Source organism: Saccostrea cucullata, unplaced genomic scaffold (assembly GCF_032062105.1).
Source record: "Saccostrea cucullata isolate Sc308-1 unplaced genomic scaffold, CSIRO_AGI_Scuc_v1 ctg857, whole genome shotgun sequence".
NCBI classification, from domain to species: Eukaryota; Metazoa; Mollusca; class Bivalvia; order Ostreida; family Ostreidae; genus Saccostrea; species Saccostrea cuccullata.
Genome location: NW_026941567.1, coordinates 1 through 72089, shown reverse-complemented (window position 1 = coordinate 72089; position 72089 = coordinate 1). Strand labels below are relative to the sequence as shown.

The 72089-nt window shown below is 31.5% G+C and overlaps 1 protein-coding gene across 1 annotated transcript; it reads right to left on the bottom strand.

The window, feature by feature from the left end:
- Window positions 1-33937: 33937 nt before the first annotated feature.
- LOC134258062 (uncharacterized) lies at window positions 33938-66353 on the bottom strand. The gene is made up of 20 exons (XM_062740622.1): window positions 66273-66353; window positions 64816-64882; window positions 64565-64662; window positions 63804-63962; window positions 56442-56606; window positions 48980-49046; window positions 48308-48405; window positions 47973-48200; window positions 47771-47827; window positions 47514-47678; window positions 47031-47166; window positions 46639-46759; window positions 43167-43822; window positions 39186-39271; window positions 38846-39094; window positions 38687-38743; window positions 38444-38596; window positions 37912-38047; window positions 37469-37589; window positions 33938-34937 (listed from the first exon to the last, which is right to left on the bottom strand). The coding sequence occupies exons 1-20, from the start codon at window positions 66295-66297 to the stop codon at window positions 34284-34286; spliced, it is 3498 nt and encodes a 1165-aa protein (XP_062596606.1). The 5' UTR covers window positions 66298-66353; the 3' UTR covers window positions 33938-34283.
- Window positions 66354-72089: the final 5736 nt, after the last annotated feature.

Here is a 72089-nt window from a genome sequence, read left to right as displayed (position 1 = left end):
GTCCAGAGAAGAGAGCTTCAGTACAGTTGGCAGAATGTGACTCGGACACGGTTGAGGATTGCAATGTTACTTTACTTACGAAAGATCAACCAACCATGAATGAGATTTTCATCTTAGAGACTTTAGGAGCGGCAGTCATTGATACGGCTTGCACCCGTACAGTATGTGGAGAGAAATGGTTTGATTTGTTCTGTAAGGAAACACATGAGAAAATACCAACAGTCACAAGTCGTCGTGCATTCAAGTTTGGAGATGGAAAAATAATCTACTCGTTCCAACGTGCCACAATACGACCGTTATTGGATAAACAAAATGCAACATTGAAACAGAAGTTGTAAAAGCTGACATTCCTCTTTTATTAAGTAAATCGTCACTGAAAAAGGCAGAAACGGTTCTGGACTTAAAAAATGACAGTACAAGAATGTTTAATCAACCAGTGAGCCTGGAATTCACCACAAGTGGACATTACTGTGTAAGAATTCTGAAAGATTCGTCTACAAACGAGGACAGCTTATTGAAAGAGGAAATTCTAGAGGTCACGGAAAACATGAACAAAGCTGAAAAGAAAATAGTAGTGATGAAGCTCCACAAACAGTTTGGACATGCAACGCAAGAAAGACTGGCTCAGTTATTGAAAAGTGCTGGGACAACGGACAAAGAAACGATGGAGTTATTACGGTCTGTATGTGAAAGTTGTGAAACTTGCGTTAAGTACAAAAGACCAGTAGCGAGACCTGTTGTAGGATTGCCGTTAGCAACAGACTTCAATGAGACTGTAGCTGTGGACCTTCACGAATTGGAACCAGGACTGTGGTACTTGCATGTCATCGATGAATTCACTCGTTTTAGTGCCGGGAGCATCATGAAATCCAAAAAGTCATCTGAATTTGTGAAAAAATTCTTTGAGTGTTGGTTATCAAAAGTGAAGACGACGGCTGCTTACAGTCCATGGAATAATGGTTTATTGGAGCGTCATAATAGAACTCTGACTGAAATTCTCCTGAAATTAAGGGCTAAGAATGACTGTGAATGGGAGACAGCATTAAATTGGGCACTTATGGCTAAAAATGCTCTACATAATGTGCATGGGTTTAGCCCGTATCAACTGGTATATGGACGTAACCCCAATCTTCCTAGTGTGCTAATCGACAGACCGCCAGCTCTGGAAGGTACTACTATGAGTACAGTGGTTGGGAAACACATCGAGGCACTACACTCCTCTAGAACAGCTTTCACAAAAAGCGAGTGTTCTGAGAGAATCAGAAGAGCATTGAGGAAACAAACACGATCAAGTGGTGATCAGTACCAGAATGGAGATCAGGTTTACTACAAACGTCCAGATAGTGAAAAGTGGAAAGGCCCTGGTGTAGTTATAGGGCAAGACGGTTCAGTTATTTTTGTAAGACATGGTGGAATTTGTGTCCGTGTACACCAGTGTAGAATAAGAAGAACAAACACAGTCATGGAAGACGCTGCAGATGAGCCCAAAGGAGACAAAGTGATAACACAACAGCAAGAAAGAGGTAATTGCATAGAAGAAGACAGTGACTCTGAAGTGGAACAGGATAACTTGAATGAACAGATTGGTGGAGTGGACAGTGAACATAATGAGGGCAATAACCAACAATTAGAGTTGACTAAAGGACAAGTTATCAAGTATTAAGATTTACAGAATGGGGAAAGCTGTGTTGCAAAAGTCATTGGACGAGCTGGTAAAGCAACGGGAAACAACAAACATTGGTACAACCTGCATTATTTGGAGCCAGAGTCTCACAAAGGAGCCGAAATTTCAGTTGATATGGAAAAAGTCCAGGATTTAGAGATTTGTGATAGTGAGGATGTGATGGTCTTGACTGATGTGTGTTTTGAACAAGCTAAACAAAAGGAACTTTTGTCTTGGAAAAACAACAATGTGTATGTTGAGGAGAAGGACATTGGCCAAAAATGTATTTCGACAAGGTGGATTTGCAGCCTCAAAGACACAGATGAAGGAATAAAACACAAAGCCAGACTTGTAGCTCGGGGATTTGAAGAAGTAGACAGAGAAGACATTCCAAAAGACTCGCCAACTTGTGGTTCAGATTCTGTCAGACTTGTCTTAACTGAATTGGCTCAAAGAAACTGGAGCGTTCACACTATGGACATTAAGACAGCATTTCATCAAGGTTCAGAAATTGGACGCAAGATTTACGTTAAACCGCCACCAGAAGCTGGTTGTAAAGGTGTAGTATGGCAACTGCGTAAATGTGTGTATGGGCTGTCTGATGCTTCGCTGAGCTGGTACAACAGGGTCAAAGAAGTTCTTATCGGCAGTGGTGCAGAGGTTTCAAAATCGGATCCAGCAGTTTTCTTTTGGAAGAATGGTGACCAAAGAGTAGATGGAATCCTTGCTTGTCATGTAGATGACTTCTTATGGGGAGGATCAGCTGAATTTGAGAACAAGGTGATCAAGGAAATAAGAAAAACTTTTCTTGTTGGAAAGGAAGATGGTGATGAAAACAGGTCATTTTCATATGTAGGAATTGAATTGTCCAAACATGAGAGAGGCATTGAACTTAACCAGTATAGCTATCAGAAGAACATTCATTTCATCCCTATTGATAAGAGTCATCTTGTAGATAAAGAGCCTGAACTAACATTAACAGAAAAAGAATGCCTTCAGTCAAAAATTGGGCAGATACTGTGGATAGCACGACAGAGTCGACCAGATGTCATTTTTGATGCATCCAATCTTGCCACAAACTTGAAAAGGGCTAATGTTCAGACTTTGATTGAGGCAAACAAGATCATCAGAAGAATCAAGTCGGAGAAGGTTACCCTGAAATTTCAAAATCTTGGACAGCAAAGCGATATGAAGCTTGTGATATTTTGTGACTCGTCCCTTGGGAACTTGCCTGTTGGAGGAACTCAAGGAGGACATTTTATTGCTCTCTTTGGATCTAATGGACTCTTCTCACCCTTAACCTGGCAATCAAAAAGAATCTGGAGAGTAGCAAGAAGCACACCTGCCGCAGAGACACTAGCAATGGCCGATGCCATTGACAGTGGAGTGTACTTGGCTTCGCTTTATGGGGAATTGACCAATAGACCAAACTTACCCATTATTTGTGTAACTGACTGTCACTCTCTCCAAGATGCAATTGAATCGACTAAGCAAGTATCGGAAAAAAGACTGAGAATGGAGATTACTGGTATAAGAGAGTTGATCCAGCAAAAAACAATCACTGACGTCAAATGGATAGAGAGCGAAAATCAGCTGGCTGACTGTTTGACAAAGAGAGGAGCTTCGTGTCTGAAATTACTCAAAGCACTACAAGATGGTGTTTGGGTAAACAAGTGCTTGAGACAGTAAAGAGTGTCTAGGAAACTTTGTAAATAGTGTATATATGTTAAGTTTGCAAAAACAGTATTTAGTTGACTTTTGGTTATTGCTGCCACAGGACTAGATGGCAGTTTTCTTTCTTAAAAGAAGAAGGGGAGTTTGTTACCACTTTTGGGTCATTAGACATTCCCAAGATAATGACAGTTTTGGGTGATTAGTCACCACAATAGACTATACGTTCCTCAACAGACTGAAGAGTACTGACAAATGGCGGGAAGATAGTTTATGGTGACCAGAGGTCTTACCAGGTAATTTGGGCCATCTTTTCAAATAGTAAAATGCCTAATCTTTAAACTTTTTTTTTAGAGAGTAAAGACGTTGCATTAGACACATATTGTCAATCGTACATGTATGCCGTAAGGCAATACCAAGTATAACAGAAAACGCATATATTTGAGCATACAGATAATGTACATGTACATATCAATAGTAAACTATTTCGTGTGATAAATGCTATTTTAAATGGCCATTCTTTACAAAGTAAAACAAAAAATTAATACAAATGTTATGAAAATTAAATCTTTGATCCTCTCCAACTATATTGCTGTACAACACAAATGAAAAATTATAATTACATATCGAACATAGATTTCAAGTGGAAAATTATAGAAAACAAAATTCTAATAAGAATTATAAAATACAAAGAAATTTGCCAAAATTTAATATAGGTTATAATCATAACAAATAGAAAAGATGGAACATTGCAATGTGCGATATGCTGTACGCTATACACTGAACCAAACTTCTAAGTGTTAACCTAACATTTTTGAAGTCTTAAAGAACAAATACAAACAATAAATATTTTCTTTAATTCTCGGTTAATGATGCATATTTAAGTTCGATGTTGTGTAAATTTCATGTAAGTATCTCGTCAGAATTTTAAGCAAAGTGTCAAGGAAATGATGTACCCTCAAAATGAAAATTCACACAAAAAAATTTCGATTGAGTAAGACCCACTACTCGCTCTTATTACTACAAGACAATCTTTATTGTTGGATACCATGTACCCCTGAATAGGAGATTGACCCATCTGCTGCCACATGTACATGTACTGCATAGATCTTTCCAAACCATTGAAATTGTGAGGAAAAAGGGGGGGGGGGCTTTGACATTTCTTTTAAAATCCCAAATGTGTTTAATGGGATTCAGATCCGGAAATTTGACAGTGTGTCGTCACGCAAATGCCTTTTTAGTCAATATCCTTGGGTGTTTAGCACGTAAGTGCGCCGCTTTAAGGATAATTCAGACTGCTTGAGCTGATATAAGACTGCCACGATCACCGATTTCTTATCATTTTCGTACGATTGAAATGGTTTGTTTCCATGTTTCTTAGATTTTTTCAGGACACTTTAACACTCTTTTAACCCTGTGTGACGCGAAATTTTCTCCTCAGAAAAAGATCAAGGTCACTTCCGGTGTGGTTAAATTTTGTCAAAAACTTTCAAATTGTGATAAATTAGTGATGAAAAATGATCACAGCCTATAGAAAAATGTGTTTAAATGGGTTTTGATACTGTTTGATATTTTTTAAAAGTAATATCAAGTACAATGAAGCACTAAAATAAAAGTGAGTAAAACGCTGTGCAAAGATGGTCCAAATATCAACATTCCAACGGCTCTACCTTCTATCTCAATGGTCATTTTGCCGATGTTTTGTGTTTTTTTAGTGAAATCAGTTTTTAAAATTTGATAATGATCACAAAAAGATGCTTATTACACAAAACACGTGCCGCAATGTACAGATTTATTGTTTTTAAGCTTCGTCACGAAACATTGGTTTTCATCAGTGATATTGAATTTTCTTTTTACAATTGTTGAGAAGACTCATTTGTTGTAATAATTTGAAAATATCACACCGTTCTATGAAGTAGTTTTTAAATAAAGACATTTATTAAAGTGAACACTTAGAAGTTTTGTTAAGTGTATATGCTACTTTAAATTCATACGTTTTGAAAAATCTGTGTGATGACAATTTCTCTCTCTTCCAAAATTTTCTGTATTTTGAGTCATCTCCGCTTCAATAGAAATATTGCTATTATATATATATATATATATATATATATATATATATATATATATATATATATATATATATATATATATATATATATATATCCAAAATTTAAATAATGTCTCAGTAATCGGGTAACAATATTAAAAAAAAAATTAAAAAGAAAACACAAAAATCCTCAGTTAAGCTTTATAAGTTATATATGATAATAATTATTTATAATAATTTTTTATTTTTAATTTTAATTTTTTTTAACAAGACTGGTAGGATTGTTTCAGTGATTAAAGAAGAAATCAAAATTGAACATATATTATCCTAGCCCATTAGCGCATATTGTAGATCATTAAATTTTCGCGACACCTAATTTTTGCGAGATAGTCATCTCGCTTAATTACGCGAAAATAAAGTGATTTTACAGTATGTTGATTCAATTGCAAAAAAATAAAATAGATCAGTACGTTCTATTTCCACTATTGAAGAGTTATAGTTCTTGGTGCGCTCTTTTGTGAAAAAGTCGGGGAATGTACAAATCTCGGATTTCTGGGACAAACGTAACATAAACATGTAAACAGCACGTAGAATGTCGATGAACAAATCCAAACAACATGCATAGGAAATATTTTATTGTTGTGGACTTTATTTAAATCAAGAGTAGTGTTGACAAGAAGATTTATTTACATCTATCGGTGATCGTATGTATATCTATTTATCGTAATGGTACATTTAAAGTCAATACACATACCTCGGAAATGTATTTTTATTAATGGACGATAAAGTTAGGGTTTTCTCTCTTTTTCATATGTCTTTTAGTTCTTCTATTCTTTAGTTAGAATGACAAATGCACTTAACATTTAAAATTGGATTGATATTGACATATTTTGTATTATCCGCAATGCCATGCTGTCCCAGTCAGACGACCAAACGCACCTCTAATTCTGAAGAGTTCACTAATGGAAATACAACGTATTATTAAATAAAACCAGTACCGATACAACTTCTGTTAATAAATTTATAAAATAATCTAAAGTCACATATATACAGATTTAATATGTATATGAATCCCAGAGCAATGGAATGTTTCCGTGCTTTTTTATGTGTTTACATGAAATAGAAACTTTTTTTAGGAAAACAAAAACACGAAAATTTCTGTTTTCAAATTGGTTTGATGCCTATACCCGACTTTCCTTCCTCCAGTCGTACGCCGTGCATCCGATATATACTGAAATACATTTCATTAATTCCTTGTATAAAATAATTTCATGGCACGAAAGGTATTTAATTGGGACTATTTTTTTAAATATCTAGATTATTTACACCTAACAATTAAATATGACTTGTAACCCTTATTTACTAATTCGTGAATGAGGTGTACCCAAAAATTCCATAAAAATTCAACCACCAAATCTATTGATTCCACAATACTTTAAATTTAACTTCAGAAACTTGGAGAAAAGTAGCATATTAGTATTATGTATGTACATGTACAGTTAAGTTCTCCATACAATTTGAAGAAAATCCATTTTGCTGTGGAAAATCCTAAAAAAAATTTACAGAAGTCGATTGAAAATCATATCATTTCAAAATCGAATTCATGGGTGGGAATAATAGAATCGTCTATCTATTGGAATTCCCATGGGTACCAATTGTGCTCCGGTATTAGCAGACCTTTTTTTATATTCACATCAAGCAGAATTTGTGCAAAATCTTATGCTTGAAAAGAAGAAAAACTTGCTGTGGCCTTCTACTTCACTTTTAGATATATCGACGACGTATTGTCAATTAACAATGGTAATTTCCATTCCTACATGTACGTCGATACGATATATCCTAATGAGCTTGAGAAGAAAGATACCACAGATTCTGACACATCTGTTTCATATACTTGGATATTTTACTTGAAAAAGACGTTAATGGTAATCTAACACCCAACCTATATGATAAACGTGATGACTTTAACTATTCTATCGTCAACTTCCCTCACTTATGCAGCAATATACCTTCATCACCTGCATACGGAGTATATATACTAGTCAAACTTTCTAAGTCCCCAGGCAAGTTTTTGCTTTACACCGCCCTTATATTAAATAATTTAAACAGTATAATTAAATAAGTATACAGGGTAATATCGTAGCAAAATGATTTTTCTTACTTAATTTATTTTTATTGAAGCGCTTTAACACAATATGCAGAAAAGTTAAGGCACCCTTGAATTAAAAATTCACAACGTTAAATACTGCATTATTCTTCATTCAAACGAATTCACAGCAAGACAACCGTTCCTCAAAGAGTTCACACTATTTAAGAAAAATTCTTCTATTGAATGTTTTTCCATGTGGAGACTAGGTCGTCTTCTAGTTCCACTAGATTCTGCTGCTGAAAAAGCTGTCTTAAACTCCGGTTTATCTTCTTCCATACATGCTCTTATTAGGGTTGAGATTCGGATGACAAGGGGGCTTATCGAAATTGTCTGTGCCTTATCAACAAAAGTTTCATGTCTTCTTACATGTATTCCCCACTCCTCCAGTTTGACATTGAGGGGAGGACACTTCCGGTTCCGGTTCCATTGATTTTTCCGGATAAACTGTAGGATGATTTTGTGGTGTTTGTTGAAAATCTAGCGATTTGTAACGATTAAAAGAAATTCAGGTACGCTTTGTTGGTTTTTCTGGCGGTAATTTAAAAGCTTTTAAGTAAAACAAAGTCATACAGTGAAAGGAAACAGAACTTTCGTTAACTACGACCAGCTTGGGGCATTTCAACTTCACTTGCACATTGTTGTCTGGACATACACCGCATTTTATTCAAGCTTTTTTCTGTTTTTCGTTATCAATTAAAGATGGAGAACACATGGAAGTAAAAAATATGAAGAATACACCCGAAAAACATATGGAACTCGAACTTCATGCTTTTTAACAAAAACGGTCACGGTCGAGTAAATACATGTACACATTCGATTACAATTTTTTTTGGCTTTGACAGGTAAGTATTACAAATTAAAGGCAAATTTGTAAGCAACTAGTAAATTGAAGTTAAGAGTTTTGGAATTTATGAAAAAATAAAAGTGGGGACTTAGAAATTTTGACAAGTATATATCTCAATTGATTCGATACGCAAGAGCATGCTCTACGTATGTACAATTTCTAAAACGAGGTAAATTATTGACAAAAAAGTTAATGGAACAAGAATATCAGCAGACTCGTTTAAAGTCATCATTTCGTAAGTTCTATGGTCGATACAATTACCTTGTCAGCAAATACAATTTATCATTGAGTCAAATGCTGACTGACGTTTTTAATACAAATTTTTATTCAATTATTTATACACTGAATTGACGACGGATTTTCCGTCATTTCCCGATCGTGATAAGGAGTACACGGCGTGTCAGCAGGGGATGCTCACTCCTCCGTGGCACCTGATCCCACCTCTGATGTTTCTGAGTTCCGTGTTTGCTCTGCTCCTAATTTGGATTGTTTAATGGACTTTGAGATTGAATACTGTTCGTTATCTCCATATCCTTATCATTACTAAGAGTGTGGGACAGTAAAATTCCATCGAAGGGACAAGATTCACTGTTTAGGACGAGCCTTTGCCGAGTCCTAGACTGTGAGTCTTGTCCCCGAGGTGAAATTTCACTTTCCCACACGAGTATGTAATGAATGATTATTTTTCTCGCATTATTTTATCCAAAATAACGACCCGTCAATGACGTCGCCATGAGACAAAAGTATATTCTTTTAATTTTCCATCTATTTAAAAATCTGAATACACCATCGGAGAAAGCGTTCTACCCGAAGATGCTGAAATGGTTTACACGTAGTGTAAACTAATAAAATGAATTTCAGTTCATATAAATTAATTTGAAAGATAAAAAATGGGAATTAAAAACTTATCAATCCGATAGCGTACAAATTCATTTTAGAAGAATCCTTCCGCGATCTATAAAAAGTGCCATTTCGAAAGTGAAAATACGAAGTTTTGAATGAAAATAATTTATTTTCAAAAGTTAAGTGACAACATTTAAAGTTTATGTGATATTTTTTAACATTGTTACAATTTTTTTACATGATTTTAAGACAGATGTTTACGTTATCGTTCGCGGCGTAACAATACACAGTGTAAGACAGAAAAATCTCGCACTGCTGTCTCACACCGGACATTAGTCAATCTAACACTGGTGATTATGCGAGGAAAGATTGAACACACTTGAGAGCTTACCGACATATTGAAAAGTCATGTTTGTTTAAATCAGAACTCTGCATGGAGATAATAATTTTGCCCCGATAGGGTTGCAAAATTTTACACTTACATGGTAACATTAAGGGTTTTTGTCTTCTCAAGAATTGTTTAGTAATGACTTGTATATTAAAATCAGTCATTCTCAAACACTGCATAAACAAAATAATTTGTTAGAATCATGTACATGTACCCGTTGTAAAATAAGCGAAGAACGAATAACGGAGTTAGATCACGTTAGGAGATACAAAGAAATATTTTGAGGCTAGATTTATGTCCATAGGACGTTTATGTCTTACCTAGAGTTCATATGTAATATAAAATGAATTCAAAGTTTGTGGCAGTATTTTAGGTTTAATGAAAATTTTTTGAGTTGTTTCTTTCAAACGTAGTTTTGTGCACGATAAAAAGTAGAGTAAAAGGTCATTTCGAAGGTCAAAATATGAATATTGGCAAGGAAGGGCTTATCATAAGAATTACACCTATAAAAATGAAAGCTCTAGTTGAAATTGTTTCAAAAATAGGCTTAGATTGAAGTTAAAAAACTGGTTCAAGCTATAAGGTCAAGGTCCAAAGTTCAAAAATCTTTAAACCCTTGGAAAAGTCTAGATCTTATCACTATGAATACACATGTAAAGTTTGAAGCCCTAGCTCGAACTGCACAGAAGTTATGGACAGGATTAAATTTTGATAAATATTTGCAAAAGTTGGTCAAAATGTAAAGTCGAGGAAAAGAGGTCAAATATATTCATACCCAAAGAAAGGTCTTGTCACAAGAAATACATTTGTGAAATATTTAAGCCATAGTTCCAACCAATCAAAAGCTATGGGCAGGGTTTAAGTTTTTATGGATAAACGGAGAAACAGATAAACAATCAGACGGACAAACGGAGGAACAGGGCAGAATCTATATATCCCAGAATCTTCGATTACTGGGGCATTAAAAATTATAAAATGTCATTGCTTTTATAGAGGATATGCAATGTTTTGAAGTTGAATGTGGAATTCATTTCACGAGTGGGAGTCAGGATGTTTGATATTTTCACAAGTGCTTATCACACTTGAAAATATCAACCCATCGCTTTTTAAAACATGTTTAAATAAAGTCAAGTTTAAAGGAAGGGTTAGGCTAAAAAATGATAAAGTTGAATATTTCTTTCCATCATGTATATTAAGCATTATGAATTAGATAAAATGCCAGGAATATACTTATTTAAAAACTAAACATAGTTTTAAACAAAACAAACGCATGTGGAGGGAAGGTTAAGATAAATTAAATACTTGTTGCAGTTTACTAGCTTGAAGAAAATATGAAATATGTAAATATAAAGTGTGAAAGAAGGACAGATGGAAGGGTAGAAGAGCGGGAAACGGACCAAACAAACACTATATGCTCCGGCCATATTCATGGCAAGGCATACAAATATTAAGAATTCTTTTTCAAGAGCAGAAAGCTATAATTTTTTAAAAATATTTATGTGAAATTATCAGTTATATGAGAAATTGTTTAAACATTCTTTTTTAAGAAAAGCAGGATAGGGACATTCATATGCAAGCATTTAAAGGTAGTTCAAATCCATTTTTGAAAAAAAAACACACAGGAAAATGTTGGGGTAACGATAAGGAATCCATTTAGAATATCAAAATGGATAAAAATCTTAAAAATACTCTAGGGTCTCACTAGAAACATCTATGGAAACATTCCTAAATTATCTGGATTAAATTTTCTTCAAATAAATAATCCCTGGTATAATAATGCTTAAATATGATTTCAATTTTTACCTCAATATGCATGTTTACTTCTGTTGCAGAACAGCAAGCCCAGTTACTCAAATTGATATTAAAGCATCCAAGAATAAGTGCATTTAAGTAAGTTATTTTACATAAGTGTTTTGGGCTAAGCCGGAGAATACTACTTTTGGTTAAACATGTCAATGTACATGCATGAAATATATGGAGATAACGAACCAGGTTCAAGCTAAAAAAAGTCCATAAAACAATACAAAATAGGAGCAGAGCAAACACGGACCTCTAAAACATCAGAGGTGGGATCAGGTGCCATGGAGGAGTGAGCATCCCCTGTCGACCGGTCACACCCGCCGTGTGCTCCTTGTCATGATCGGGAAATAACGGAAAAATCCGTCGTCAATTCAGTATATAAATAATGGACTAACAATTATTATGAAAAACGTCAGTCAAAATTTGACTATATGATAAATTGTATTTGCTGACAAGGTCATTGTATCGATCATAGAACTAACAAAATGATGACTTTAAACGAGACTGCTGATATTCATGTTTCATCAAATTGCTTGTCAATAATTTAACTCGTTTTAGAAATTGTAGAGCATGTTCTTGCGTATCGAATCAGCTGAAAGATATAAACCCCGTATGCAGGTGATAAAGATATACAGGTATTGCTGCATAAGTAAGGGAAGTTGATTGAAAAGTTTAAGTCATCACGTTTATCATAAACCTTGGTTTTTAGGTTACTATTCACATTTTTTTCAAGTAAAATATCTAAATATGAAACAGATGTGTCAGACTCTTTAGGGTCTTTTATTTCAAGCTCACCGGGATAGATCGTATCGAAATAAGAATGAAAAAAAAACATGATTCTTAGTCGACAATAAGTCATAGATATATTAAAATGTCGGGTTAAAGGGACATGGACACAGTTTCAGGGAAAATTTCAAAATTTATTTTTCCATTTTTACAAATATTTAAATAGGGCCTTTCCAATGATCAGCAAAAGTTTGAACGCCAGTTGCCCAGATACAAGACAGATGTAGAGCTCAAAACCTTTGTTAAGTAAACAAGGCTACTGTTATGTTTTTGTTTACACAGGTTAATATACTAATATATGTTCGTTCAAAGTAGATAATTTCAAATAAAAGTTAATTTTAAATACGATTCGACAGTTACTATTGATATGCTGAACTTCATTTTGTTCTAAATATGACATTTTCTATATGTAAACAAATACAACGCACGAGCCTTGTTTACATTATGAAGAACGTTAAGTTCTGTATCTTGTTTGTTTATCAACAAATGCTGTTCAAATTTTTGCTAATCAGTAGATGATGCCTTGGTAGGAATTGTAAACATTAAAATTGGATTTAAAAAATCAGTTGAAACTGTGTCCAGGCCCCTTTAAAGGCCACGACAAGTGTTTTTCTTCGTTTCACTTATAAGAGTTTGGAAAGCAGAAATTCTGCTTCATATGAATACAATGATATATGTCTGCTAATAACGGGACGCAATTGGTACCCATGGGGATTCAAATAGATTGTTGGAAGACCTGGTCTCCAAAAACCACATACATATTGTACTAGTAGATATTGTTAATCAGAAACTCAAGCATCTTTTTGATGTAACCTACAGAGTACTATTGTGTACAATCGGAATGTTTTTTAACAAAACTATTTTGCAAATGACCAACGACAAGGTAAGTTAATTTACGAGTTCAATTTTTATTGAATAAGCCGTTGTCAATGATATCAAAAAGCCTAGACTATCGTAGGGAACGCTGGTGTATAAAGTTGAAAAGTCTTAAGTCTTTTAGTTGTTGATTTTGGTAAAATCTTGTGATTTCAAATTTTCAAAAAGTTTCTCAGAATCTCAAGTATTCACATCTGATTTACACAACTCTCCTTCACTACTCTTAATATTTTAGTGAGGATAAAAGAAAGGGGCTTGATTGAACATTTACTGGAACTCGCTATGTATAATTGTTTGTAAGGATTTTTATGAAGTTTTGGAATCAAATATTGATATGGTAATTCAAATTCATTTTGGGTTTTTTGGAATATACATGTATAAAAATATTCCAAACTGCCACAGGATTTTGAAGAATTTCTTCCTTAGAAAGGGAACTATGAGTATACAAGTATATTGGATTGCCATTAGTAGAATTAAATCCTAGTTCCCTTAAAATACATTTTATATCATGAGCCTAAGAAAACATATACAATGTTGTTACCTGCTATTTCATCAGGGAGCAGTACGTACTGATCATGTAAATAAATCTAATTAATAAATACATAGGATAGATTGTTTTCATATTGCCTCTCAATCTTTTAATGCCCTATTTCAACATACATCTGATACATTTAATCCATTCTGACAAAGTGTCAATGTTTTCTTTCTCATGTCTGGCACATCGATTGGCAAAATATAGACATGTATTTGTATATAAAGAAACAAAATATATACTATATAAACTGTATTTTATAAATCATGATAAATAAATGAAGAATTCAGTTGAAATGAATAAAAAACAGATCCGATAGATATGTTTCTTATGTCTGTTATATGAAGTTGTCCCTAATTACTCTTTTTCTGTTGAATCATATTCTTAAATTTTACGTGTAGGGTAATGCTAAATGTATAGCTGTGTTTTCATTTAGAATACTAGTATGCAGGTGACCTTTAGAAACACTGAGACTGATTGGACAGCTCTAGAATATCATATGACCCATCACTGTATATAAAAGGAAGCAACTAAACTGCCACCCTAACTTGTAACTCAAAAAACATAAACACGTGGTGGAATTTTCAGTTGAAGGTTTGTTAAATAGATAGCATTTAATTCAACTTCTTATTTTTAATTAGAACATGATACATGTATATTCCAGACAATTTAGACTTGATAAGTGCGATAAGTTCTGAAGTGTAAAGTTAAGTTTAAAGTAGGTATTAATTTACTGAGTAATGACTAGAGAGGTCGCTCTGCCAGAAGCTGGCCTTGTTAACGAGACGGGGTTCAGTGTTTCCGTTAGTAGTAATAGACAGATTGTCCTCATTAATGACAAGAAAATATTACTTTTGTTCGAGGCATTCCTACATTGTATGTTATTTTCTCATTTTCACCAAATACCACAATCACCCTTAAGTGAGCTTTCAAGCTGTTTAAATGGCGTGCGCTTGAAAGGTGATCATCAGAACACCATATTGAAAAAAAAAAACAAAACTTTTTATATGTATGGTCAAGCCTTTGAAAAAAAAAGAAAAACCAACTCATGTATACCAAAATATGTCCTTAAAACGCATTGCAGATAAAATAAACTGCTGGGTCCGCCGTCATAAAACTTTGAGAATTCTCAGAAAAAATTCTCAACTCAACTCTTGAGAATTACTCTGAGAATTTGAGAATAAAAGAGTTTAAGGTATTTTTATTTTTCTCAACTTTTTTATGACGGCCGCTGAGTCTGAGAATTTTGGATTTGAGAAAATTCTCAGACTTAAGCATGTTTTATAAGAGTGGACCCTCATGTCTGTTACAATGGCAAATTATACATTCATTAAGAGGAGGACAAATTTAAGAGAAATTCAAGGATCTCTGGCCTATACACGATATACCAAACCTTGCAGAATCCAAAAGTTAAAAAGGGAATAAATCATGGATTCAGCACTTGCTTGCATAACTATCAGTTTTGAGAATTGCCTGACTTTTTACAAAGAGTTATTAATAAGGTAAAATTTAACCGGAATGGAATAATTTATATTATTTATTGTATTTTACTTCTTTATTTTTCCCCCACATAAACAAATAATTTAGATAATAGAACTCTGTGTAACCTCATTTAAATATTGATTCTACATTGATATGTTTCTCTTATTACAAAGAATTTTCTTTATGTTTAATTCCATTATTAAAATGAAAGATTTGAAAGAACTGAAAGCTAGGCTGTAATTGCTCGAGTATATTGTCTGATTCGAAATTAGTGCATAAAATTTACTTTTTTAAAAATTCTTTTAATCTATTTTTTTTCCTTTTGGGCATTGATTTATAACAGGTAGAGTTTGTATGATTATGACTTAAAACAATTTCTTATATAAAATTCTGGCATATTTTCTATTCAATACGCTTTTTTTCTCATAATTTGAAAATGCAGTCTCGGAAAAGTTATGGGCTGTCATCAGTTCAGCAAGCATAAGATAAAATTTCTTATTTCACTTACCATGCTTACATTTTAGTAAAATACAGGACCATATTTGTATTGAAACCATTACTTGTGTCTCAATTAATTTTGTCAAATACAACGGTCGGTAATTTGGGGCCTTGAGGGTGGGGTTAAAACTATCAAAATTCCTGCAATCATGCTTAAAAAAGATAAAAGGGTTCAAAGCATTGGCATGATTGTTACAATGGCATTATGCATACAATGTGAGCATACATTTCTCTCCTTTAATTGTAAAATTAATTGCCCCAGGATAAGGAATTCTGGTGTTAAGAATAGGGTGAAACAATATCGATCAAAGAGTGAAAATGCGTAGTTTCTAAAAGGTAAATTTTTCTCTAGAAGAAAAACAGAATGTAGGAATATCCATGATTCTTTTCCTGTCCCTGTACTTTAATGGCATGTATATAACAAACAACTGTAACTGTTTTTAAATTGCCATCGATATCCACCAAGTCTTGGGCATAAACATATGTTGTGTTGCAAGTTTTATGACTTGCCAAGTTGATCAAGCGGTCTAGCGCGCTATTCCTGTACTCGTAGGTGACAGATCCGTAAGTCGAGAGTTAAACCTTTGTTTTTTTTTTCTGAAGTGAGTGTCCTTATAAAAGTGAATTTCTTTGAGCTTTCTGTATTTATATTTCTTTCACTAAGGACATTTATTTTAGTTTAAGAGTTCTAGAAAAACGTGCTTGAGCGCTTTACAAAATGTGCTTACGTAACAAGACTGTGTGATTTACACACCATAATTCACACTTAACTTTAAACATTCCCTATATTTACATTTTACATGTTTGGAAGCACCAAAAATATACTCAATATTTGAATTCTCGCTGCCCTATATCATACCTTTACTAACGTCGTGGTAGCCTTATTGTGACGTCATGTTAACGCACGTTTCTCCGTGCATAACTCTATGCGTGAGAATACAATAAAATGGTTTTCAAATCAATTGCACAGTTGGCTTACTAGAAAAACACAGCTAATGTAAATATATAATATTCACAGTTGGCTTACTGAAAAAACACAACTAATGTAAATATATAATAATATAATTCATTACAATGTGTAAAGGTAACGATCCTCTAATAAAAGTAAAACCTCAAAATCTGTATATATTAACCAAAAAGTATCAAGACTTCATATTCATTAAAAACTGAATTGTGTTTTAGATTCAGGATGGATAATGTTGTCGCTGTGTCAAATTTGCTGTACTGCGCCATGTGTCTTCGTATAGTTGGGTCACAAGAAGAAGTGACCATTAGAAGGGAAGTTTGGGATATGAAGGTTAAGATAGCGGAATTAAAAGAAAAGTACCGAGGAACAATAACTATTTTTAGTGGTAGTACAAGGGAGGGATTCAGATTTGCTTCATCAGACACTGACATTATGTCGTGGGCATGCAATGTGAAGGTTATAAATGATATTTCTCAAAGAAGGATTTATGATGAGTCAAAACATATTATTATCCTTATGGAAAGTAACAATACACCACCTGGATTTGTGACATTGCAGTTTCTCTCATCCCCTAGAGAGAAATACTGGACGTATATCTTATCATCAATTAAAGTTAATGAAAAGTATTATTTCTAAAATTTGGTATGGAGAAAAGTTATTTTGGATCATTCAATAAGTGAAAAAATGGCATATAATTTGCATCATCATCCATGTCCATGTGCTACTGGAAGTGATTTTGACGGTGATGAAGTTGACATTCTCCACTGTTTTGCCTCTTCATTTTGGCCGAAAGCAGCTATTGATTGGATTAAGAGAGTTAATCATCATAACTGGCCATCAACAAAAGTATGTGCAGAAATTTTAAGCCAAGGATGCCACTCTGTGCCTATTGAAAGTAAAATTACAACTGATAAACAGAAATCAGAGAGAGAGTGGAGACTGTCGTTCTCTCAAGCCGAAAGGAAACTAGTTTATGAAATGAATCATGCTCAATTTCTATGCTATGGGCTTTTAAAAATTACTTTAAAGGAAATAATTAATGAAAAACTGGAAAACCCGTTACTGTGTTCATATTTTCTGAAAACTACCATGTTCTGGATGGTGCAGATCGGCAATTTAAACTGGAATCCTGATACCTTGCTTGATTGTTTCTGGAAGTGTTTTAAATATCTCATTCATTGCGTGTATCATGAGGCCTGTCCAAATTTTTTCATTCCACAGAATAACATGTTTAGTGTTTAGTGTTTGGTAATGCTCGTGAATCTTTATTAGTACAACTGTTTCAATATTACAGAATGGGTATATCCTTTCTTCTGCTAAGCCGTACACTTGAACCTTTTCTTAAACTGGCATTCGATAAACTGTTGTATCTTAGTACATTTAAAGGAGACATTCATGGGGTTGTCGATATAGATGTTTTAGACAATTGTGTCTACCTTGAATTATTTACGGCTGGAATCAAGGTGGATTCGCTAATGGACATTTATTTACACTTGAAATCAAGTTTAAAACTTTCTGAAAAATCTCTGTCTCCATACCAGTCATTAGCTCTGCAGTATCTTACAGCCGACGTTCTTGTTTTCATGGCATTCAAACTTTTAAATATAAATTCATGTTGGACGCATAAAGAATTCTACAACTTGGACAAAACGCTATTAAAAATATTAAAAATGGCGGGGAATTTTAGGGACATTTCTCAACTTCTGTATTTATCTTTGTATTATTATAAAACAGGAAGGTGTAGAGAAGCCCTTCATACCAATTATCTCACTAAACAAAAACTCTCAATACCCTATGTAAAAAATCATACTAGAGAAAAAGCACCTATGTATATCAAGGCTTTAGGAAACAAACCCCTGGCTAAACGAATGAAACTTGCCTGGGCACACCCCGTGCGATTTTGTAGTACTATCTTCTTTGTTGACGAACTTTTCCTGGAGCAAGAAGTGGCAAGACGAAACGGTATACATGCCTTAGTGATTTCACCATATGTAATGTCTGATTTTATTTCTGTGTTAGCAAACTACAGACTAGGGAACAATTTGAGAACTCTTCAATCTCTTACCGATTTCGAAAAAATGATGAACGACGATGATATGAGGGAATTAATTCTGAGACAATTAGACTTGACATGGCAAATACTAGGAATTTGTCAGCAAACTGTTGGAAACCTAAATGCCGCACTAGTTTCGTATAAGAACTCACTAAGAGCATTCCCTTTGCACAGATTTTCAAAAATTACTGAAAATAGAATCAGTCATTTGGTTTCCTTAATTGAAAATCAAAATGCAACTCTGCTGTTTGAAGGAAGATAAAAAGAATAATCTCAATTTAAACTTAGTCTGGGGAAATACAAACTTGACTGTGAAGTGATCATAGCTTCACAGACCAAAAATCATGATCCTTTTGTAATGATTATTTCTTTCACTAGATTTAAACTTTACCTCATGCCGATTATAAACAATTTCGTTGAAATTTGAAAATTTTTTTTTATTGTTTGCTTGAGTCATTTGTTTGTTTTATTGCATTAAAAATGTAAATATAATTTTTCTTGAATAATTGTCATATTGAAAGTTTGAAATTATAAATTAAAAATGCATTGATATTAAAACATAATAATTTGTTTACCTATTGGTTGTTTTTATTTTTTCAACAGTTGAACTAAAAGAAATATTATTTGTCTTTTTATAATCCGATTTGTGTCCTTTGTTAATCTTCTTTTCGACAAGAACCAGAGAAAAATTTAACTGAATATGTTACCTAATGATTCTTTTAAAAGAAAATGATTCTTGTTTTTTGTAGGAAACAATATATGTAGGACAGAAATATTAAAACTTTTTTTGAAGTTTTATTGATACAATGTAAGTGCACATGTGATTTTTTTAATTTACTTCATGACCAGTAGTAGAGTGATGTTTCCATATTGAAAGGGGAAGTTAACCATGAAAATACACCGGTAAAATTGCAACGTATGTTCAACATATGTTGAACAAACGTTAAACATATGTTCCAAAACATATGTTCGCAATAAAAAAAAACATATGGTAAAAATATGTTTCTAAACATATGTTGATTATATATTTAAACATATGTTATTCATATGTTTTGTATGATCATATGATCAACATTTCCTTATGTTCATATGTATTTCATACATGTAAGTTGAACACAATTTTGTTAATCTTATTTCTTTCTTTACATTTCTATATTAAAAGTTATTATTTCCTTGGATTGCAATGTGAACTAAATATTAAACTTGTCCTGAAATATCTTAAATAACAATGAGTAATTAAAAATAAAAGAACAAGATTGTAAGCATTAATCCTGCATTTTTTTCTAATTTTTACACTATCCTGGCTTAATTTTCCTGACAGTGACTGCATTGCTTCTGAAATGATAAAGAAAAATGATTAAAGAATTAAGAAGTCCAAATGTCAAGATAATCATATGTATTATTAGTCAAATTATATCATCACAAAATGTAATTAACTTGAGCACTTAAGAATTTTTTCCTTTAGACCTTTTTTACAGCCCCTTGGATCACGGTCATATAATTTGGAATTATCTCATTTTAAGACACTGGTGGAGTCTACAATGTAAAGTTTATGGTGATTGAGCTCTCGGAAATACAAAATAAACACTGCATGTAATTAAGTTTTATGCAATGTGATTAAAACTATATAAAAGATAAATTTGTCAAAAGTTTACGATGACAACGACTACAACAGGCAAGGGCAATCCTAAAAGCTCACTCGAGTCTTCGGCTCAGGTGAGCTTATAAGCAATAACCTTTTCAAAATTTTGACAATTGAATTTGGAATGTTTATATTGACTTTTACGAGAACCACTGACTTTTACAGTTGACGGTATACTTGGACATTTAAACCTGCGTCATAATTGAATGGATATGAAAGCCTTTGAAATGGTCACAGGTATGGTGTTAGGGGCACTTAGACCGGGAGTTCAGGGTAGCGGTTGTCGTTTCCTTCAAAGACAACTTATACAAATGTATGTGCATTTAAAAAATCCGTTATTTTCATTGAATTAAACGTCGAGCTAAATTATGATATCGTAAAAGAGCTTCCATACATTGTCCCAGTAAACAAGCAAACTGTAAAAGTCGAATAGTAAATATAATTCATTCAGATTGCCAAAAATGCAATACCATGATTCAGACTGAGATACAAAGCTTTAATGGGAAAAATGTATAAGAATTTTTTTAGATAATTACAGAGGGTTTACTTACCTATTTTGTAGCAAGCTTGGGATCATGGTATTTGTTCTTCCGTTGTATTCATATGAGAGATGTGTATATTGAACTTATAAAAAATATCAAATAATTATTCACACAGTAATGTGCATGCATATCTAATTATAAACTGCAACTGAGACTGTAGTTTCTCTAGTGTAGATAAAAAATTAAAAAATTTCAATTGATATATAAATAATCAATGAATTAACTGATAGTTGTTGGGATTTTTTTATCTGTATTTTCTTTAATTTCATAAAATTTAATGTACAGTTTTTTTTCTTATTCCTCTTTTGACACTTGTAAATCATGAACACATAAACTAGTACCTTGTATGTCCGATTTAGATGAAAATTCATCCCCAAGTAGATATTTTAATGTTTTATGGCCAGAAAGTTCTCTCCATACAAATAAATGTTTTTAGAAATGTACTTGGATCGTTCATTAAAAAATAATAAGTTTTGATTCTTAAAAAAAAAAAAAAACATTAACTCATGTTGATTGAAGATACAAAAAGATTTTCTTATGAAATATTCTTTTTAAACTTCAGTTGCTTAATACATATACTTGTTCTCATTATATCGCGGTACTTTAAGGACAGATGATACAAGCAAAACAATGGATGCCTGGATTGATATATATTTTTTGGCCTAGTATCATTGCAAATGATGCAAATAATAAATTTCTAAAATATAAGGAAATTGTAAACCTTCTGTGATGCTAAATAGTCTGTCCTTTCGAAGCCATCCTTACTAATCTATACAAATATTTTTCACTTCAAATTCCATTTTTATACAAATTTGAAAAAAAAAATAAAAACTACACGGTGAAAGTTATTCATTTTACTAATTTAAACATGACCCAAGTTGTTATTTTCAAATTCTTTGATAAAAGTTTGTTTGTATCATCTGTCCTTATTAACCCTTTTTCATAAAAATTGTAATATCAATTTTTACTTTAACTTTAATCAAATAATATTCATAAACCAAACTATGGCCTTACTTTTTAGTGTTAAATTGCTTTCCAAGCTTGAATCTTTTAAGTTGTCGTCTATTTCATCCGATATAAACAAAAACCGTTCCGGAATAAACCGAATCAAAACGGTTTTAAATTAACAAATACATTTTTATTTCTACCTGATAAATTTTGTTTTGAAAAAAAAAAAGATTTTGTGAAGAGTTGAAGAGGGTGTAGATGGGGATGCGGAGTAAAAGATTCTTAGCCTTCCTTGTTATGCGAGCGTCTACAAGAAATTATCATCTACATTCTTGTAAATAAATATACATTCATTGATTCAAATTCATCTCATTCTATGTCTTTGAAATCATTTTTTTACTTGCAGTCAATTTGTTTAATAAATAAAGTAACATCAAATTATTTTGTGTTATTCATATTAGGCTTTTAAAGCAGGTGCATATCCGGGATTTTTTCTACGAGGGACGATCAGAAAGTTCTGCAAGTATATCTATAGAATAGTGAAAACAATATATATCAAAATGTAAACTAGTTTAATCCTTCAAAATAACCCCCTTTTACATTCACACACTTTTGCAATCTGCATAACCATGATTTGAAAGCCCCGAGGTAGTCTTCCCTTGGAATACTGTCTAAGCACTGATAAACAGCACTACCAACTGCACTCCGCGAAGTGTAGCGACGTCCAGATAACATTTGTTTCAGTCTAGGAAATAGGAAAAAGTCACAAGGACTTAGGTCGGGAGAATACGGGGGATGTGGGAGCTTAACAACCTTTTCATCCTTCAAAAAACTTTGAACCGTTTTACTCTTATGAGCAGGAGCATTGTCGTGAATGAGCTTTATGTTCTTCAAGCCTGTCTTTGGTCTTTTCTTTTCATACACTTTCTTAATTTTTTTCAGTACATTATTTTTGTAAAATTTTCCCGAGATACCTCTACCTTGCGGAGTTGGAATTTGCACAACTGGGCCACTAGAATTAAAGAAAATTGCATACAGAATCTTTTTAGCACTCTGACATCTTTCTGCAATCACAGGACGCTCGCTATTCTTCCTGACCCACATCATATTGTTAATTTTTCTTTGCGGCTCAAAAAAGTAAATCCAAGTTTCATCACCTGTTAGCAATTCAGAAAATTTTCTCCTGTCACAGTTTTTATAGATTTTTAACATTTTTCTAGCAAAGTTCAAACGCGCTGTCTTTTGTTCTGGTGTCAAGAGATGCGGTATCCATCGTGCACATACTTTACGTAGGTTGAGGTGCTTGGTCAAAATTTCATGTACCTTTGCTGATGAGATACCAACAACACTAGCAATATATTTTAAAGTATATCTTCCATCTTCCTCTACCATTTTCTTAACTGCAGCCACGGTTCCATCAGTAACAGCTGTCTTTGGACGCCCTGCTCTCGAAGAATCTTTAACGACGTCAACGCCATTCTTAAACTTTTTTAAAAGTATACACGCTATAACTTGCGCCAGTTAAATTACGATTGGAAATTGATATAATTTGTTTATCAATAAAAGTTACGAAAATACTGTAAATTACACCATTAAAATTAAACGCGTTACAAAGTTATCAAATTATGATTATTTATTATCCTGCAAGGAAAGAAAAATAGTCATTTTTAAATAAATCCATCACGTGACGGCGTCGCTACTTTAGATTGATAAACACACGTGGCGTAAAGAAAACAAGGTAGGCCGTTTGAGATACTACTCACTTTTGACGTGGATGGCAAGCGTCTTACTCTTAATGGTACTTATCTTTTAATGTATTCAGTATCAACCATCTTCCTTTTTATGACTCATATTGACCTTATATTAATAATTGTTGTCAAAATGCAACATACGTCGTTGTCTGTGATTTCCCGTGGACATGTGTTTCTATATATAGGCCTACTGTTTACGCACTTCCTTCATCAATATTCATGAAAAGACTGAATTCTTAATTCCTAGATATGTTTAATTGTTTTGTTATTACAACGACATCTATAGTACAGTTTTGTGGAAAGTATTATTTTTTATTACACTTCATGTATTTTAATTCATTAATCATTTTGTTTCACACAAAATTCGGCGTTCATATAGCGTATATGATTTTAACCAACGACAAACTGTGCTTAACGAAACTGCAGAATCTCCATAAATCTGACAAATTTCATTCAAAATTACTTCTGCAGGTATATCAAGAATACTTCTCACTTTTATATAGGTTCTTATTTCAGCCTTCACTGCAGATTTCATATCACTTGGAAAAAAATGGTCAGTGTGTACGACTACCCCTTCTTTCTTTGTATGTAACTTTTGAAATAGTGGATAAAACGATAAGAAATTTTAGACAGACACAGGTAATGAATGTATCTACCCGTGCGTGACATCGGTTTTGGTCATCTACGAAGAATATCTATGGAATAACATTACTTGCATTATTTTCTGATCGTCCTTCGTAGAGGTCTACCCCAGTCCAAAAAAATCTCAGCTATACATTAATTTTGTGGATAAACTATTAATTCATAAGTTATCTAAAATGTAAGATAATTCTTAACTATGTTGGCAGGAAAATTGAGCTGTTGAACATTTTCTGACGCCAGACATGTTTTATTGTAAAAAGTGTCAAACTCAAAACATATGAAAACGTATGTTTGAAATAATCATAAGTTGGACATACTTTAAACATATGTTAAACTTATGGTTACCACAAACATATGTTCAACATATGTTTTGAGTCGGCTATTTGTTCAACATTTGTTTTAAACATATTTTTTTAAAATATGTTATCGAAGAAAAGACAACAACACAAAATTCTAAACTTATTGAATTTATTATATTCTAACTGTGGCGTATAACTGGGCACGGCTTTGTATTTTAAATTTAAATTTGGCTGCCATTTCAACTTGGGCAAGCCACAACACATCAACATCACAACATCAACTAAATGTTCAAATTCAACTGTTTAATACCAATACCAAACTTCAACTCGTTTGGATTTCAACTGTTCAACACAAATTTGAACTTCAACTGTTCAGTCAACATCAACATTATTCAACAACTAAGCAACCTTTATCAGCAAAACCCCGGGAAACGGCGGACGCTGATAAACATTTTAACGTTATTTACTTTAAGTTAATTACTTTGATCCCGGGAAACGGCGGTCAAAGTTTAATAGATGTCATAGAATTTTATGCAAATGTTCATATTCTTTTCTTGATAATAATAAAAGGTGCCACGCAATCCGCCAAACCGTTTAACTCGTGCGGAAAAGGATCCATCCTCAGAGATAGAAGTCCGCAGGAATTCCACTAGTAAGTAATGAACCGTCCTCATGGAATCCCTCTCGTCTATTTATTTCGTGCCGATTTTCTCAAAGTGAAGGAAGACGTCCAAGAACTTCCACTGAAACAAACAACTAAAGAAGCCAAAAACAAAGACAATTCATATCATTCATTCTACTGCCTAACATCTATTTTATAAAGGGGTGGGTGTGGAGGGAATTTTTTGTCTAGCTTATTACTTGTAAATTCTTCGTCTTAAAATTTCCACTATATCTGGAGGGCTGGGTGTTAACAGAAAGAAAGAAGCTTAGTCTGAGAACGCATTATATATGATGCTACTTTTCCCCACCCACTAGCTAAAGGCTCGATATACTACTACTCTGCAGCTATGTAAGTTGTCGCCATTCCCCAGTATCACAATCACTGCTGTCTTTCTTCAATAAATTCATCTATTTTTAAATTAACAGATGTTGTCATTAATCATGCTATAGAAAATTCATATGTTTAAAGTATGTTAAACATATGGTTCTCAAAACATTTGTTGAACATACACATGTACGTTGCAATTTTACTTGTGTATAAGAAACACTAACATCTAGTACAAATGACTGGTAAGATACCTCAATTTTTAATAGTTTACCTAAAAGTAGCAATACTTCAATGACTAAATCTTAGAAAAAATATATATTATTGAGAAACGTTTCATCTGTCCTGTTTACAGAATTTGTTTTTATTGCAGGCAAATATTGCTACTTGTATTGTTTCTTTTTCCTTTGTTTTACACCATCTTTCATATGGTAAGGCTATGATTGTAAATAGTTTATGAAAACGCAGCTAAGAAATAAAATAACACTTAAGAATTTTTATTATTTGATAGATGTCTGATATTAATTTATAGATGTTTAAAGTATAATACATAGTTAGTGTCGTCCCGTCCCACTACCTGAAATTAAATAACTAAGGAAAACTGTTCTGTCTTAATGCTTACTTATTCTAGACACTTGATCCAACCTCTGAAATTTCTAAGAGTACTTTTTTTTTATCCTCCTCACAGATTTGTATTGTTAATTTGTAGTTTTTTTTTATATTGATCCCTTTTTGTTATCTTCCTCTTTTCATAATTGAAATAATTTTTTTCTAGTTGTTGTTTATGAGCATTTAAGGTAATTGTCCATACCACGTGAAATAACGCTATATGACGTTATTCTCGTCAGTGACGTTATTACGTCAAACGCGCCCGACGTTTATTCCATCAAAAATGCCTGACGTCGATTTCACTTACTGTGAAAAGAAAGGTACATTAATTTCCAAATAAAAGGCATAAAAAATACGATGTTCAGTTATTTCTGGATGCATGATCGAAGGAGAGTTTAAATTTAGATGATTCGTCAAACCGAAAGTACAACAAAGATGGCATGGATGGGAGATTGTCTCGAATACAAGATAACTAAAAGACTTCGACAATCGGGTCGTTTTTTGTCTCTGTAAGTTGAAGAAATACAGAGTAACAAATAAATGGTTCTCTTGTCGAAAGTCATTATCGTTTGCTTATATGTATTGTTTGTATATAGACCTATACATAACCAAAATTTCGAACCACGGCTCAAGTATTCAGGTACCTAACTACTTTGCTTCAATGTTACGATTTTTAAATGTCGTTTGTTTGAGTTGAAATATCGTCCTCGAAAATCGTCCTATGGGGAATGACTCAGGATTTGAAAAAAATTATGGAAAACTTTTTACAATGTATATATAGGCATATCATAAATAAAACTACTGCACATTGACAAATATAAATGTTCTGTTATTGTGTATATCCTTGGACTGAAACATTGAATAATTCTTGATAAAAAACAGAATATTTCATTCAAGTAGGAAAGGACATTGATGCATTTAAAAAAAATTCCTTGTTACAAACATCTGCTGAAAATTTTAAAATTTCTGTTTTAAAGCAAGTGCACAATAACCTTTAATTACCATTTGTAGTGCTGTGGGTTATGTATTGGTGCACCTGTCATTAGACAGGTGTCCTGGGTTTGATTCTCTGTTAGTTGAAAAAATACAGAGTAACAAATAAATGGTTCTCTTGTCGAAAGTCATTTTCGAACCTTTTGGGCCTCTTGTTTTAGTAATTTTGCTAAAGCCAATTTCAAAATTGATGATAAAATTACAAATGTGTCATCTATGGTATGTACAATATGTATAAGATAATAAATGAGAAAAAAAACGCTGAACAGACCCAGAGGTCTTTATCGGATGGGGAGCGGGGAAGAGGGTATTTCTGTCTTCAAGCACCCGTGAATAGTATACCGATAGATATCAGCAGCTAATAAGATGATGTGGATCCCTAGTGTACCATGGTGTACTATTTACTATTCTAGATAATAATTTTATATATAACTGTAATAATGGTTGTAGGACTTAAACCCATCTCATTCCACAATGACAGTAACAAAGAAGGGAATACATGTACATGTATAAGATGATAAATAGGAATGCCTGTGAGATCATAGTGGGTGATATAAAAAGGAATAAGGAAAAGGATAAAATTATCAGACAAATACAGCTGTGTTTAAATTGGTAAGTCGAGTGCTTACAATGTTATAATTATATAATTAAGTTGTTCGTGCATGGTTTAATCATGCATTAATCATTAAAAACAAAGATAACCAGTTTCAATTTAGATTTTATGGATTTATGTCAAGATTGTGACTTTTTATTTGAATGAAAAATTATTAATAATGTCTCATTAAAGTTATGACAGTGTTTTGTTCCTCAAAAACAAATCAATTTTTAAATATACAGAATTTATCGTATATAATTACCTTGACCCTTTGACCACAAAATTAATAAGGGTCTCCCTTGGGCCACAGACAGTTGCTGTGTAAAATTTCAATGCAAAAGCACAAAGGCTTCTCGAAAGTGTTACAGACAGACAGAAAGACACACGGACAGATGCACAGGTATTATCTAAGAGAACAAATGCTCACTGGATCCATATCAAAATATCACTTCAACATAGAAAATTCTATTTACTCAGGAGTCGTTGACTTTTAAAGCATCATACCGATGACTTTTCATACCAATTTTACATAGATAATTTTTTCCAAGGAGAGGTCTAAGGTCACTTTTAATACAATTCACTGTTATCTTTGGACTTTCAGTAAGGTGTGGTATTCTTGATGTTATATAATTAGCCTCTAAAATTTACACAGCTTTCATTCATTTTTGAAATATAAGTGGCTGGGATTGAAATTCAGGCAAATGTCAAGGAGTGTAGCCAATTTCAAATAACAGGATTACATATATGAGAAAGACGTAAGGGATTAAGTTGTCTCGTCATTGTCAACAATGATTTAAAGTCCCTGATGTTATTAATTTTTTAACCAGTTAAAATCTATTCGCCATTTGAAAGACACTAGTGCTCCAAATACCACGTCTTAATGAAAGTCCAAGGATGACAGAGAATTGTATTGCTTGGTTTAGTATGTACATTTAATAACTCTGCCATGTCCAGGGGAACACACACACTCACCCCTAGATCCACCATGAAAATTTCAATCAAGAAGCATCCTATAGAAATTATACTGTGGAAAACGAGAAAAAAAATTATTGTGTAAGGGTGATTTTGACAGGTCGGTCAGAGTACATAAACAAATAATTTTTTTATTTGACTTGCTTAACCCTTTTAATTATGAACTCTTTCAGATAATTCATTTTATAACCTTATTGATTTTAAAGAAACATAAACAGTAACAACATACTTATCTATAGAATAAATGGTACATTTCTTTCTCTTTTTCAATAATTTTTTAGTCTTGATTCACATTTTCCATAATAGCACCATAATATTCATACATGCATTAAGAAGCTTGTGTCTCACATCTCACAATATATGAAAGTAAGGGTTTGTCTGAGCATGTTGAGTGAGTTTAGACAGATGGGCATATAAGATTATATATACTCAAACATGTCACCGTAGAATGTGTTCATATTTTATACTAATTAAATGTTATAGTTTTAGTTATGATGCTCTCAATGCAATTCTAGCCATCAACTATGGAGCTTGGTGTTTAGAATTTATTAAACGAATTTGAGTTATGTATGGAAAACCTCGATCAGACATTACAAAGTGGAAACACTGAACATATCCATCTCCGCTTACATAGATTTTATCTATTTGTGCATGGATAAAAACATGATAAACAACGCTGCACCTTACTTAGACAGACCCGAGCTTTTCCTGTGATCAGAAACCAGACGTTAAAAAGATGTGGCAAACAAACCACTTATTTGTATCTATGAATAGCAAAAATGTATTACAAAGACACAAAAAGTAGTAAAATGTGCCACTTCTCTCATTTTTTAATCAAATAAATCGCATCCAAACGACCAATGTTGAAACTGAAAGTGTTTTCTTCTTTCACTTCCGTCATAACGTAACACATGCGCATTAACGGTATATAGAATATTCCGAAGATTGAACCCGATTACTATAATGCTTGTGAATCGCGAAAACGAATTCTTGGCCGTCTCTGCATTAAATATTCAACTTATTATTTAAACCATACTTATTAATGTTCTATTAACGATAGTTTTAAATATTTAAAGCGATTTTTGCACCCAAATCATAAAAGTATAGATGTTAAAAAGATTTTTCAAATAATCATTTTTCAGCAAATTTGGTATAAAAATGTGAAATTTTCTTGTTTGATGCCCGCTGCCCCACTTAATTTTTATGCCATATAAGGGAGAAACTATTGGAAAATAACGTGTTAATTTTAAAAAGAAATCTGTAATTAGAATATCAAGCAGCAATTTATTTTTACTAGCAATGAACTTTATAATTTTGAGCTAAATATGTTTAATTTGCCCTAGAAAGTAATATTAGGTGGATCAGCAGATTAAAAAAATAATTAAACCGTTAAACAAACATATTTTCTCTATAACTCATATGTTAAAAAAATTCTTTTGCTTTTACATTTAGAAATCTAGCATAAATATCTTAATTACTGCATTTCCGTAATTTCACGAGACAATGTCTATTTTTAGTAACAATCCTTCAGAAAGGAGGCCCGGTTGACCCCAAAATTTACACTGATTTGGAAAGGACAAATACTCAGTTAAGATTCTGAAAAGTTTCAACAAAATCTGTAGTTCCGTTATTTCTATAGCATGGTATGGATCTTTACCTTAAGGTACATTTACTTTACAAATTGTAATATTTTAAATAATGTAACAGAAAAACTTAATAAAAAAAATAAAACGAAGTGAGTAATTCAGAAAATATTCAAATAATTGAATTCTTTTAATGATGTCCTCTTTGAAAAAAAAAAGATGAAAAAATGAACATCTAAAGGTTATCTTTAATTTAAATATGATTCATAAATTTCTGCTTCCTTTCAGTGCTTCCTTTCAGTGAATGTGCCGTTTCCTTTAAGTTTGATAAGTTATATAATAATTGTTTAATATTGAAAATGACACATTATATATTTTTTTCACTAACCAGGAAGAGTTTTTAAAGATATGGACACCACAATTTGATTTTTTTCTGTAAAACAGATATATAAATTTATGTACATAGAAAGAGAGCTATTATAATACAACGAAAAACCTGTCTTATTTTTCCTTAGTTGTTTATATCTGTAGAGAAAGAATAGAGGGATAACAACAAAATAAAATAGTAAATTTTGGCAAATTTCGTCTTTCTGTATAGCTGCCCATCCATCTGTCTGTCTGTACGTCCGTATGTCTGTTACGATTGGAGTAACTATCTCTTATGCGCAACTCCATGAAACTTGATGCAACTTTCAGGTAATCTTTATTACATAATGCCAATGTAACCACCTATTTTACTTTTTGATCCGCGACATATATCGGGATTTCCACAGCAAAATATGGACACATCCATTATATTCTATGGGTGGAGGAGGTATCACTTAGTGAGCTCATTGCTCACAGTACCTCTAGTTTAGTTTTAAACTAACAATGTCATATATTTGGGAAATAACATAATAGTTTAGCAAGTTTAATGGAAAGAATTTGTGCAGATTAATGATTCGCTTTAAACATTTAAAAAATAAACAGTTTTCTATGATTTAACAAAGTTTTTGTTCGGTAGAAACTGCTGTAATTCTGAATTAAAAATAGTTTTTTCATTTGGTATTTTATAGTTTTGTAAGTGATTTGAAAATTTGTTTTATTTGTTGAAACTAAAACGCAGTTTAATTATCCAAATTTCTTTTGAATACGTTACAGAATTTGAATTTCAATCAAAAACATCCTCTAAGAGCATTTTGATGTTGAGTATATAGTCAAACATCTTTGAAAAAGATTTTAAGATAAACACTTTACCTTTTTCTTTAAATTAGGAACGGAACTTAGCCTCTTGAATTAGATTAAAAGGTCATGTTAGTGACCTACTATTGTTTATTTTAGGCTTTGATCCTACGTCATGTATTGAACTTAAGACTTGAATTATTTTTTTATTCTTCTCCAGGGCAGGAAAATTGATTTTAATAATAATGATAACTACTGATCTATGGAGTCTAGATATTTGTATTGTGAAATGGCTTCCGCCTTTTCTTGAGACTTGGGATTTAGCCAGGATCTATTAAAACCTTTTCCCCATGACCATTTAAACAAAAAAAAAATGGATGCAAATTATTATGATGAACACCAATCTATACATATATATTTTCTAATTTTGAATTGAAGGATCTCTTGTTGTAGGGTAGAGGCTAAAAAATGGCCCTTGTGTTTTGTTCACTTAGTATTACCAAATGGACATGAAAGTAGATGTTTTGCACTTCTTTAAAATAAAAAAAAATTTCTCTACACTCAATTCTCTCGAAAGTTTTAATATAAAGTATTTTGTAAATAAAAAAATAATTAACAGAAGTACATGTATTAAAAATGAATTTTTTTTTCATGGATTGTGTATAACTAAAATTTTATGGGAAAAAATGGTTTTTTCGTCCTTTGAAAGTTATATAAAATTCTCTATGGTTGGAAGTTATTTTAAGTGTCACTTTAATTACCGGTTTCATTTCCCCAGTCAATAAGTGTGTTAGAATACAGCACGTATCATTTAACAAAGGTTATATTTCAAGGTCATCGTATACATAGGAAAATATATAAATAGGAGACAAGGAAACTAAATATCTCTGACATCGACACTGAGTCTGAAATTTGGAGTCAAAAAGGAAATGATGGGCGTTTTCCGATACAACATTTAACGATGCTAAATTTAGCAAAGCACTTACATTGCATCCTCCTTTTGCTTTTAAGTTCATCTTATAAGTGCATCAAATTGCTATTCTATCGTTCAATACTAGGTACATAGATGCATTTAAAATGTGTATGATGCACCAGAATGTAAAGGATAAACTATTAAAATAATTAGAATAATTTGATAGCATGTAATTTTTAGAAAATCATATCCATATGACAAGCATTAAAGATATATACCACGGCCATTAAATAATTGTTTTGAAATCTGAGAAAAAAGAAGTACTTGTCTTTTTTCTGTTTTATAATACCATTGCATGTCGTCGATAATGCAAAGTTTTTGTCTTCATGATAGTTTGTTATTAAAATATTTATTCTGAACTACCGATATATACGTGTATATAGTGCGAAGTATCCAATGACTTTCAGTTAGAAGAAGAAATTTGATTTCAGTTTACTTTTAATTGGTTTTAAAAAAAAGTTTTGGCGTAGCTATTTTTACTATTTAACAGTTCTTTCTGGAAAATAATTATTCAGGAATTCTCCCAATTTTTAATGTAATTATGAAAACGTTAGTTTATTTTAGAGGATAAATAGTAAACCATAGGGAAGCAGAAAAAAGGCTATATTTGATCTTGGGATTCGGTTTTGGTTAGCATATAGCATGTGGTTTTTCCACCATTTATTAAAAGCTCCAATATGTCTCTTTTTTGAAAGCTTTGAAATATTAGATCTTGAAATAGAAAATGTCAATATTATGTGTTTTCTATTTATTGCAGATGGAGTTAACTATTGTAAGATGTATGTAATTGAAAAATAAATCATAGATTTTAATCTCTCTATAAATCTAACAAAGAAAACTAGGGGTTCTGTTTGCATTGAGCTAATAAAAATGATACCCCCGCTTCCACTATGTTTCGACTATAAACATATATGTTTATAATGACAAAGGCCATATTTTGCTATGGAAGACCCGAAAAAAATGTCCAATCAAAATGTCAAATAGGAGGTTAACAATGTCATCATGTAAGAATAATTCTGTGAAAGTCTCATTAACAGGAGGAGTTGCTGATAAGACATGGATACCTCTTTCTTAAATATCATAGAATGAATGGCAGTTTTCATGCTTGCTTTTGGAAATTCAATATACATGTATGTGTCCTATATAAAAGTAAAATAGGAAGTGTACACTGGCAAAATGAAAGAGATTCTGTGATTCTCATTTCATTTTATACAGTAGTATAAAAGGAGTTGCGGATGAAAATTGTGTACCCAAGAATGTAATGGAAAGACGGACACCCCAATCACTATTAACCGTCCCACCCCCGTTTCAAGCGAAAGATATAGAAACCCAACATAAATTAACCTTTTCTTTCAAACTACAACGCATAACTAAAATTTGATGTTAATTACATCTCCTCATATATTTTACAATTTTGGTTATCTTTTAATTTATTTTAAGGTGACATAAATTCTGATTAAAGTTCTGAAATAAAATATATAAAGATTATATTGTTACCTAATGGTATGTAAAATTGAATACGACGACTTATAATGTAAAAAGGAAGTAACAGATTCTGTAAGACCTAACACATAATTTCAATACTCCAATTAACAGTTCCTTTCAACAAATGATAAATGTTTTAATTGGTACAAGTTCACTTAAATATTGTTCATATAGATAACTGTTATAATTACAAAAAAGTGAGACACCGGAATAACTGTTTCTATTAACAACTAGTTACCTTTCCCCCAGGATGCAGTTGGATAAGCCACTGGATATTTCTGGTAAATTATTCTTATAATCTTCAGTCAAGATAATATTTAAAAAAAAACAATTAAATTTTGGCATCTAGATTGTTTTGTACATAATATCAAAAATGAGAATTAGATATTGCTAATGTTTGTTTTACTCAACCATATTAATTTTATTAAACACAAAAATTTGTCCAACTTTTTTTTCTCAAAGAATTTTCTGTTATAAAATTAGGAATATTATTTATATGCATTATTTTTCACTTAATGATTCAAATGAGGAGCTTTCTTGTTCTAGAGGTTTTGCCATAATCACGTAATATTCCCTCTGTGAATTTGAACCATTTGAACTTCTTTTATCCTGATCGACCTTGCTTTCCATACCTATCGTCACTTCCTCTAAATGTTCACTTCCTTCCTCCTGTAAAGTGTGATAAACACCAGGTAAGCTCTTCGTCACATCGTCCGTTTCTATCGAGCGTTCAACAGTACTGTCCAACAAATCACTTGAATCTTGTTCTTCCTTTTGAAGAAATGGGACACGATGTTTATCAACTGGACTTTCATACACCGAACGTTGCTCACCTTCCGCAAAAGACTTTGCTTCCTTCTTGTTGTCATTGTTAGTATCTATAACATTTGTTTGTTTTCCAGTCGAAATGACCACATTTCCTGAATTAATCTTATAATCCCTGGCCAATGTGTGATATACTTGCGGTTTTTCACTTTTTTGCAAGCTTTCTTTCGCCTTCGTAGGTGCACTCTTTGTTGACAATTGTGATGATATGCTTCCGTTTTCGTAAGCACTAGTACTGCTTTTTGGACTTTCACTGTAGCGTTGTTCTGGGGAGTCGTCTGTAAGAAGGTTAGAAACGCCCTGTTGTATATCTCTTAACTGTGAGGGGCCCTGTAAAATATCATAGGGATTAAATTTTGATACTTTATTTGTTATTTCTTGATGTCCAAAAACTAACAACAGTTATTCAATAATGCATGTATTTTAAATTTAAAACTTCGCTTAAAAATATTTAAACAAGCAGATTAACAGATAAATTGTGTACAGTTTCTATCACGTTAAGAAATCAAAGTGCATAAAGTTAATAAGTGCAATAATTTTTCATAATATTGGATTTTAACTCTTAGACTTAAAATTGGAATCCAATTACTTGTTGCAAGGCGCACTTTTTGATGTGAACTTGGATTAACATTTGACTATTTACAATCTACAATTTCTTAGTATACATATTATTTACAAATTGTTAATATTGTTAATAAAGCGTTTTTTAATTTTAAACTTGAGAAAATCTCAATGTTGCATTTTAAAATTATTGAATAAATACATTTTTCGTATCCTGATTTTGACATCTTTCAAGAAAAGTTAACAAATACGATTTTGATTTTCAACTCGGGAATATTAAATTGATTTAAAAAAAAATAACAAGTTCAATGGTATTAGGTTTTATAGTTTTTATTAATGATTTAAGTCAGATCTAGCAATAAAATAGCTATATATGGTGCAGCGAGAACGAATATAAAGATCGTGTTAAAAACACAAATTTTCGTGGGATCAAATTTCGTTGAATTGTTTTTCAAAACGGTTTTTGGGGAATTTAAGGTAGGACAAAACACCCGTGGATTCTATTTCAGCCCATTTCTTAAAAAAGTACTGGAGGAAAAAAAAGAGTAATATTACTATACTGACAACAACGAATGATATCTGAAAGAAAAATAATAAGTTTTGGCAAATTTGCGTTATATTTTGTGAAAAAATCAGAGAATCCTATATATTGGTGATTTGGGAGCTTACATTTTGGAATGTGTTTACACTATCTAAGTGCAATAAACAAGCAAGTTACAGTCTGTTATAAAATGCAGTTCAACTTTTGTTCCATAAATAGTAGAGGGCTGATATTTGGACACATATATAAGGAGTCTCTATTCTTTATGTACTACACAGGTCAAGGTCATATCAAGAGGTCAAAGGTCAAATATTGTGACGTCATCTACTGAATCTTTTAGTTTTTTGCCATTTAATTTTTTTAAATCACCAAAATATCTGAAACCACCGGTACAATTTTCTTTATTTTTACACATTTTATTCTAGGACCCATTTGAATCATTCTGATAATTTTTTGTAAAAATTGAATTATACATTTTCTCTTTTGAAAACTTAAACTGTCGGATATTTACATGTGAATTTTCAGTTTCTGACACAATGTATGTTTTTTTACTTAATATTTTACCCACATTTTCCAGCATCAATGTGACTTACTGATTTAAAGTAACTAAAAGGTTATCTTTATTAAAAGTATTACACAAATTTGCAATAGATCAATAGAAAATTCTAAAATAAGGCTCATTCTCAAGTCGAATGTCTGATTTCACAAACCTCTTACAGGGGTCTGAAAGGCCATATTTCAGACTATGTGGGCAAAAAATGTGCGGTTGAATTTCTTTCATATCATATATAAAGAGAGATTCTGTATCCAAGAACAAAATATCAAAGTTTCAGAAAAATTGAATTTGAGGAAAAATTTGACCTATCTATTTGGTCCTACCTTAATAACGTTGTTTCAAAAGTAACTTTATTATATGATGGTGGTCTGCAAATCTTAGATTTAATTTTCTAATTTTAATTAATTTTGAATTGAGTTTTTCTGGAGATTATGTTTTTACATTTTTCAACTTTTTTAGCAAATAAAAAAAAACATAGTTATGATATCTCTCCTTTAAAATATCTTATAAAAACAAACTAATCACAGGTAGAAAATTTTAAAATATTAAAATAAAGCGTTGAAGGTACTCCGATCTTCAACCAGGAAGGATATCTCTTCAAAGATTGATGCTATAAAATTTAATTTTTTCATTCAGCAATTTATTTTTCAATGTGCTTCAAGGTTCTTTGAAGTTCTCAGAAAAGTCTAATAAAAAGTCGAAATTGTTACCCCATAAAAGTATTTTAAAATTACATATTTAAAGAAATTGAAGTTCATTTTAATCTAATCTTAGATACCTGTAATGTTTATTTACACGATATGAAATAAGAATGATTAATGGTGTTTTGTAATGAAAGGAAAATCTTTTTACACTAAAAAATGTAAAATAATTGAAGAAAATAGAAGAAATTTACGATTTTTATTCCTAAAATGTGCTTGTTGATTAATTTAAATTGAAAAAGGCTTAGTAGGTGTTCTTATTCGCATCTCCTGAAAATGTAAAAGATATTTACCAATTTTCCCTAAATAATATTATTAAATTTACAGATAAGGTTTGAAGAATTATTATGGGTACAAACACACTACTTTAAGAATTCAGAAAAAAAATTAAATGAGCATTTTCAATTAGACATTGCCTGATTTTCAGAACGTGAGGATTGGAGTACCTTAAAAGTTTATTTGGGAAAAAAAGTAAAATATAACTTAATACTAAGAAACAAACCGGAATATCGCTTATATCGTGGTACACAGTTTCCTCCTCTTTAGAATGAATGGACATTTTTCTTTCTGTCCCAGATAAAAGATGAACCTTCTGTTTGGAAAATGTTACTTCTCCAATATTTCTACAAAACAGGAACATCGTCAAACACATAATTTAAGCTCATTTAACTTTAATGAATTGATTGTTGTTGCATTAGTAATGAAAAGTACATTGACTTAATTGGATCGATCGATCGATCGATCGATCAAACGAACGAACGAACGAACGAGAGAGAGAGAGAGAGAGAGAGAGAGAGAGAGAGAGAGAGAGAGAGAGAGAGAGAGAGAGAGAGAGAGAGAGAGAGAGAGATGAACAACTAGATCTCCGTCTTCTGGAATATTTGATTTAGTGAAGCTCATAGATATAATAACTATTAACATTTTAATCAAATATAATATACCAACCTGCTACTTGTTTTACACTTGTTTAAAAGAAGACACGTGACGGACGTTAATAGAATCCCCACTAGAAGTCCGCCACTTCCACTTCCAATTGTAAAAAACAAACATCCCTTGTCTTCTGTTTTGTTCGTCTTTCTTACTGTATAATATTGCGTACAATTCTACTGAAGGAATAGCGTCTAATGCAAACGTTTTAATCTTCGTCTCAATATAATTACAATGTAGTTACAAATTATGAAATATATTGCTAACTTTTTGATATAAATTGGTATGCAATGATGTTTTAGTGTTGCAATGAAATAAAAAAAGAAACAATTATCAAGCAGGGCATACCCGGGTTTTTGAAAACATGAAAGGCGGGATCTGGTTTTCATGGAGAAATTCATATAAAGTTTTTTATAAAACGTGACAAAAATTATTTGATCATTCATAACAAAATAATCATAAAATTTAAGTACATACGGAAAGTATGCAGGAAATAGACTTGCAAAATAACATCTGACAGGGCTTTCAAAACCGAATCAAGCTTACTTACTTAGAATTCTTTCCTTTAATTTTCTTATTTCGTCAGTGGAACAATTCTCTAATTTACACTGCTTCATGTCACATTGTGTTGTTGGTATGTCATAAGCAAAGAGTCCAGACTTAGAAACTGCTGGGAATTCAGACAGTACCAGCGCCTCCGTATCTTTACAAAAACAATTTTAAAATTCAAACTTTTTTAAATATAGAGATTAGATAAGAATTATCCAAAACCTTTTTAATTAAAAAATGTTACCTGTTTGCTTTTCCTTATTTTCCGACATTTTCCCAGGGCAGTGAACAGAAAAACAATCTGAAAATACGAGATATAATATTTCATTCACTTTGAAATATGTCTGGGTCTATTCTTAAAGGATTATTCAAAGTTTTCTTTTGGATTTAACTTATTTCTTACTTTGAAAAAATAGGTTTTTTGTTCTTGTGACATTTCCCACGCAGTAGAATTTCAGATATGTCAGTTTGTCTTCACATATGGTCGTATTGATGGAGAAAATCATTTTTGTCCTACACAATCGTCGTTGGCTGGTGCCTTCTAATGTAATGTATTTCTGTATGGTTTCAAGTTTGATGTCTTCAAAAGAACACGATGCTGGCTTCTTATCATCAAGGTCCATGACATAAAAAGATATACCTGGTGAAAAGACTAAGATAAATGAAGGAATACTCTTGGTTGTCGCTTGAAAGCATTTTCACAACTTTACTTCAATGTTAAGACTTCTTGCCTTGATAAAAACCATTAACTCTGTCGTTGGTCATTTCAAAACAGGTCTCCTCCAGGTTGTCTGGACTTTTTTCATCAGTATGAATGAAGGAAAAACAGCTACAATTCAAAAAATCATAAAATCATTTGCATTTTACTATTTTTCCAGAATGTAGAAGAAAAGGCATTTCGTAACAATCTTAATGACATATTCATTACTTACTATAAATATCAAATTATCAAACAACCGATTTTTGGATTATCAAAAAAAATAATAATTTAAACAAAGTTAACCTTGTTCCATTTTGTGAATCAGCTTCACAAACAGTGAAAAATACAAATATCATCGCGAAGAACATATCTGCAGAAAATATTCACGGTAATATTCCGTCAGTGTCCCAGAAATTCAATGCATACTACTGACACAGTTGACGAAATGTTACCTTTTTATCTAATTTTGTGGTGAATCAATTTCCTGGTAGAAATAACTTCATGTAAAGACCCGACTGAATAAATGAGAACATCAATTTTATGAAATTAGGTTATTCCCTGTATCCCTTCAATTAATAAATTTTCACTTCCTGAAAAAATAACTTCTCAAAAGTTTCTCAATATTTTCAATTCAAGTGTTTTTGTTGGATTAATCGGAAGATCATTACTCATTCGCCATACTCTTAATCATTAAAATCCGTTTTTGAATATAGTATAAGGAAGCATTTAGACGCATAATGCCATAGCTTTCATACAAATATGTGTAATTTGAAAGCCTGAAGCCTAGGTAAAAGTTTATATAAAAGTTTAAAATATGATAATAACAAAAACAAAATTATTGTTGCTAGCAAATTCGCAATTGAAACAAGTTAAGATGTGTTTGTGAAACACTATGCGCCCGGTGGCAACAATTTTTTTAAAAAGCTTTTTTTAGCATAAATGTCACAGTCAAAGTCACAAGGTCATAATTTGGTGTCATTTGAAAGAGCTTAATTAGTTGTGTATGCATACCAACTATAAAGTCCCTATCTTTCAAAGTTAAAAAGTTATGGCGAAGGTTAAAGTTTGCAGATAAAAAGATATTTTTAAGATAAATGTCACAGTCAAGGTCACAAGGTCATTGGCCTTGGTATTATTTGAATGAGCTTAATTAGTAGATTGATTGATTGTATTCTATTTTACGTCCCTCTCCAGAATATTTCACTGATATGGAGACGTAACCATTGCCGGTGAAGAGCTGCATATTTGGGCCTATGCTCGGCACTTACGGCTTTTGAGCAGGGACGGAGCTTTTTCGTGCCACACTTGCTGTGACACGAAGCCCCAGTTTACACTGTCTTATCCGAAGGACCGCCCCATTTAGTCGCCTTTTACGACAAGCAAGGGGGTACTGAGGACCTATTTTAACCCGGATCCCCACGCATACAAAATATGAGGTCTTTATCTTTCATGGTTCAAAAGTTATGGCGAAGGTTAAAAAGCAAGAGCCATCTTATGCTTAAAATGACCCTGTACTTATATCAATTAATTAACTATTACCCTCCTTCCAATTTCATATATCAAAATAAAGTATACACGTGGTGCTTTCATTTTCTATAATAAAATTTCGTGTTGAAAATAAAGATATTACAAAACAGGTTTGAGAAATTGCAATGTTCTTGAAATATGCAGAAAACATGCATATTTGACTACCTTCAGCAAAGAAATAAAATATGAGCACAGCCCACGATCCCAAAAATAAAACGTGTTTTTGGATCTTCAGAAACAGAGCCTTCATTATGTATTTGCATATTTTGGATCAGAGGTTGTGCTCTATATGAAATATTGAAAAAATGCTTGAACTTTAAATCATTTTCAAATGAATTTGCAGGATATGAGGAAAATGACGCAGTTTAAAACGTCATAATGCATTGACTAGGTGGGAATTTACGTCATGTTTAATACATACGTGGTCCCCAGCATTCCAAGTGATAAATACTGCATTTGCAACCTAAACTGAGCGGTTTTGATTTTTCAGAAATTCTCAGGGCCAAATAAGGCCCAATGTGGCTCTTGCTCTTTTCAAACAAACAAACAAATAAACAACCAGACAGACAGGCAGACAGACAGACAGACATGACAAAAACAATATACGTCCTGGATCTATCAATCTGGGCGCATAAAAAACACGTATATTAATTTTTAAATGTTTTTCTGTTATTTTTCCCCGTAAATTTACTGAAAGCGAATCGCGGAAGTAAATAATAAGTGTCCACAGAAAAGCATCATTAAGTAGACAATTGAGATGTATATTGTAACGATTATATAAAAACAGAAAAAGTGAATGTCAAGTTACCTAGAATATTTCTTCCAAACATTCAAAAAATGAAAGCAACAATGTAAAAACAACACAGATAAAAACAGGACAACACGGATTCTACGAAAACACCAGCGCTGATGGGAGGTGCCAAAGGAGAATCAGTATCTTTCCTATTAAAAAGGTCTTACATATCTTTTTTTTTTATTTTTAACGGATAAGTAGGGAACATGTATCCATTGACAGTCAGTATACAAAGGATTTTGTATGATGGTACAATTATAAAATTTATAATTTGTAATAAATAACTATGTTTGTAATATTTGTATTTGGTGTAGCTATTTTCGCTATCAAACAGCTTTCATGTACAATAATATTCAAGAATTCTCCCAATTTTTCAATATAATTATGAAAACGTTATTTTATTTTTAATAATAATTAGTAAACCAAAGATAAAAACGGGCAATATTTGTTCTCGGGATTCGGTTTTGGTTGGCGTATAGCTTGTGCTTAAATGAACCATTTATTAAAAATTCAAAAATGTCTTTTTTCGAATTCAAAGCTTTGGAATATTAAATCTTGAAATAGAAAATGTCAATATTATGTGTTTTCTGTTTATTCTATCTATTGAAAATAGGGTTAACTATTGCATTAAAAAAATCATAGAAGTTTATCTTCCCAATCAATCTAAAATGAAAACAAGAGGTACTGTTAGCACTGAGCTCAAAAATGGTGCCCCCAAAAAGTGTCCGATCAAAAGTCTGATAGGAGGTACATAATGTCATCAACTAAGAATAAATCTGTGAAAGTCTCATCAATCGGAGGAGTTGGGCACTCCTCAATAAAATAGAAAGAATGACAGTGTACATGCTTTCTTTTGGAAATTCAAAATACATGTATGCATTCTTTTAAAAAGTAAAATAGGTAGATCCCACCGGCAAAATGTAAGAGATCCTGTGATTCTCAGTTGGATAAGAGGAGTTGCGGATAAAAGATGTGTATCCAAAAGTGTAATGGACACAGGGACACCCCCGTCTCTATAAACCCCGACACTTTTCAAACGGAGGGTATACAAATCCAACATAAATTAACCTTTTCATTCAAATTGCAATGCTTAACTAAAATTTTATTTTTAGTACATCTATTTATTTCTTAAACAATAAGTTAATATAGATTATTTAATTCTTTTTAAAAATTACATAAATTCTTATTAAAGTTGTTGAATGAAACATATGTGGATTATTTTGTTACCTAACGGTATGTAAAATTGACTACGACGAATTAAATGGTAAAAAGGAAGGAACAAAATCTATAAGATCTAACACATATTTAAATTTAATACTCCAATTAACAGTTCCTTTCATCAAATAATAATGTTGTAACATTTTCAAGTTCACTCAAAGATTTGTTCATATAGATTACTATTTTACAAAAAAGTGAGACATAGGAATAATTGATACTATGAACACCTAGTCACCTTTCCCCTAGGTTGCAGATGGATAAGCAACTGGATATTTCTGGCAAATTTTTCTTATAATCTTCAATCAAGATAATATAAAATTACATATACCATTAAATTTTTGCAACTGGCTTGTTTTGTACATAATATCAAAAATGAGAATTAATGCTAATATTTATTTTACACAACCATATTTGTACAAAATTCTGTCCAATTTTTCTCTCTCATAGAAATTTCTGTATTTCGCCAGGAATATTATTCATATGTATTATTTTTCACTTAATGATTCAGATGAGGAACTTTCTTGTTCTAGAGGTTTTGCCGTAATTACGCAATATTCCTTCTGTGAATTCGAACCATTCGAACTTATTTTATCTTGATCGGCATTGCTTTCCATACCTATCGTCACATCCCCTAAATGTTCACTTCCTTCCTCCTGTAAGGTGTGATAAACACCAGGTAAGGTTTTCTTCACGTCGCCCGTCTCTGACAAACGTTCAACAGTACTCTCCAATAAATAACTAGAGTCATGTTCTTCCTTTTGAAGAAATGAGACATGATGTTTATCGACGGGGCTTTCATACATCGAGGCCGAACATTGCCCACCTTCCTCAAAAGACGTTTCATTTTTGTAGTCATTGTCAGTATCTATAACATTTGTTTCTTTACCAGTCATTATGGCCACATTTCCTGAATTAACCTTATAATCCCTCGCTAATTTATGATAAATTTGGGGGGTTTCACGTTTTTTCAAGCTTTCTTTCTCCTTGGTAGGTGCACTCTTTGTTGACAATTGTGATGATATGCTTCCATTTTCGTAAGCACTGGTACTGCTTTTTGGACTTTCACTGTAGCGTTGTTCAGAGGAATCGTCTGTCAATAGGTTAGATACACCGTGTTGTATAGCTCTAACCTTTGATGGTCCCTGAGAAAAATAAAAATAAAGAAACAGATAGAAATAACTGAAAGCTTCAAAATACTTGAATCTTTTTCCTTTTGTTTCTCATTGTACAATAATTGCGGACTAAACGGAATATATGAATACACTTTGCATTCAGTAAGTGAATTATTATCGCTAGAACTAGACCTTGATTACTGGAAAAGAGTGCTTATATTTGTTTGTGTTATATGTGGTATTATCGAGTATGTCGATACAATTTCAAACCAAACCCTAAGACAGGTGTCAAAATGGATGCAAAAAACTAAATTTAAACACAAATGACAAAAATTAAAGTGCCCAAAGTAAACACTTATATCAATTGACCAGCAAAATTTACCTATTTGTTCAGTCGTCCGAAAAATAAATGAAATGCGTTGTCCGAAATATCACGTAACTAATTTTTTTCCTTGACAAAGGTAACCAAAATAAAAAAACAATATTCAATAAATACAAGTGACTAGATATATTTTGGAAATAAATGGTGATCGGAGTAATTGATGAATTTGTTAGTAAGCTTATGTCTAAATTCAGCCCACGAATTATCAATCCATAATAAGCTACCAAAACCTGTCTAATGTACGAAAGCCCAAAAGGCTCAATCGAGATTCAAGGTTCGAAATACGAGATTCGAAATTTCGAGTTTCGAAATTCAAGATCCAGATAAACCAATCAAAAGCTCTCAAAAGGCTCATTCGAGATTCAAGATTCGGAATACGAGATTCGAAATTACAATTACGAGATTCAACAAGGAAATTTAAATAATCATTGGATTTTTGATCAGCAAGATATACTTCAATTTATATTATGGCTTCTTAAATAAAATACATATATCAGGAATATATATATATTTTTGTATTGTCTCCCTTGTTTACGGGGTTGATGATCTATAAATAAATAAAGTTATGAATACGTGTCAAGTGTCTTAAGATTAACAAAAAACCCACCCCTACCCACCCCGCCTGCCTATTTTTCCAAACACACTAAAAGGCTTGAAACTTGAAAGACGTAGTATGATAAACAAAAATATGTATTTTTCAAAATGTAATCCTAATTTTATTTGTATTTTGTTTTAATACATAAAACATTTTTTTTGCATTATCATTTTAGCAAATGATCCATTTGTTATAAATATATTCACGATTTCTTGAGAATAAAAACGTAACAAAGGGAAGTAATAAAACGTTGTAACCGCTTTTGATTGGTTAGATTGGATCTTGAATTTCTAAACTCGAATTTCGAATCTCGTATTTCGAACCTTGAATCTCGAATGAGCCTTCTGGGCTTTCGTACTAATGATATTAAATGCACTTGTAATATACTTTAGAATTTTTTAAAATCAGAAAATCAGAAAACAACAAATAAACAGGCAAGGAAAACAAAAATATTAACCACTTTATGATAACGCATATATAACACTCGTCAGTGAATTTATCTTTTTAACTGATATGGGATTTTATTTTAAATATTAATGGTTCGTTCAAGAATATGAATGTATCTCTATGTAAAAACATTTGTATGCTTTGACTATTTAATGCTTAATCTGAATATGTAAACAATTTTCCCAAGAATGTCTATCAACTGAAAATTTAAGTAAACTGAGCGATATAAATCTCATTTCAGGAAATTAAAGCATAACCTGCCATATACATAGCGTTTACCAATGGTACTCTTTTTGTACTTCCCTTTCATGATTCATTGAGAAATTAAACATATTTCAAGTAAACATAACATTCGATTTTTTGAAAATCAGAAATAATGATTAATACTATACAAATTATAGCCTTTTGATGAGGTCAATCCCTCGATATATAGACCTTAGAGAAATCATATCGACCGAGCACGAATATATATCAAGGGATTGTGCCGAATCAAAAGGCTACAATTGTTTTATTATTTTTTATTAGTTAATAAGAAATGTCTTAAAATCCTTCTTTCTAATACTCAGTACCTTTCCATACAAGGCATTGTTATGTCATTGCATTATGACGTCACAGTAATGAAAACCTGCCGCAGTATCTGTTTTTAGAAACATCCAGTCTATAAAGACTATTGTGACGTTAGCACTATTGTTGCTTGACAGAAGAACGTTTCCAATTTTAGAAACAGCAGGTTTATAAATTTTTTAAAATAGAAAAATGAGGGGATTGCATCCAACCAATGTACAAATAAAATTAAATTATAATTTTTTAAAATAGAAACATCCAGTCCGTAACACATTTTATACTTGATCATGTAATCCAGTTTGAGCCAATCAGATTGTTGGTACAATAAAGAAAAATAATTTCTGTTAGTGTCTATATGATAAAAATTAATCTTTAAGGATCTAAATAAGATTTTTCGCCTCACTAGTCATTTTCTAGGACATCATAATACTAAGATTTATACAATTTTTGTAAATTTCTCTTATGGAGACAAATAATTAACATTCTAAATGTTGTATTTATACCATTACGGAATCGTATAAAATCATGATCTTTTAATTTCAAATACATGTACACATGTATTTAGCATTTTGTTTGTAGGATTTCTTTGTTGTACCAATAATAGAAATCAACCTAAAAATTTGGTACATCAATTCAGAATTAGTTTTCATTTTATCTGTGAAGAACAGAAGCAATTTTAGATAAAAACTCATTTTTTTTTACCCATGCTTTAACAACGATATTTCATATCCTTCTTAGTTCAACTTGCTATGCATATTAATATTTATCATTTTACTTACTGAACAAAGAGTCTGTTTCATAAAAAATAATGAAACTCATATATAAGATTAGTAATTTTAATTAAGAAGCATGACTAACCGCTACATCGGAGATATCATGATACACAGTTTCGCCCTCCTTTGAGTGAATGGACATTTTCCGTTCCGTCTCAGACAACAGTTGAACGTTGCCTTTGGAAAAAGACACAACACCAAAATTTCTAGAAATCAGAGAGAATCGTATTATAGTACAACTTATTCTGTCCTTAATTTAATAAATTGTGAAAGAAATTATTAGAGGCGCGCGCAAGAGAGAGAGAGAGAGAGAGAGAGAGAGAGAGAGAGAGAGAGAGAGAGAGAGAGAGAGAGAGAGAGAGAGAGAGAGAGAGAGAGAAACTGTTTAAAACTGCTTTGAAGTCAGAGGTCATGACTTATGTTACAATGAATATTTAATCTTTTGAAAAAGGTTCATATAAAATAAAATTTACACACCTATAATTCTTCTTGTATTTATTAAGAATAATGCACACGATAGATGTTACTAAACTTCCGACCAGCAGTCCACCACATCCACTTCCGATTGCATAAAGCATGTATTGGATGTCTTTAGCTTGCATTGGCGTGTGTTCTATTCAAATGTATTAGTCTATTTCAATTGTGAGCAGTGAACGTTTAAAAAAATACTGTTTAAATTCTGATTTACCAATTTAATTCTATCAGCTCTGAAACATATCAGTTGACAAAATAAAGGTATAGTGCCAGTTACTTTGAATTCAAGATCTAATTGTAACCTATTGATAATTTCAGTTTTTTTTAAAAAAAATAATAGAAACGCCTTTAATTATCAGAAACATACTATTTTTACCTGCACTTGCAAAATGGTTAAAAAATACCTACGGGTTAAAAATTAAAAGCAGAATTACAACCAATTAACCTTAAAAAGTAAAGTTGTCAATAAAAGGTATCTTTAAGTACCAGGTGTGGTCACCGAAAAGTTGTTTAACTGATTGGCAGAACAATTCACTGGTTTGCACTGCCTCATGTTACAATGTGCTGTTGGTATGTCATAAGCAGGAAGTCCAAACGTAGATAGATTTGGCAAAGGAAGTTCAGATATCATCAATGCCCCTTGAGCTTTATCTATGGAATTTAACAAGAAAAATATCATTATCAAAGAATTATAAAGAATATTTCATCTAAAAAAATTTTAAAAATGGCGAGGAATGCTTTACCTTTTGAATTTTCTTCACTCTTCATATTTTTATCTAGACAACGTGTACTTCCACACTCTAAAAGTATAGAAATGAAAATATTTAATTTGCTTTAGTTATGAAATCTTTCGATCTAATAATGTCCACCGGTAGTTAGTTGATTTATAAAAAAAAACGTGAGGAATTTACTCTGTAGAATTCGCTTATATGCACGTCGTCTTACTTTGAAAAAATATGCTTTTTCTTGTTTGACGGTTTTCATCACAGGAGAATTTAAGATGTCTAATTGTTTTTTCGCACATGGTGGTATTGATGGAGAAAACCATCTTTGTTCTACACAGTCTTCGTTGACCGGTTCCATCAATTATGTATTTTTGCATTGTCTCAAGTTTGAGGTCCATAAAAGAACACGAAGAGTCGTTGGTCAGATTCTTTATGTATAGATTTATACCTAAATAAAAATAAAACTCTAGTAGAAGTAGACATATTGATAGCACTCCTCATTTATAACATTTTCCATCAGTATCTAATTGTCAAATGGATTTTAAAATTTCTCACCTCCATAGAGTATATTAACATTGCTTCTGGACATTTCAAAACAGGAATCCTCCACATCCCGTGGACTTGTATTATTTGTATGTATGAAGGTGAAACAGCTGCAATTTATTAGATTTAAGTAATCATGCATGATATGTACAATCAGAACACTGGTATTTCGGTTTAACAATGGCAATTTCATAGTAGATGTATAATATTGTACATTTATAATAGGCGCTAAACTTTGATCAGATGAACTGTAAAACTCTATCTGTGCGCCTGATTTAACTATGATTATTATTACGTCACAATCATTATGTTTAACGTTGCCTACATAACGTCACGAGAATGACGTCATAATGTAACTTGTTTACAATTTCAAATCTACTGATGAGCCCGCATGGGGCGAAAGCGCTTTATATAAAAGTTTGAGTTTATCATTTGAATTTGGATTTTATATATATATATATATATATATATATATATATATATATATATATATATATATATATATATATATATATATATATATATATATATATATATCCCATGAAAAAAAGTCAGAAATCACAAATCTCGAAAATTATTTTTACTGTTAGGGCTTTCTGCCTAATGGCTCTTCAGACAGTTAAAAGTATATATATAATTTACAAAGACAAAAAAAGAATATTCTGTTTATACTGTATAGTTTACCTTGAATTCCCCTGAAAGTCAGCTTCACAAATAGAGAACAATAAATGTATTGTCGCCAATAGAACATCTGTGAAAAGCGTAACATGATTGTAAAGACTTTTCCTGCCATATTTAACTACATTTGTAAGAATAGATTCTAGTTATATTTTTAACAAAAATAAACACTGTGAAAGCATAAATATTCGTAGGAATTTTAGTTTAATTTATTGTTTACAATCAGCATTGATATTCAATCCCATACGAATGTTTATATGACTGAAACTGAAATAGTTTTTCTTTTAACACAAAAAAGCTTGTAAATGTCCATTGATCTTATAAATTTGACAAATAATATGTTGACGGTGCGACCGTTAGAGCGAGCGCAAACTCTTCTATTGTTTTAAATGAGATCGGGCTCGTCAAACCGCATTTGACATTTGGTGCGTCTAGACTCTGACGTCACATGACGTCGTATGTAATTTGCAAATCAAGAAAAAACCTGAACAGTGCTGAAAGTTAATGAAGAACGTTTCGTTTACTAGGGCCTATTTATTTTCAATATGTATCCATTCAATCAAGGAGAGTAAAGTTTTTGATGAACAATGCTGTTATTCTCGCGAGAACGTAGCTAAAGCAAGCGATGCATTTTGGGTCCAAATTACTGCATCAAAAAATTCTATCGAATGAATGTGCAGTAGTCCGAATTTTCTCTTCGCACAGGCGTTGCTTTAAGAGCTCGCAGTGACGAGCGTTGCTTCGAGACGCTCGCTGCGCTCGCTTTAATTTAAAACTTATAATATAAATATTGAAAAATTAGAATTAGAATTAGAACTGACACTTTAAGATACATTTCAAACAACTTTCAAGAAGGCTATCAAATTGAAACAGGTTTTTTTACATCCCTAGTTAATCACCGTGCATTAAAATAATATTTTAGAATTAACATTTGTAAATTGTCGACAAAAAGAACCGGTTCTTCGGATCATAACGTATAAACCGAGGCACCATGTTGCAGGAGGTACTAACACGAAAAATGTTCCTCACTGCTAAATGGCCCTGAGTGACGGTACAAGACACAATTTGTAGCTCTTTACCGGCAAGTGGTGGCGTCTCCATATGAGTGAAAAATTCTCAAGGGACGTTCAACAACATACAATCAATCAACAAATAAAAATTATAAAACGAATTAATTTCAAACATGACATTTACATGATATTTATATTAAGATTTTAAATATCAATACTTACGATGTAAATTGAATTTAATCGACATAAATTCAGTTTTTGCAATTGCCAAAGCTACAGAAATATACAATCTTAAGGTTAACTCAAAGATGTTATCCTCAACCAAGTAATGAAATACTGACATAATAAACACAATGAGTACCCTTTTATTCCGTATTTATGAGTAATTAATTTCCTGGGAATCAATATCATGTCATGATCAATTTTGGTGAATAGGGATATTTTTGTGAGAACCGGGGTTATTCCTTGAATTTATGCATGTAATGTTTTTCCAAATACCAGAAATGTTAATTAAGGAAATTTCTTGATACATAGTTTTCAATGTTTTGTTAGCTGTTCAATAAGTATTTACTTATTATTAATACTACAGGTCATCGAGATATATTTTTAAATTCAGTATTTTGCCATTGAAAATTAAAATAGAGCATTTCATCAATTTAATACATGGAAAGCAGGCAAAAAGTTATGAAACATTAACCACATTCTCATCTAACTGTGTTTTAAATTAGTTTTAGAGAAATATTGATCAACCATTCTCTGTGTTAATGTTCAATTTTCAATATTTATATATATAATCTTTTGTGAGAACATCCAAAATTGAAGAGAAAGGGGCTTGTGAATCTTTTTTTATTTTAAAGTATAAAAACCTAATAATTTAAAATGAAATATGTTTATTGTTTGTAATGTCAGTGTAAATTAAGAATAATGTCTGTATGTAGCCCTGTATTCGGAAACGTATAACCGCCTCGTGTTGTTGTTTAAGAACGCGATATTATGATATTAAAATGTTGTCAAATACAGTTACTATAAGGTTCGGCGATAAAATTATGACAACAATCTCTGATGAATGCTACTTTTCTGATATGTTTTAGACGACTTATACGCTTTGATATATCCAAGTTGAATTCCTTAATGTCGCACATAAAATAATGTGTAAACATTATGTCGCTAAAATTAGATATCGCAGACATCAGTGCAATATAACATATATGAAGACTTCGCTAAGACGACTCGATTTAATCAAAGAGAAAAATTCAACGAAATTCGAACGACTAACAACGTCAGATTTATACAAGATACAAGATATAAGTCCAATGTGGGCCCTTGGAGGAGTAAAAAGATTTACATACAAAAGAAGGAGGAGGATCCATTTGATAGAACAAACATGATCTTACATATAATAAGAGCAGTTGATAAAAATGTACTAGTATATAAGAGATATACTGAAAATACATACATGTATTGTATATGTGTTAATAAAATAATATTATAGTCAAAGGCAAGAAACTGGAAAAAAGTACATATAAGCATATAAAATATCCTCAAGTAAGGTAGATCATCAAGGAATCTAGCAATAGATCGAAGGATGTCAGGGTCTTATAATTAGATATGCGCCAATAAAATTGATAATCATAAGAAAGAGACTGAAAATTTACTCTATATTTTACAATTATTTGTAGATTGATAAATAGAATGAAATAATTTGCATTTTTTTCCTTTTTCTTTTTCTCATTAGTTAGTGCTGTCAAAAATTTTTCCCCAATCATGTTATGAATCATTTAGTAAATTCAGATTTATGTTATTATTTATGCAATCATATACATTTTATGAAGTTGCTCTTTGAGTACATTTAAAAAAAAGCATATACAATAAGGATTATAACACTGTAAAAACTGCAAATTTCGTTTTGTTTATTCTGAAATTTTAAATTTTTATTTCTAAAAATAATATTTTTTTTAAATAATCAATTTCGGAGAAGAAAATTCGGGCACGTAGCAACAGTTTTCAAAGAGTGCCCCGAGTCATAAGAAAAGCACACAATCAGAAAAAAGATTACGGGCCTGTAATTAGTGCTATAACAATTTTAATTATTTTATTTAAATCAGACATCAATGCAATGCAATACGTTATATTAATAAATCTGATGTTACAAGTCGTTCGCATTTTGCTGAATTTTCTCTTTGATTTAATCTGGTCGTCTACGCGAAGTCTTCATATATGTAATATTGCACTAATGTCTGCGATATTAAATTTTAGCGGCTTAATTATTACACATTATTTTATGTGCGACATTTAGAAATTCAACTTTGATATATCAAAGTGTATAAATTGTCTTAAACAATTCAGGAAATCGTTATTCATCAGAGATTGTTGTTATAGTTATATCGCCAAACATTGAATCAATTGTATTTGACAACATTTTTATATCATACTATCATGTTCTAAAACAACAACACGAGGCGGTTATACGTTTCCGTACCTATATAATAATTTTTGTTAATTGATATTTACAGACATACTAGTAGTCGAATTTTATCAGCTTTTGCATGCTTTTTTTTTTAGCGCAGTACTGTTAAGGCTAGAAAAAGGGGGCGGGGCCTAATTTATACGGGAAAAGTTAACTGTGATGTCACACCCAAAATACGACTTTTATGCATTCCTCATATTACCCAAAAATGAAATAATTTGCAACTTTAAACTGTATTAGCATTATAAACAACAATAAAACTTATCAATGCATTAATAAAAGTCGCTAGTTAAATCCCATATAGCTGGTTTTAAACAAATCACTGATCTCGATGAACTTGTCAATCATGACGTCATTTTGGTAAAAATGACGTATTTCATGTGCTGTGAGAGGCAGATTTGGGAATTTTTTAACAATGAAAAATGCGTTTTATTATAAAACAGAATATTATTTACAGGTTTTTAATAGGTTAATAATACCAATATATATCATTTGTTTAGTGCGATTATTCATTTACTATCGAAAGAATGTATTTAGATAATGCTACCGTGTTTTTATGTTCAGGTTAGGTATATTTTACATCGAGGTGCCTCATTAAATCGCTCTTTCGCAAGGGCATACACTAAATAAATCTTGACCATTTTTTGAATATAAATAGAGGATATGTTCCTTAACTTGAAAAGTGCTGCTGCTTTCTTTAAATGGAGAGCATGACTTTATCAGTACACAAAATATTTCGTAAAAGTCAAACATATTTCGACATTGGCCTATTTACTTGATATTTTAACTATTAAAACGCTGATTTTATTCAAAGCAGCAGCACTTTCCAAAAAGTACAAAATATGCAGAAACAATTAATAGTTTGAATTTTTAATTTCAACTAGGGTATGCCCTTGCGATATTGAAATTTTTTTTTGACCTACATTCCGTGTACTTACTATGCATTCACCACGTGACTGTCCATCGATGGGACTAAACTCCATACAGTACAAAGTAGATTATACTATGCTATTTCCATAAGTATTTAAGTTCTTTGATAATAGAACAGCTGAATAAAAATAAATTCAGTTTTAAAAACAATGCCTGTTTTTGCACTTCTGTTTTCCGTTGATTTCTCGTAGTAAGCCTTAACAGTGCTGCGAGTTTAATCATTGTTTTAAACTTTAGGCTCTTATAGAGAATGTCTTGGAAGTGACATCAGAGTTATCAGTGGAAAATTGGAAAATCAAGATTAATTCAATAAAAACTATGCCAATTAAAATATCATCAAACTAAAGGTACTTTGAGTACTAAGCTCATGAAATGATACGCCGAATCCAAAATAATTATAATGACAAAGTCCATGTTTTTTCTCTGAGAGATCTGAAATAAGTGTCAGATGAGAAAGTAAAAGGTACGCAATGAGATGAAACAGAATCTGTGAAAGTCTCATTTAATTTCATGCAGTGCTATATCCCTAACAACAATAACAAAAAAGCTCTAGTTAACTATAGTTTACTATGATTAACAACATCTATTGTTTAGTATAATTAACTGTAGTTAAGTATATTTAACTATATTAACTATACTTAACTATAGTAAATCAAAGTGTCATAGTTTTCGCCAGTTTTTCAAAGTTCAAAGTGATCACTATAGTAAACCAACGTTTTCAAAGTATCAAAGTTATAGCAATTGTTAACTGTAGCAAACTATAGTTAACTATAGTTTTTTGTTAAGGATATACGAGAAGGAGCGAATAAGAGATGAGTTCCCAAATCGTAACAAACTGATGGGCATTCCAATCACTATATACCCTCACATTTTAAATAAAAAAAATTAGCTATATCAATATATACTTGTGGTTTACGAGAGTACATTAACCCCGAGGAGCAGATGTCGAATTAATGTGTTTCCACGATTTCATTTCTAAATGATATTCCCCAAATCAAAACAAAAAAAAGGGAAAAAAAGAGAAGAATATGCATTTAGGAAGATAACAATAGAGCTGACGATGAATCATTTCAAATAAAGTAAGATCTTGGCAGACTTTTTTTTTCAAATTCATCTTCTAACGATAGGAACAACCCCCCACCCCGCTAAATATATAACAGTATAGGCATAAAAATAGGACCAGCGGCCTGTCTTTTGAACAAATTCACTTTCAGTATTAAGATTATCTTTGAAATTCAATATTAACCAAGTTAAAAAAATCTTTTCAACACAAATTTATGGATTCTGTGGTGGCATATTAATGCAAGATAAATTATGTTAACATGCAACATAATTATGTAGACATGGAACAAATTTATGTGAACATGCAAGAAAATTATGTTGACATGCAAGTTACCAATCTTTTAAGAAAAAAAAATTTAATATGGGCAAATTTCCTTACTAGCGCCTGTATCTGACATTTTAGATGTAAGATACAACATAATTATGTTGACATGTGACTTATTTATGTCAACTTATTGATGTGAACGTGCAAGATAATTATGTCAACAGGCAAGATATGTAAGTTGAAATGCAACTTATTATCTTGTATGTTGACTTAAATAATTTGTATGTAAAAATATAACTCGCATGTTAACATAACTACATCGCATGTTGACATAAATAAGTAGCATGTCAACATAATTGTCTTGCATATGAACATAAATATCTTGCATGTCTACATAATTATCTCACATGTTAACATAAGTATCTTGCATGTTGACATAAATTAGTTACATGTTGACATAATTATCTTGCATGTTGACATAAATAAGTCGCATGTCAATATAATTATGTTGTATCTTGCATCTAGTATATCAGATACAGGCGTTAGTAATCAAAGTTGCCCATAATTTATTGATATTTTCTTTAAAGATTTGTAACTTGTTGCAACATGATTATCTTGCATGTCAACACAAATATCGTGCATGTTGACATCATTTTCTTGCATGTTAACATAATTTATCTTGCATGTAAGGGGCAGAAATATGCCACCATAGTATTCTAATTTGAATTGCTAAAATAACATTTGTTACATCTCATGTTGAATAGTTTGCTAGTTAACCACATTTAGTTTGGATATTATTAATTAACTTGCAAGTCTTTTTATCAAGTGCTAGGCACTTTTCAAATACCATTTGAATTTACATACATATAAACGACAGTATTTAATGTCAAGAGACTGTAGGGAAATTGTATGAAGAAACACTACATCCAAGGTATTTGCTTCCTTAAATAGCTGCAAATAATATTGTATATTAGGAAATTTTCGCCCCCGATTGATTTTCGCCCTCTTCGCCCTACCCTAATTTCGGCGAATTTAAAACGGTACGAAATCAAAGAATACAGTACAATTTCTTAAACAAATTATGACTGGGCGAATTTAAAACTGGACAAAATTGTTTACTAGTGTAAAAGGGCGCAAATAACACGGGGCAAAAATTACCCTTTACAAAGTATTTTACTTGATTTCCAAAATATTTTTTTTTCATTTTAGTAAATGTAGCTGGATTACAGTAACCTCTGACTGCGTACAACTCGTGTCAACGTCACGATATTAAATTGACGTTAGCCTGACAAGTGCATTGCGATCAATGAATCGTTTATATTGTTACATGTATGTGCGTTCTACCTTTGTGACAAAACTGCATGTAATAGAAAGTGCGTAAGACAAATTGAAATTGTAGTTGATGAGACCAAACTCAGAAGATAAAAAAATTGTCAATTACTATATATACGTTAACAAATAAAAAGAAGTTTCTTAATGTTAAGAGTATACCTTTTTCTATTTGTCAATTAAAATTGTAATAAATGGTAGTAAATGTTTTCTATGTCCATTTGTTTTCTTTATTTACGCAGAACAATAACTATTTGAGGAAGTAAATAATATGCTATTAAGTGCTTATAGGAAAAGGCCTACTTATATTAAGTGGAGGATTGAAATTCTTTTAAGATAATTTAGAACTTAAACCTAAACCAATTATAATGGGAAAATATATTTTTCATTATCCCCATTTCGTACCTTTGAAAGCTGAAAACACAAAACACCAATGCTCGGAGATGCCCCGGTAGATTCCTTTTCGACAATCAGTCAGTCTTAAATTCAGAAAATTACTGCACCCATTCAAAAACATAAAACTGTTCCTATAAACAGTCCTGAGCTGTGTTAGCATCCCATCAAAACAGACTTATTGGGGCGTTAAAATCCTTAACTGAAGTCCAAAGTTTGACCTGCTGTGCTACGTAGGATTTTGTCGATGTCTGAATTTTTTATCATACGTATAGTAGATTTTGAGCATCATCCAAGTTTTACAAAAACATATAGAAACATTAACAAGCAAAGTGCAGACTTTGTTCCGTTCTTATATTTGAGCTTTTTAAGTATTTTCCTCAATGAACAATTCCGACGAATGCCCTAAATTGCACAAAAAAGATCCCTCCCTGCTTAATGGCCCTGAGTGCAGAGTATAGGACAAAGTTTGCAACTCTCAACTGGCAAGTGGTGGCGTCTCCAATCGGGTGAAAAATTATCGAGAGGGACGTTAAATACTATACTATAAATCAATCAATAAATCACATTCCTATATGAGCTAAAAAGTCTAAAAAATCTCACCGAAAAATTTCAACTTTTTAGTGGATAAGGTCTTAAATTCAATTTCTTTGTTTTGAATATATAGGACTTTCATGTAGATGTTTAGAACGAAGGACATCGAGATAATTTTTGTATATTTTTCAAGAACATTGTTCCCCTATATTTAATTATACTTTAAGATTTCATACTTTATTGTGAATATAGATTGGCAATCAGAATGTAAACTGTTTCAAAATATATTTTTTTATTCTGCCTGTTAACGGGATCATCCCTAACAAAAAAATACTATAGTAAACTATAGTTAACTATTTTACTATAGTTAACTATAGTTTACTATAGTAAATCAAAGTTCCAAAGTTTTCGTCAAAGTTAATCAAAGTTCCAAAGTTTTTGTCATAGTAAATCAAAGTTCCAAAGTTTTCGCCATAGTAAATCAAAGTTTCAAAGTTTTCGCCAAAGTTAATCAAAGTTCTAAAGTTTTCACTATAGTAAATCAAAGTTCCAAAGTTTTCGCCAAAGTTAATCAAAGTTCTAAAGTTTTCACTATAGTAAATCAAAGTTCCAAAGTTTTCGCCAAAGTTAATCAAAGTTCCAAAGTTTTCACCATAGTAAATCAAAGTTCCAAAGTTTTTACTACAGTAAATCAAAGTTCCAAAGTTTTCACCATAGTAATTCAAAGTTCCAAAGTTTTCGCCATAGTAAATCAAAGTTCCAAAGTTTTCGCCATAGTAAATCAAAGTTCCAAAGTTTTCACCATAGTAAATCAAAGTTCCAAAGTTTTTACTATAGTAAATCAAAGTTCCAAAGTTTTCACCATAGTAATTCAAAGTTCCAAAGTTTTCGCCATAGTAAATCAAAGTTCCAAAGTTTTCACTACAGTACATCAAAGTTCCAAAGTTTTCACTATAGTAAATCAAAGTTCCAAAGTTTTCGCCATAGTAAATCAAAATTCCAAAGTTTTCGCCATAGTAAATTAAAGTTCCAAAGTTTTCGACAAAGTTCCAAAGTTTTCGACAAAGTTCCAAAGTTTTCGCCATAGTAAATCAAAGTTCCAAAGTTATTACTATAGTAAATCAAAGTTCCAAAGTTTTCGCCATAGTAAATCAAAGTTCCAAAGTTTTCGCCAAAGTAAATCAAAGTTCCAAAGTTTTTACTTTGGTACTATAGTAAACTATAGTTAACTATAGTTAACTATAGTTTTCTATAGTATTTTTTTGTTAGGGATTACCTGTTAACGGGAATTTTTTTTCCGCCCATGATGGAAATTTCTGGTATAGATAACATATACTGAAAAGCAACATCCAATATAAGGCAGGTTGGGGGTTGGGGCTGAAAAAAAAACAATTTTGTATCAATCAGTAATATTAATATAAGGATATAATAAACAGTTGTTGACAGAGTATAAGAGAACATATAATGTATTGACCTGAAAAGGACCTGGCCTGTAGCCTCAAGTAGCATTTTTCTCTTTACGTCCAACAAATCATATGTTGACCTAATAGCAAGTAAATAACTGTATACTATGAATGGGGTGAAACATATAAAGATAAGAAACATTATTCAAGCCCAAAGGTTTATTGATTGATTGATTGATTATTGTATAAGTCCCTCTCGATAAATTTCACTCATATGGAGACGCAAGTACTTGCCAGCAGGGAGAAAATTTTGTCCTTTGCTCGGCGCTACGGTAATTCAGCAAGAAGTGATTTTTTTAGTGCCAGCACCTACTGCGACTTGGGAAATTGGTTTATTTGGTCTCAACCGATAGACTATGATGTCATACGCAAACTAAAAAATTGCGAAATAAGATAACTTGTACGTTATATTTCTAAACTAACTTTATTTTCGCGTGCGAGATATTTCTGAAACTTCCGTTTATGGTTGGCCGTTCTACTCACAATTATTTATTATTTATTTATTTACTCCAGTGAAATTATTTTGACTACAGTAAAAATAAGACACTGGCCACTGCTAATCACAATTAAATATTTTTACTCCAGTAAAAAACATTACTCCAGCAAAATCATTTTTACTCAAGTTAAAATAATTTACTCCTTTAGTGAAGTAAAAATGCAATGTGGCCATTTAACTTTAACACTGACCATATCTGCTCACATTTAAATATTTTTACTGAAGTAAAAATTAAAATATCACAGTCCATGTTAGAAATTCTGTGACCCATAGGTCAACAAAGAAATTCCCCGGGCTGCTTACATAAGACATTTAGAAATGACTCATCCTTGAAAATATGCGCCGGAAATTTACCAAAGAATAAAATAGCAAGTATTACAAGGGATCACAGGCTGTTAGATTATATCAGACGATATAATTGTCTTCGGCAAAACAAAAGAAGAACATGATAAAGCGCTTGGGAAGTTTTCCATTAACTTCGAGAAGGTAATCTGATCCTGAACAAAGAGAAATGTGAATTTTACAAGACAAAGCTGAAATAGATGTGACACATATTGTCCAAAGAAGAAATAAAAGTCGACAAAGAGAAAGTCAAATCTGTTCAGGAAGCAAATACCCAAGAAAAGCAAAATGTTGAAAAAGAATTAAACAAAATTCATGAGAGAAAATCACAATTTAAGGTGCATAGATCTGAACAAAAATGTAGAGCTAGATAGATAAAAAAATGGTGAGAAATGTACACCGTATTTCTTGCATTTAGAACATATAAGCGGCAACAAAATAACGTAATTGAAAAAATAATTGAAGAGGGAAAACGTCACATAAAAACAATATTTTAGGATCACTGTAATTTTCATGAAAATCTTTATACATCTAAAAACCCTCAAAAAGGAGAAATCACAAACTATATATTTCGGAGACAAATGTCATCAAAATTGACAGACAATGAACAAAGTTATTGTGATGATACTCCAGCTTTGAAAGAATGTGAAGAAGCTATCAGAAATATGAAAAATAATAATAAATCACCAGGGTTAGACGGGATACCAGTAGAGTTTTATAAATTATTTTGGAATGATATGAAATATACTATTACGATGCTTATTAAAATCATTTGAGGCTGAAGAGTTCACTACGACACAAAAGTTGTCAATTAGAAGTCTCATCCATAAAAAGATGATAAATCTATTCTAAAAAATTATAGACCTATTAGTGTGACTTTCTTGACTATAAGATTGTAGCAATTATACTAGCTAGAAAACTACAAACAGTTATTTTAAAATTCAGCAACAATAACCAATCAGCTTATATAAAAGGCTGATACCGGTATATTGGATGTAACGCCAGATTAATTCAGAATATTTTTGATTAAAAACGGAATTTTTTTCTTAGACTTTGAAAATGCTTTCGATACTACTGAATGGTCCTTTATCTTTGAAAAAATAAAGCCCTTAAGTATCGACCAAATTTTATGAAATGGAAGAAAATATTATATAAAAACCCTAAAGAGCGAGTGCACTTTTGAGCCCCGGTAAAATGTAAAAAAAAAAATAAACAATTAAAAGCAAACTTTTTCATCTCAAGTCATTTACTGATATCTAAATCAAAGGATTCAACAAATTTTACCACTGAAATCCACAAATATATAAAGAACAAAACTATTACAATGTGGTAGGGTTAGCAGACATTTGTGTTTTCTATAGTAGCAGGACCAAATCTTAATATTCATAAATCAGAATGTTTATTACTATGACCCCTGAGAAATTTGTGCAGTAGTATAGAAGGAATAAAAGTGACCAACGATCCGGTAAAACATTAGGGATACTGGTACAACACAACAAAAATTATGTTTATAATTAAACAATTTTACAAAATAACATAGATAAAATGGCACAACTCTTAGAGTCATAGGAAAAGAGAAAATTAACAATTTTGAGACAAAAAAAAATTAACAAATTGTGTACTTCAAAATTGCAATATAATGCAACCATTCTTCCCAGTCCAGCCGGAGAAATAATTAAACAAATAAATTAATTAACGTTTAACTTTGTATGGAACAGTAAAGACCGTATAAAAAGAAATACAGTTATTGGGGATGAAAAACAAGGAGGTATTAACATCATAGACATGAAGATAAACTCAAGGCATCCAAGGCATCTTGGATTCCCAGATTACTAAATACAAATTCTAGTCTTGTATCATTCTTAAACTACCACTTGAATAGAAAAACATTGTCATCAGAATACATTTTAAAAGCTAATCTAAAAGCATTCCTATCTCTTATAAAGAATCAATTTGTGCATTCCATGCATGAAAAATAATAAAAGATTTTCCAAAGTTATCCACCGATGAATTTATATATCTTTACCAATATGGAAAAACAAAATTTTTACACATAAAATAATCAATTTATTTTGAAAATTGGATTAATTAGGAATTCTGTACATATGAGACCTGTATGACGCAGATGGAATATTCCGTGATATTAGGTACTTCTATAATAAATTTTATACAAGAATAATGTCTTGTGTAAAAATTACTTATAAATAGAGGTACTGTGAGCGATGAGCTCACTCAATGATACCCCCACCCCGCCTCCATATAGTTATAATGGCAAAGTCCATGTTTTGCAGTGGCCGAGAAACCCAAAGTATGTGTCGGATCAAAAAGTAAAATAAGAGGTGCACAATGGCAATCTGTAATAAAGATTCTGTGAAAGTTTCATTAAATTTCACTCAGTAGTATAAGAGGAGTTGTGGATAAGAGAAAAAGCGTAACAGACGGACGGCCGGACGGAGAGACGGACGGACGGAATTAACGATATTCAAGCGGGGGGTATATACCCAAATTTACATACCGTTATATTAATTCAGACGCGGTACTACATGTATTAAAAGGAAACAGATATACACAAATACATAAGATAAAATCATTTGTTTTTTGTTTGTTTGTTTGTTTGTTTTTTAGATAATATTAAAAATATTCATCTAAAAAAAAAATAAGCCCAATAATGGAAAATTAATTGAGTGAATTGTTTTATACTCCCAAATATCTATGGGTTTCCATTTACCATGTGAAAATCACGAAAATGTCTGAAGAGCATATATCAGAATTAAATTATAAATTATTTCATAAATTACTAAACAATAACTCAAGTGTGAACCAGGGGAATCCAAATGTACAAATATTTTGTGCTAACTGTGGAGTTATTTTAAATATAATACATTTTCTATTTAACTGTAATGACTCAAAAAAATGCAGTCAGTAATAGTAAGCTTAGTTAGCTCTCTGACTCTCACAGAATTCAGATACTTCTTGACATTAATCTGAAATTGAGTCACCTACATTTCCCGTTTCCTAGGTAGACTATAAAATATAAAATGATTATGTACAAAGACACTTACATACTGATATCCATTGTAGTCAGGCTGTAATATATATTTTTGCTTATTAGATAACCTATATAAAATTTATTCCGGTGTTGTTTCAGATATATTACAATTTTCAATGTAAAATTTCTATATGAGATTTTCTGTATGCATTCATGTTTTTAGTAACTTAAAGCTTTACATCCTGGGTACCATGGTGCAAACTGGATACATCAACAAAAGATGTTCCTGCAATTCCTACAATTATGAAAAATAAAAATAAAATTAAACATAGGAGGCCTATATGTGGATGGTTTTTTCTCTCGTAAATATGATTTTTTTAAAATTATGTTTTAGAAAATGAACAAAATTGATACACACATAACTGTCAAATTAAATTGCCTATCTTTAAAACCAAAAAATCATTTTTCTCAAATTTACCTCTCTTTGTTGAAATATTCCCTAAAATTAGAAACATGCATATAAAAGTAAGACCATTTTACATGTAGCGATGTCTTTGAAGTTGTTGAACAGAGACAATCAATTTTTTTTTTATTAAAATCCGGATATGAGTGAAGCTTTAATAAAATTTCTGTAAAAGTAAGAAAAAAATATTAATAAAAATATAAGTATTGGATCTTCTTCCCAAATCACGAGTTTCTGATCCGCTCCTTTCCACATAAACCCTTGACTGAATAGGCTTAGCTTGACGGGGTTAACTGTCTAGTGAGATTACATATTTTGAACTCTCCTGACCTCTGCTATTAGCCAATCAGAGTATACGAATTCAACAGAGAATTCGAGATAATATTAGTGGTCGGTAATAAATTCAACATAACTCAACTAAAAAACTGAGACAAACCTTTAAAAGGGCTATCTAATGAAAAATACGATATCCTTGGGACTAAAACTGACGTGTTTTTTGTTTACGATGTAGTTTCAGTTTAAATAAAACAATGATTATGATTGGTTCATGCAAACTTGCATGAGGCCATTCAGAGAACGCATTTCTAACCCCGTCAAACTTAGCCTATTCGGTCAAGGGTTTATGTGGAGCGGAGCGGATCAGAAACTCTTGACTTGGGAAGATGGTGTTGGATTTGATCAAACATCTTCAAACCACAAAGGCCAGAATTTTTCTTCATCTTTATGGATAGATAAGCCATCACTTTGCTAATTTTTTCTTGTGATGTTTTGTTTTTTGTACAAATTCAGCAAAATGAAGCTGTGGTGAGATTGCATAGCAGTAAAAGGCATAATTTATTCAGGTACCATTCCAATCCATGTAAAGTTGATCAATGATCTTGCGAAACATGTCTCCTTTCAATGCAAAATTTCGCGCGCGCGCTATACCGCCCGATCATATATCTCGGTTTAAAATTTGCGGGCTTTCTATAGTGAAGGAATTTTTACTATACTGTCCTTTATTACAAGATGGAAGTAAAATACAGCTGAAAGAAGCTAAATAGTCAATTTTAAAAGATAAATAAAGAAAATGATCAGCTGTTTTTACCTGTATTACACGTAGTCTCCAGGTACTTTTTAGATCCATTTGCAATACAGTTCTCAATTTTGCGCTGCCGCATATTACACTGTGATGTTGGTATATCATATGCAGGAAGTCCAAATGTAGAAACTTTCGACTCAGGAAATTTAGATAGCACTAGCACCTCTGTACATATGAATATATAATACCATTATAACACATTGAAATTTAAATGAAAAATGGAGAAACATCAATAAGTTTTTAACTTTTTTTTTGAAAGAGAAAACTAAATAACCATTCATATTCCTTTTACTGTCATAATTTTCTTCTGGACACTGTAAAGCAGAACAATCTGAAATTGTTATTATGGTGTGTTAACTGATCTGTTTGTCTTTTTAAAGTCTACTAATATAAGATATTCTATGACATAGAAAGTTTCTGTAGAACTACTTATATCTTACTTTGAAAAAATATGCTTTTTCTTGATTGACTGTTTTCATCACAGTAGAATTTAAGATCTCTAATTGTTTCTTCACACATGGTGGTATTGATGGAGAAAACCATCTTTGTTCTACACAGTCTTCGATGACCGGTTGCATTTATTAGATATTTTTGCATTATCTCAAGTTTGATGCCCATAAAAGAACAAGAAGAGTCGATGGTAAGATTCTTTATTTATAGATATATACCTAAATAAAAAAATCAAGTTGATACAGAAATATTGATGGTATGTCATTTTTGACATTTTTATAGCATCTAGTTGTCAAAACGATATTCAAATTTCTTACCTCCGTAAAGTATATTAACACTGCTTTTGGACATTTCAAAACAGGAATCCTCCACATCTTGTGGACTTGTATTATTTGTATGTATGAAGGTGAAACAGCTGCAATTTATTAGATTTAAGTATGCATGTTACGTAAAATCAATACTCTGCTACATTGGTATCAACAATAGGAATTCCGTAGTAGCAATTGTTTTGAAATTTTAAAAAAAGACCAAAAACAGAGGTTCGGAATACCCGTATTCTATAGTTTACCTTGAATCCCTCTGAAAGTCAGCTGCACAAATAAGGAACAATAAATGAAAAGTCGCCATAAGAACATCTTTTAAAAAAGAAACATGATAGTAAATTATTATTCCGCCATATGTAATTAAAAATACATGAATTCAACACTGTAGAAGTTAAAATATAAAGGAGTTTTAGTTTGTCTATTTTGTTGTTTACAATAAGCAGTAATATTCTAACACATACGAAATAATTATGTGACTTTATGTAGAATTGTGTTTCTTTAAAATAGAAGTACTGATAAATGCCCACGAACTTTTTATAGATGACAAATATATTAATTTAAATATAGATAATAATAGCATTAAATATAGATAATAATAGCATTGAAAATTCATAAAAACTAAAAACATTCCCAACACTTTAAGATACATTTCAAACATCGGTCAAGAAGGATATCAGAATCAAACAGTATTTTTCCGAATCTCTAGTCAATCGCAATGTATTCAAATAACATTTCAGAATTAACATCGTTAAATTGTCAATAAATAAAATGTGCAAAGGGAATAAAATTAAATATTATACTTTCATGTAAATTACTTGAATCTGATTCGTCGAGAAACATTTGATGAAAAACACTATTACCCGCTGAATATAATAATGAAGCCACGCCCTTCTGCGTAGCAACAGTCAACATTGCTTGACGACGGGTGGTTTTACAAAAAATAGCGACTGCGCAGAATTTATGCGCGCTAGGTTCACTGTAATATGTATTTGTATAAAACATTCAGTATAATATAATAAATATTGCATGTAGTTAACTGTAATATTGAAAATTTTCACCCCTCGAAAACTATAGTCAAACTCGGCTGCGCCTCGGTTTACAATGGTTTTCTTGGGGTGAAAATTTTCAATTCAGAATTTATGCGCGCACGGTTCACTGTAATATGTATTTGTATAAAACATTCAGTATAATATAATAAATATTGCATGTAGTTGAGTGTAATATTGAAAATTTTCACCCCTCGAAAACCATTGTCAACCTCGGCTGCGCCTCGGTTGACAATGGTTTTCTTGGGGTGAAAATTTTCAATGTTACACTCAACTACATGCAATATTTATATAATATATTTAGGCTATTCTTTAAATCTAATCAGTAGGCTTTTATCTAAGTGTGTGAGATCATTTATATGTGATGAATTCATATGATTTTATAAAATCACCTTTAATAAAAATAATGTAGAAGAAAAGTATAAAGTAATAAATTTTCTAATAGATTTTAACAGCCATCTGCAAAAACAGCATAAATTATACATTATATTTATTTACCTCTGCTTTTAATAACAAATAATGCGATTATTTTATTAACATTTCAGACATTTCCGAAATGTTCATTTCTAAATTTGAATTTTATTGTACAATCCCCTGCCAAATAAAGTGATTTTAAGATACTATTTTGAAATTATATTTGAAATGTCACTACTTACGATGCACATTAATAAGACTCGACATGGCTTGCGTCAAAAGTATAGATGTTGTCTGTATTAAACCTAAAATGATAATATTCTGTGCAGCTATGGAATACTAATCCAACATGCAATTAAGCATCCTTTCCATCTAAATTAATTTTCTGATGAAAAATGTCCAATTTATTGAATGAGGACATTTTTATAAGCCTCAGAGATATAATTTCCTTTTCCTAAGTCAGTGTATAAATGCATGTTATACACTTTAGGCACCAATCAAAATTATTTCTGAGTTTTTAACTTTTTCACATGGACTTTTCGTCTGTGGACTTTGGGAAACTAACTTGGTAAGATATCTACTGGCTTTTTCAATTAAAATGCTAAATAGAAACACTTCCGATTTAAGGTGAATGATGTTTATTGTAGAGTCAGCAGATGGACAATGAATTTATAAATGTAACACAAAAAATCACCATAAAAAGGTCATGTGAATTATTTAAAGAAACATATGTCAGATAGGAACATAACTTTTAAAACAATGTGTATAGAAACCATCTATGAAAAGTACGATTAAAAAACAGCAAAGAAAGATCGATCGGTTAGAGGAAATAATTCATACGTTGCGCTTAACTAAATTCTTACGGCACTTATAACAAAAGCTGAAAATCAAATGTAGTCAATAAAATCAGAAAATTTACAAATACTAAACTCCAAAGACAAATTTTACTATTGATACTATTGATATAATATATTATATCAAACATTTTGTGAACATATACAGGAAATGAATAACCAACATTTTACTTATAAAACATTTAAGATATTTAAAAGTTCAATGAAATTCAAAATAACTAGGCAACTTATCTTAATTCCGTATAAAAAAATACTTAAAAATAATAAAATCACTAATGAAGAGTCTAGAGCATATAGAGAGCTTTGAAGTTTTTAATTCAAACTAGTGTTGTTCTGAAACACGTTCATAAATGATACTGCATGTGTAAGTATAGGAATGATGAAATGGTATCCATGATTGTTATGCGGCTTTCATGAAAATTAAAATATTTTTTTATTTTAACTTTCGAATAAAAATCGTAACATTCAAGCTTACCTTGGAAACAATTCCGATTTACATTGAAAGATATTAATGGCAGAGTCAGCAGATAGAAAGTTAATTTGCTAAATTCGTAATCAATCCGGACTCAACTTTGGAATCGAACTCTTGACAAATTATAATGCTTGTTTCAAATTTTATTACAGTCGGCAATTTCTTGTGATTGTCTTTACACTTTTTTTCAGTATGAAAGAGCCGAAAGTTGATGAAATCAATTACCTAGATTGTTAAAGTTAGTTTTGTTTTAATATTATTCTCTAAATTCTAAAACTTTAATGTCACACTTTTATTCGACTCTGTTGGCTATTTACAAATAATTTACTTCCAGTTGTAACATGTCATTTGATTGGATAGAATATTTTATCCATTTTTTATAACATAACTTGCCTACGTCACAATGAGTTACGTCAAAAAACGTATTACTCCGATTAACGTTACTTTTGAAATTTTAATCAATGTGAAGCCTTATTCTTGGGGTAAAAAGTGTTTCATTGTCTACACAGAAATTAAATTATAAGGAATGAAGCTTATTTCAACTGATATTATACGATATAACATAACTTGGGGCAGTTTACGCTTTGTTATAAACCGCTTCGCTGAATTATGCTCTAAACAGCCAAATGGTTTGAATGTCAGTATCAGAGAAATTGTCCCTATATCTTACGACATTGCAGTCAATTCTAGATATTTCGTTATATTCTAAACGAGATAAAAACAATGAAACATTAACACCGTTAAACAAAATTTCATGTTTACTTGATTTTATATGTTTCATTATTTCAACAACAACTGTGACACACAATCGAGATTTAAAAAGCTTGTGACTTTCACTTTTTCTTTTTTAGAGTTCTGGCAAAAAAAAAAAAATACCAGTCTTAATGCAATCGATCTTAGACTGCACATGAAACAAGCTCAACCTTCTTGATAATCAAAAACAAAATTGCTGAAATATTTCAGTATTTGTTCAAATGCAAACTATTTCTGAGTTATTTTTGCACATATAAAACTAAGACTAAAATCTGGCAGTAAATCAAAATTTTGATGGATTATATGTAGATTAATTATGTAGGATATATCATTATTTTTAGATTTAACAGGAAAAATTGGTATTATTATTCTTAGGCTATTTTGTTTTATGCATTCTAAATAAAAATATATTTTATATGAAAAAAATTTTGATTCAAATCTTATGCAGGAAAGACATAGTCATGGTAAAACTCGGTTAAGCAAACGTGGAAGTAAAAAACACCAGGAAAGAGAGAGAGAGAGAGAGACACACACACACACAGAGAGAGAGAGAGAGAGAGAGAGAGAGAGAGAGAGAGAGAGAGATTCAGTCAATGAATAAGATGTCAGTGGCTTTTCGGTATATGCGATTGAGATTAAGGGTAGCTAAACCCAAAGACATAAATTAAGAAGAAATTTGTCCATTCGATTAGAAACTTATAGATTGACAGATGCCATAAGAAAAAAAACTGTCAATATCATTCATGATGACCCAATTTCATCTCATGAAAGCAAGATCATCAAAACTAGCTTGATGATCTACAATCCCTTACCCAAAGAATCAGAGCCATTATAAGAAATGGTCCAATATTTAGTGTCTACCCATAATTTTGGTCAAAACCCTATGCAAATTGCTCCAATATGGGCTTATGTGAGAACCCAGTCGGGCCCGACTACCAAGGGCATAGACCCACAAATTATAGACCTAGATCGCAGGGTCCACCCCACCAAAGAAATTCAAACAATGTGAAAAATTAATCAAAGAACTCAAAAAAAAAATTCTTTCCGACCTCAAGTACAGGAAAACTACACAGAATCGAATTCGGGGGTCGGAAGTCGACAATATCAAGGGACAAACCCCAACACTGGCCATTAAATATGGCTCAACCACTCTCACTAAGGCCCAAACCCAATATTTGTAATGAAAATAAATCTGAATATGAAAAAGAAATTCTTTGTTGTGTTCAATCTACCCCCAAAGAAATTTTAGTGAGAGATAAAAACGGGGGAAATGACTGACTTAATGTCATAGGAAAAATTGGAAATAAAGGAACAAATGTACCAGTAGATACGGATGCTAGTATGATTACTGTCAGTACCCTCCACTTGAAAAAAAAACAGATACTGAGGAAAAGCCCAAAATTACCCCAGCACCTATTAAACTTACCCCTGCAAGTGGTGATGCAATCCCAGTTAAGGGAGAATGCCCGATCAAAATATCCCTCGAAAATTTTCATGTTATCTATAAAGTACTTGTGGCTGATATACAATACCCTTGCATATTGGGATAAGATTTTATGACCCAGAATTCATTTGAACTTTTTGTAAAAAAGATGATACTAAAAATACAGAGTGTATAGACATTCCCTGCTTTAGTAAATCATATGTAAAAGTTGTGTCTTGTGGCAAAATAAGTCTTGCTGAGGATAATGAAAATCCTCACTATAGTGATTATGTTACTCCTACAAAGGTAGATAACATTTTATTTAAGGATGAGTTTGATATACTGACAGTAAAAGAACCCATCCAGAGTTTTGATTGATTATCATTGATGCTGATAACTCTAATAGTGTGTTAGTCACTATACCTAGTTTATATCTTGCCGCAAGGAAAGTTTACAGACCGAGTTATGTAATTCCGGACGTTTATCCTGAACACTTCCCATTATGCCGAATTCCTAATAAGTGGACGTGTGTTGTTGGACATATTGGATGTTATTTTAATAAATAAAAATTCAGCTTCAATATACATTTGTCTTTTGTCCCTTTTCATAACAGTTGGGAAAGAGGAGGCATAATTGTGTCTTAAATTGTGTTTTTAGACTGTATTTTAACCATATATCTTGAATTATATGTCCTCATATCACTATAGATATGAATTGTAAATTGTTAGACTATTGCAATTTTAAATTCGTATTTAAATTTGTCCAATAGTGATACATGTAGATTAAAAAATCCATGAATGTATGTTTAATGATCTTATTATAATATTCTCATTCTTTCCTCGTGTCATTCCATGATGGTTATTTAGATACAAAATTAATTTGTAATATTTCCACTGACTGACTTTTCCTTTTTTCAAAAAGGATTTCCCAATAAAAATCAGATATTTAAATCTCATTTCTGTATACGTTCTATAAATACTTAAAAAAGAATGGTTTTGCGTGAATAATTAGTACTAAAAATCTATTTTGATTAGGAATTAACCATATGATCACAGATTACAGTCACAGGAAACAAAAGCGATAAAAATATCAGATGTATAGACATACATGTTCCGTCTCCTCAATATTCTCCTTTTATTCTACAAATTGCTTAGACTAGCAAAAGCTTTTTTCCATTTATGTAAATCCATACATACATTTTGCATAATAATATTAATAATAAAAGTAAAAATTGTTTATTTTCTTTAGATTCCGAAACATACATGTAGTATCCTCCGGTCCTTTCAGTTAAATTTTTTCTCAAGAAAGATATGTACACCCGAAAATAGTAAAATAGCAGGCACGTAGCAACAAGGGGGGGGGGGGGGGGGTTTCCCCAACATTACCTTTACTATAAGAAATGTCCATTGAAAAGATGGTTGACCCCCCCAACTTTTTACCACGGTATATTTATAGCAAGGAATTATAAGAAAAAATGGAGGTGAAAGGAAGTTGGCTTTGAAAAATGTTGGCTGCTATATCCCCCTCCCACTTTCCACTTTTTTCAAAAAAAAAATTCTTTATTTTTTGCTTGTCAACTTTTTTTTTTTAGGTCAGTAAAAAAAAAATTCTCAGGTTGCCCCCCCCCCCCCCTTTCAAAATCTTGCCTGAATAATCTTTCAAAATTGAACAAGGGTCGACGTAAATTAATATTTATTTTCTTTATCAATTTCATTCGTCAACAAAATCAATTACAATGTAAATTTTATGTGCTTCTATGACATTGTTTCTGCTCCAAACAGAATATAGATAATTTGATTACAATTAGCACCTGTGGTCAACTCAGAATTACATGTAAATTAAATGTCAAACGAGAAACGAGTTGATATTAATTTTTCAACCATGAACATTTTCCTTTGGTGTTTACACCGTCAATCTTATTTTCTTCTTACGAGCATGCTCAAAACACAATCAATTTTATAAACCAAGGTAGGCTACCAACAAATAATTTGAAATTACAGGGATTTCAACAACCTCAATTATTCAGCAATTTTTTAAAACTCATTGATAAATTTTATAATTCTGGAGCTTGATAGCAAATATAACACATTTTATATCATTTAACAAAAAAAAATATCATTTTACAATCTGTTTCTCTAAATAAACGATGTATTAAGCACCATATCATTGGTTAAACGAAAAATTTGAAATAAGACTAACTAAAAAAGTGACAGCGTGTAAATTCTTCATTACAAAAATTACAAAACGTAATATTAATGCATTTTTAAGCAAGGGATAGTGGCAACTACTTTCTTTTTGGCAAAATTGGAGCAAAGCAAAAACGCACCTCCAAAACATCAGAGGTTGGATTAGGTCTCAAAGAGGAATGAGCATTCCTTGCAGATCAGTCAAACCCGCCGAGTGCTCCTTGTCATGATCTGGAAATAACGGAAAAATCCGTCGTCAAATCAGTGTGTAAATAATAGTATAACAATTACTAGTAGTATGACAAACGTAAGTCAGCATATGACTTGATGATATTTGTATTTGCTGACAGGGTCACTGTGTAGACCATAAA

Coding starts and splice junctions, on each gene's coding strand:
- LOC134258062 (XM_062740622.1), bottom strand. CDS start 66,297: ATGTCGAGTCTTATTAATGTGCATC. Junction 64,883..66,272: donor GAGTCTTATTAATGTGCATC/GTAAGTAGTGAC, acceptor CTTTTTTAAAAG/ATGTTCTTATGGCGACTTTT. Junction 48,406..48,979: donor GACTTTCAGGGGAATTCAAG/GTAAACTATACA, acceptor AATAAATTGCAG/CTGTTTCACCTTCATACATA.